The sequence below is a fragment of the Dromiciops gliroides genome, chromosome 2, assembly GCF_019393635.1.
Source record: "Dromiciops gliroides isolate mDroGli1 chromosome 2, mDroGli1.pri, whole genome shotgun sequence".
In the NCBI taxonomy this organism is placed as follows: domain Eukaryota; kingdom Metazoa; phylum Chordata; class Mammalia; order Microbiotheria; family Microbiotheriidae; genus Dromiciops; species Dromiciops gliroides.
The window spans coordinates 449,293,785-449,365,873 of NC_057862.1; the positions used below are offsets into that span (position 1 = coordinate 449,293,785).

A 72,089-nucleotide genomic window follows, 5' to 3' on the forward strand; every position below is an offset into this window, starting at 1 on the left:
ACTGCCTGCCAGTAACACTCTCCCCAGCTCCGTTTTGGCTGTCAAAGGCTGCTAAGGGGTAAATCAATTTGTGGGAAAATTGTAGTTCAGCAGAAAGTGCTTTTGGCATCTCTGCTGCACATCCTGCAATAGCAACTTTCCAATAATGAGAGAACCCCTCCACATTTTGTGCTTCCAGCAAGATGGTCAAAATGGTGGTTCTTGTGGGGTCACAGGTTTGTGGGTGAAAGGTAACTCAGTAGTCTTCTCATGAGGGAAGGAAAGAAGGGAATAAATAAGCATTTGTAAGGACCCACTATGTGCTAGGCAAGGTGCCAAATTCTTGTTATAAATATTATATCATCTGAAACTCATAACTCTTTCAGGTAGGTGCTATTATCATTCCCATTTTACAGTTGAGGAAACGGAGGCAAACAGAAGCTACCTGACTTGTCCAGGGTCGCACAGCTAGTAATTGTCTGAGGTCAGATTTGAACTCATATCTTCCTGACTCCAGGTCCAGTGCTCTATCCACTTACATAATCCCTTCATTTTATAAATAGAGGAAACTAAGGGAAGGGAGATGACTTGTCCAGGGTCCTATGAGTACTAAGTGGCGGTCTAGATTCAAAACTGTGTCCTCTAATTCCAAATCTAAGTTCTAAGTCTCTTAGAAAGGCTTATGAGGTTCTCCCTTGCTCAGAAAAGGAAACTGCGATCCACCTTCCCTGGTCTGCAAAGGAACTTAGGTGTCTTCTTGCCTGAGCCCATTCCAAGACTGTCTCCCATCACTCGCAACTTAACTGAGAAGTCAGCCTGAGAAAGGCCCCATGGGAGATGTGAATTCCTTCTGCCAGCTTTCTGAAGACTGAAGGGGCTCACAGCTTTCCCTATGCCCAATAGAAACTCACTGGTCACAAGGAATATTTCACATTTCTGGAATACTCCCACCACGAACTGATGGTGAGAGGCCTCTGAATGTGGAAGACCTAGGTTCAGGTACTCCCTCTGATACATTCTGGCTGTGTGACCCTGAGTAACTCACTTACCCTCTGTGGGTAAGTGATTGCCAGGCAACTCTGTAAGACCCTAAGCTGCAGAGAAGGCATCTATTTGCATTGGTAGAAGAAGTGATTCACCAGGAGCTTCCCTAGTACAAAAAAATTACAGATTTTGTAAAATAAAATGGTAGCTAAGGCAAGCATTGTTTTACACATAAGGAAATCCAACTCAGAGAATGAAGGGACCCAACTGGAAGCATTAAGTTAGTAAGTGTCAGGTCAGAGATCCAAAGCCTCGTCCTCTTATTTCCAAGCCCAATGCTCTAACAAGCAATTCTGTGTTAAAAAAATAATAATAACAATTACATAAAGGATAAAATATCTAATTTTGTGCCAGGAATCATTGGAATAAAAAATATCAGGAACTAGAAGTGCCTTCTAAAACAGATCCCAATATGCACAAGTGTCACATCTTCAGGGATTTAGGCCTTGTTTGGAACTGTCACAGTGGCAGGTTTTCCTGACAGCTTCAGCCTCAACATGAACAAGGGCTTTATTGGGGGACTAACAGAGTTTCTCTGGTGGTGGTGATTTTCAGGCCAACCTTTGATCTGAAAATCATCTTTTCTCCCCACCTTCTTCCAGATTTAAGGTTGAAGGGAAGAGAAAGGGAGTGAGGAGTAGAAATCAAGCAGCTAGCCCTCAGCCCTCTTTTGCCAGACCTCTCGTCCCAATAGGATTGCATTTGCCTGCTCTTTTGAGAGGGGAGAGAGACAGAGACAGAGGAATACAGACACAGAAATAGAAACAGAAACAGAGAGACAGAGAAAGAGAGACAATGAGAGAGACAGAGAGAAACAGAGACAGACAGAGAGACAGAGACTGAGAAGAAGAAACAGACAGGTAGAAACAAAGACAGAAAGAAGTATGAGTAGCATAATAAGAAACATTTACAACATACCTCCTCATGCTGTCAATAAGGCAAAGAAAATGGAAAGGAACATCAGTGAGGGGCTGGGGCTGTATCCATGGAGACAGAGGCCTCCAGCAGATCCTCTCTCAGCAATAGTTGGTGCTAAAAGCTGGGGTAGCTTGGTTTTTACCTAACCAGGAAAATCTTCCTTTCTGGGTCCCATCTCTCCTTCCCCCTCCTGATTCCTTTAAAAATGTTTATTATTTTTTAAAAAAAAGAAAAAATGTTTATTATTTGGTCTTCCTGCTAGGCACCAGGCAATAAGAAGATTCTCTACTCATCTTCTCACAGTCAAACTCTGGCTAGTGATTGAGCTGGAATAAGGAGCAGGATGTTGGGGTCAGCTTTGTTTGACTGGAGAGTGTGTCTGGCATTGGGTCTAAATCCTAGCCTTTGTCAAGCTTGTGGTCCTGGAGGTAGGGGACATGTGGGGAGGCTTTCCATCTTCCAAGGATGGGGTCCAGCACAGAAATGTCAGTTGGTTTTTTGAACCTTAAGTTGGCTCTTAATTGCCCAAGATAAAGAACTGGGGGTGGGGAGGGTAGAGTTTTGATGGACCAAACAAGAAATATAACATTTGCAAGTCCCCAGGAAAAACCTCTTCATCTACTGCCTAGTCACCTCTGTAGCTAAGGATCCTTCTAGAGCAGGATTTCTTAACCAATAAACTTAAAAAATTATGATGACTTTATGATAACTGTATTTTGATATAGTTTGATTTCCTTTTTAATCCTATATATTTTATTTTATGTATTAAAAAACAGTATTCGGGGCAGCTAGATGGCGCAGTGGATAAAGCACCGGCCCTGGATTCAGGAGGACCTGAGTTCAAATCCAGCCTCAGACACTTACCACTTACTAGCTGTGTGACCCTGGGCAAGTCACTTAACTCCAATTGCCTCACCAAACAAACAAACAAACAAACAAACACAAAAAACAACAACCAGTATTCTTAAAAAAGGTTTATAGGCTTCCCTAGACCTTGACACAAACAAAGGTAATTCTGGGGGGTCATTTGTTCCTAGAGACCTGTTGCTACAATTCATAATGTGTCACTGGAGTGCAGGAGGAGATTCACAGCCCTACTTATCTGGAACAGAGGGAGGCAGAAGGGGGCAACAGTTTCTCTTCATTTCTTGAACTGAAGGGCAGTGGAGTATGAGGGAAGAGAGTGCTGGGGGCTGGAGATCTGGGTTTCTATCTTAGCCCTGTCACTTACTAGCCCTGTGACCAGGCACAAGCATCTTCAACTCTCTGAACCCCACTTTTCACATTTGTAAAATGAGGGTCCTCATATTTGTACCACCCTCCTTGCAGGATTATTATGAGGAAAGCACTCTGTAAAAAAAGTTCTAGAGAAATGGGAGCTATAAACATTTTACTGGGGTTTGGAAGTAGGGCTGAGTTATAAACCAGCTCTTTTAAATTTGCTTGTTTGGAAAGAGAATTAATAAGAAATTGAAAGGTGGATCAATACTTTAGTTAGCCAACATCTCCAGGGAAGGATAAGCAAATTCTTCCTGATCACTGAGTCTAACTCCTTAAGTAATAAAACTTTTTTTTTCTTTTAGCTGTGAACTTTGGGGTGAGGAGAAGGGGGAAGATTGAAAGTCTTGTAAAAATGTGTAATGTAGTCCCCTGACTTGATAAACAGCACATGGGGATGGGGATGGACCTGTTCTTTCTTTGATATTAGAAACTCCCATGTGAGAAAACTTCCTCCACCAATTCAGGTTGGCACCTTCTCTGGGACTTACAGTCTTAGAACTGCCTGGGGCCACTGAGAAATTAGTTGACTTGCCCAGGGTCACACAACCAGTCAGCAAACATGTATTAATGTCAGAAGTCATATTCGAACCCAGATCTCCCTGTCTTCAAGACTGTCTCTCTCCCCACCACACAGTGCTCCCTCTCTAAGCATAATGAATGAGAGGGAACCTTTTCTTGTTCTCTTTGTTTCTAATTCTATTTGATAACTGATATTTCTAATTGTGCCTCAAATAGTGGAAGTTACCAGAAGGGAGATTTGGATTCAATATAAGAAATATGTTTAAAATTTTTTTTCAATATAAGAAATATTAACCATAATAAAAAACACTTTAAGATTTTTGAAGTAGTAACCCTGTCATATGAGCAGTGCAAGAATTATTCCCATTCTATAGATGAGGAAACAAAGTCTCAGAGAGATGAAGTGACCCATACAGTTTAGTGTCAATGTCACGATCTGAACTCAGGTCTCCTGCTTCCAAACCCAGAAGGCCTTTCACTACACAGAACTTTTTAAAAATTAGGGCTTTTCGGGGCAGCTAGGTGGCACAGAGGATAAAGTACCGGTCCTGGATTCAGGAGGACCTGAGTTAAAATCTGACCTCAGACATTTGACACACTTACTAGCTGTGTGACCCTGAGCAAGTCACTTAACCTTCATTGCCCCTCAAAAAAACCAAACCAAACCAAACCCAAAACCAAAACCAAAAAAAATTAGGGCCCTTCTAGAATGAAACAAACTACCTCATCAGGTTGTCTTCTGCTCCATTGTCCTGGAAGTGTTCAGGCCAAAGCAGTATGAATACCTCTCAGAGATGCTGTAGAACAGATAGAGGCCTGCTTGGGGAGGGGGATGGGACTCAATCATTTCTGAGATCTCTTCAACCTCAAAGATTCCTTGACTGGTGCTGTAGTGCAGTGGGGTCCTCGGGGGCTGTTGAGGTGTACTAGGATTTATTTTGCCTTTCTCCTTCAGGCTACTGAGCTATTTTAATCAAACAGTCAACATGCATTAATTAATCAGTTTCCTCTCCTGCCTTCTTGGTGTCTGTCTCCGTTCTCCTCTGTCAGCCAGCAGGCCTGCTGTTCTCTGCTTCTGTCCAGACTTATCCTCTCTGATGCTTATCTCACCCATCTTCTGCTTGCTTCCCCTACCCTCTGCCTCCATTTTCTTGCTTCTCTTCTCTCTCCCTGCCTTCCTGCTCCATCCTCCCTTTTTTGGCATTGGTATCATCAGGGCTAGGCTTCTCCAGCCACCCCTAGCCAGCGACAATCCTCCTTTCCTTCCAGCTATTGAAACAATGGATAAACTTGCTCACATCACCCCTTTGGCAGCTAGGTGGCACAGTGGATGCAGCACTGGCCTAGAGTTAGGAAGACCTGTATTCAAATCCAGCATCCCATACTTCCTAGCTTTCTGACCCTGGAACATTCATTTAACCCCCGTTTGCCTCCATTTCCTCATCTGTAAAATGAAGATAATAATAACACCTACCTCCCAGGGTTGTGGGGATCAGATGAGATCATAATTGTAAAGTCCTTATCATAGGGCCTGGAACATAGTAAGCACTATATAAATATTAGCCATTGTTATATTCAACTATTTTCTCAGGCATTTGAGGCCTCCTGGCATCACTTAACTTTTACAGGTTTATCTCTGCAAGACTCAACTAAAAATCATCTTATATCCATTTTCTATATACTATATGTGTACATGTTGTCTTTCTTGGTAGGATGTAAGTTCCTTGAGGATAGGGACTGTTTCACATTGGTCTTTGTGTCCCTCGTGGGTACTAGGATTGGGCAAATAGTACACACTTATTAATAAATTATTAATTAATGCTTATTGATTGATAGGATCAGTCAGTCAATCAACTTGCATTTATTAAGCATCTACTATGTAGTGGGCCTTTGGCGCTAAATGTTGATAGATTGATCTCAACCTACCATCCTCTTGGAATACTGTTACTCCTTACTCTCTGCCTCTCTGTTGCCCCTCCTCTAAACACCTTGTGTTTTCACATCTCTCTGTCTCAGTTTTCACTGTCTTCCATGCTGGAATAGTCCATGTTCTCTCCTTCACCTGGGAATTCCTCCTCCTCTTCTAGCACTATACTCAAATGTTACTTCCTTCATGAAGCCCTCCTTGAACCAGCCAATACAGAGAGTTACAACTTTCCTTTTCAGACTTCACAATATAATACTTTGTGGAGCTCTCAAAATGTACTTATTCTGTAATATTGTATACTATAGATATCTATTTAGGGGTCTCACTCCCTTAGACTGCAAGAGCCATGAGGGAAGGGGTCATTTTGTCTAAATGTTGTTTTCCCTCCCTGCTTCTGCCTCTACATAGTGGCCTGCACCAATCAGACCCTTTAATTTATATTTGTTCAATTGATCTTAATTGCTACTCTTCTTCCTAACCTTTTTCACTGACTTGAATGTTCCCCACTGTTCCAGATGGCTGAGGGTTCTTTACACTTGACAGCTGATAATTGACACGTTACTGTATTTGTAAACAGATTCAGAAGATATGGAATTCTCAATGTGGGAAAACATGTTTTATATATCAGGAAGAATACTGGACTGGGAGTCAGGAGATCTGGAATCTAGTTCCAAGGAATTCTAGTCCCTGAATTCTAGTGCCACTAAATTACTGTGTGACCTTGAAGCCCCTTTCTAAGCCTCATTTATGAAATGAGAAGCTGGTCTTGAAGGTCTTAGCTAGACCTTCTATTACTCTGACTCTTTCCCAAATTTAATGAGGAAAAAAAGATGAAAGTAACAAATTTTGATGCAAGTTTTCAATGTAGAATAAATGCTGAACTTGGAGTGAGGAGACTTGGGTTCAGATCTTAGACCTAATACTTAACTAGCTTTGTGACTTGAATAAGTAATTTCCTTTTCCTTTTTCTACAGATATATTTATTGCCTTAAGATTGCATGGCATTTCACTTAAACTAAAGAATAATCTAAGGCTGCAAAAAACCATTTAAAATCAGTCATCAGGGGCAGCTAGGTGGTGCAGTGGATAGAGCACTGGCCCTGGAGTCAGGGGTACCTGAGTTCAAATCTGGCCTCAAACACTTTATACACTTGCTGGCTGTGTGACCCTGGGCAAGTCACTTGACCCCAATTGCCTCACTAAAATAAATAAAATAAAATCAGTCATCAAATAGAACTTTCTAAAAAAACCTATCTTTACTGCTTTCAAATGAATAATAAATGATTCATTACTAAAAGTTATTCAAACTAAAGTTCTAAGTTTCCTTTTCATACATTTCCTTTGGAAATCTTTGGGTGATCCTTGCTGAATAGGTGAGCAGAAGCTTATGCTATGCCAAATAACTCCCTGGTTGATTCTGATAAGCTTGCTTCCAATGTCCCATTGCTTTCTCCAAATAACCTCACCAAAGTACTAAGAATCAGATTGGGGGTGAAAAAGTTTTCCTTGACATGATACTTTTGTTACTGCCTAGGAAAAAGAACCCCAAACATATTAAAACAGGGTTATTAAACTCCTTCATTAGGAATCTACGCAAAATGCTTTATAACCCACCAAAGCACAGTGGAGATAGAAGGGCCATGCTTGGCTTAGCTGAGAGGGGTGGAGGGCAGTCCAGAAGTTGAACTAATTTATTTTGTGTTTTTGCAGCATTTTCTAAAGTTTTCTTTTCCACTCTTCGTAATCCTGTTTCAAATATCCACTTTTCTGCTTCTTACAGGGAGAATGCTTCACCTCTATTCTCTCCTTGGAATGTTTAACTATATCTTCTGTCTTTTAGCTGGTTTGCTAGGTCCTCTCTTAATTTGCTGTTCAGTTTTTTCCAGTTGTTTACAGAGCCAAATCAAATACAGCTCTATTTATACTAGATGTGGCCACCATTTTGCCTTTATCTACTTTTAGCACTGGGACCAGGAATGATGACAATAGAGTAACTGTTCTGAAAAAGAGGCGTAGATAAATCTAGACCTACTTTTTGCATCTGGGGAAGAATGGTTTCATACCCTTGAGAGATCTCTGAAGCAATATTTACTGCCTTCATGAAACTAAACTGTATTGCTAAGTCTTTCATGTTCAGATTTGAATTCAGGCTTACTTAAGACAGCTTTGATGATTCTTCTTGTTCAATGAGGAGAGAGTATAATGAAGTTCTACCTAAAAGCCATAGAATCCTAGCAGCAGCGAAGTCCAGACATGTGACCGCACTACTTATTTCCATGGTATGTGAAGGAAATCCATCGGGACAGTCACAGGCACTCTTCTGTGTTACCGAGCATGGCAGGTTCTATGATTGACAGACAAGATCTGAAATGTCTGCTGGGTCTGGATTCCATGATGTGAGGATAATGGGGCTCTCCCCAGGCCCTCTCATTTAAGGGACAGAATGTCACAAGTCAATTCAATCAACTGATAATCAATAAGCATTTATTAAGCTCCTACTATGAGTCAGGCTCTAGGGATACAGAGACCAAAAAAAAAAAGCAGACTCTGCTCTTAGAGAACTTATGAATTCTAATGGGGGTGGCAAATGTACAAATATAGATATATACACTATACATACAAAGTAAATACGAGGTAACCTTACTATACCCCACTTTTACCTAGAATCTGATTTCTTTTAAGACCTGACAGCTTAAACTTTAGAAGACAAGCCTTTCATCCTTGTTTTGGTATTTCTCTATTGTGATTTTCATCTGAACGAAGGATGGTGAGTCACCTCTACCCCAGAATCTCTACCATGTCTACATTTTCCTACCATATCAAATATGCTCTATGGTCTCTCTCTGTCTTAATCGTGTATTGATCGATGACTCTGGACATTGTGACTTAAAAACCTCCTCCACACTTACCAGTCTTTTGTTCACTTGCAAGTAAATGTTCCTTCTGTGATCGCCAGTGATGACTGGGGGAGCCTAAGGTTTCTATTCAAGACACAGAACCAACAGCGACTAAGTGAGTCATGTGGAGCACCAAGGGGCTGGCAGCAGGAATTAGCATTTTTATGTTATGGTGTCATTGGTAATTAAATGTCAAGGGACTGAATGGGTTCTCATGGCAGACCAGGGGCTTCAGTTCAAAATTGTTCAAAATGATTAGAATCTTTAAAATAAGAAGCAAATGGCTGTTCAACTTTTAAAACTTCATATGATACATATATAACCTATATTGGATTGCTTGCTATCTTGGGGAGGAGGGAGGGAGGGGAGGGAGGGAGAAAAAGTTGAAACTAGAAATCTTATAAAAACAAATGTTGCCAACTGTCTCTACATGTAACTAAAAAATAATAAAATACTTTTATGGAAAAAAACCTCATATGAATAAATGGTCTTTGAATTCAACATAAGGAATAGAAAATAGCTTGTCCTTGTGTGGTGTGTTGCTGCAGGAAATAAGATTTGTTTGTAATGTTAAGAGGAAACTAAATTATGCAGTAATATGTTAATTCAATTCAACAAATATTCATTAAGTGCCTACTATGTGCAAGATATTGTGTCACATAAGCAGTAGAAGCTACCCCTTAGGACACAGAATATTTAAAATGGGGATTAAATATATATATATAATATATGATCTAGTATTTTTATTTCACAGATAAGTAAATTGAGGCCCAGGGGTGGCTAGGTGGTACAGTGGATAGAGTGATAGGTTTGGAGTCAGGAAGACCGTAATTCAAATCCAGCCTCAGAAATGTCCTAGCTCTGAGACCTTGGGCAAGTCATTTAACATTTGTTTGCTGCTAGAGAAGGCAATGACAAACTAATCTAGTATCTTGACCAAGAAAATTCCATGGACAGAGGTCCATGAGGTCATTAAGAGTGGGACACAACTGAAAAGACTGAACCACCACAACAAATTGAGGACTAGATAGGGGCCTCTTTCCTAAGGCCACACAGTTGGGAACCCATAGTTTTAGATCTATCTCTTTTTCAGCCTTTTAATCTAGGACTCTTTTGCTTACATCCAATCCAATAAATATTTATTAAGCACCTACAATGTGTCAGGCACTTTACTAAGCTCTAGAGATACAATTAATAAAACTAGTCCCTGCCCTCAACAATCTTACAATCTAAAGGGGGAGAAAATAGATAAAAGGAGCTAGGAAGTCAGGAAGACAGAAGTAGACCAGGGTTATTCAGTGAGAGATCATCTTGTTCTGTAGAGTTAAAACCAGTCAGAACAGCAGATGTAAGACGAAGTGATCTGAGAGTTCAGTTTCTGGACTTTCTATAAAGGAAGGCATTGAGAGGAGTTTGGTACTCTGCCCTCCAGCCCTCCAATCAGAAGGATGAAGAGTCCATCAAAGCTCTTGTTAGCAGCAAGGCAGTGAGTTTAGAACTGATCTTATCCTAGGAGCATCTAGCTTTATAGAGTTGAAACCAGCCAGGGCAGCATATGTAAAGTGAAGTATTCCCTTTGCTTACAGACAGACTTTAAGTGACCTGCCCAGGGTCACATGGCTAGTAAGTATCTAAGGCCAACTTTGAACCCATAGCATATAAATCTTGTGATATAGTTTTATTGGTAACCCCAGAATTTAGCACATTGCATGGTACATAGAAATTACTTTAAAAATGCTTTTTAATTGGTCAGTTGATTAATTGATTAGATTTCACTAAGGTATCTCAAGCAAAAGTCTGAAATTTTAAAAGAACAGAAGTTCATTTAAAAGAATCTTAGAGCAGATTGCCTAACCTCATTAATTTAAAAACAAACTTGGGCATTTTAGGCCTATCTACCAAGAATGAGTAAAGTCCCCACAAGAATTTTTTTGGAGCTGTGAGTGGGAACCTTCTCTATGCTAAGAATGTAATCCAGATCCCAGGAGTAGAAGCTTCTTTTGGCATGGTGGAGAACAGTGACTTAAGAAACCAGGGAATAGGTGTAGCCTCATGTTTCAGTGTTTATTTGCTCATTTTTTCCCCATTATATCTTAAAGACATATGGGCACTCCCTTCATGATTCAGACCACAGCCTCTATAATTTACAGAGAGTTTCCCGTTCTCATGTACAGCCTGTAAACATTAGACGTAGGATCATAGATTTGGAATTAGAAGCTACCTATGACCCCAAAGCCAGTGCTCTATTCACTATGGCCTGTCGCATCTTTATTGCCTACTGGAGATGGGTTATTAAGGTCAGAAGGCAATTTTATTAATAATACAAATAACATCTTCAAATGGCATCGTGTTGTATTATTAACAAAATGTTGTCATGACGACTACATATCTTGATGCTTCTGCAACAGTACCATGAGATTATCAAAGAAGTTATTATTATTATCTCAATTCTAAAGATGGGGAAACTGAGTCTCGAAGAGGTGAAATTACTTGTCAATGTCTCAAGCTAGTAAGTGTCAAAACCAGAGGTAGAACACGAGTGTCCTATCTCCTGGACCAATGATCTGTCCACTATGCCCCATTGCATCTCTCTATAGTTACAAGGTATCTAACACATAATAGGCACTTAGCAAATGCTCTTAAATTATGGAACTGAGGAAGAAGGGAGTCCAAATCTTAGAACTTAGAGTATGAGTGTAATTAAGAGAATTCACGACAAGGGCTCTCTGGAGACCACGTTTTAGCTCTCCATCCAACTTGATGCTGTAATGTCCTCTTATTTGAGACCCAGTTGGTAACCTTCCCCAAAATTCATCACCTGCTTGGCTGCAGGGTGAAATTTTTAGTTATAGTATTCTCAGGAGTCATTTTGCTAAGTCCTAGAGGATATGTTATTTCACATTGATGGAGGGAATATAGGCACTAAAGACAAATTACAGGTTTTTGAAGTAAGTGAAATAAGATTTGTTTGTAACATTAAGAGGAAACTCATGCGGTAGTTAGAAACCTGGCCTTGAAGTCAGGAAGATCTGGGTTCAAATCCTACCTCAGATTCTTCCTACTTGAGTTACCATAGGAAAGTCACAAACCTCTATAAGTCTCAGCTTCTTCATCTGTAAAATGGGGATAAGCATCTACCTCACAGGATTGTTTGTTTGTTTGTTTTTGTTTTTGTAGGGCAATGAGGGTTAAGTGACTTGCCAGGGTCACACAGCTAGTAAGTGTCAAGTGTCTGAGGCCAGATTTGAACTCAGGTTCTCCTGAATCCAGAGCCGTGCTTTATCCTCTGCATCACCAGCTGCCCCACCTCACAGGATTGTTATGGGGACCAAATGAGATAACCTGGAAATTGCTTTGCAAAACATTATAACTCCAGAGAAATGCTAGATATTATTGGTATTAAAGGTAAGGATTCAGAAAACACTGGACTTGGAGCAAGGGAACTTGGGTTAAAATCTTGGCTTGACTACTGACTACCTGGCATGACTGTTACACATTTTGAGCCTCAGTTTCTCTATCTGTGATACAGGTATGATAATACTTGCACCACCTCTCTCACAAGGTCATAGTGAGGAAAGTACCTTATAAGTGCTATGGAAATGGGAATTACATTACTTTGTATTCCCATCATTTAGCACAGTTCCTTGCATGTAGGAAAATTAAAAAGTAGATGTTGAATGAAATTAATGAAAGAATCAATGGTACTGTGCCATCTGAGTCCTAGATCACCAAAACTATGCCTGGAAAAATTAATTTGTGTGTTTGTAAGAGGGAAGGACTGAAACAAAAAAGACGATGGTCCATTGAAGTTGGGGCAGGATGCTGTAGATCAGAGAACAGTCATGGGCTGGTGTAGTTGATATAGTCTTGCTGGGGGGGGGGCAAACTCATATTCCAAAGAGTCCACAGTTGTACCTCCAGAGGATCACACGAACGGTGGTCCCTGTGAAGAAGCAGCATTCTCCCATTGGGAAGAAATGCCCTACCCTGAGGTTGGCACTCTGAAACAAAGCCTTCTTTACCCCATGCTAGTTATGACTAGGGCACTTTTAAAAACTGTCTTTCAAGTCATAAGGCTCATGTCTTTAATGATAGGGAAGGTTTTCAATGCTCTTGACAGCGTAACTGCTTCCAACTAACTGTCCTGTATGGAACTTTTGGATGAGATGAGTAATGAAGGCCTTGATATATAGGTGCTTGATCCACAGACACTCTGAGGTCTGACCAGATCTGGCTTTACTTCCATGTGAAGGGCTGGCCTCATGGCTAGAGGACTAGTGCTGCCTCTTTGAGTCTAGATGCAACCAGAGAAACTGCATTCTGGAACTTGGAGACATCTTGAGAAAGGAATGATGCACAACTGTGTGTGGGTGATTGAAATACTATCTCCAAAGAAGGTCACTCTTCAAGTTCAATTGGCCTCTAACAGAGGCTCCCTCCCCTACCCCATCGAGAAAAGCTAAATGGAGCATAAAATCAACTCCACCCCCACCTCCACCTCCGAACCATGGAATTAATAGTCAAGCTCTATTGTAAGTGTTGGTCCCAAGGGCCAAAGCTAATGGTGTGAACTGGAGAGGAGAGCTTGACTATAAATTTAGAAATTCTAATAGCTGCTACCCCACCCCTGCCCTGGCACTAATATGGTATTTAGTAGATTGACATTAAGTCCAAATTTCAATAAAATTCCCTTCGGGATCTCAACTAGCTATCTTTAGATCCTGAAGGGACTCAGAATATTCTGCTGCAGACTTTTTTTTTTTTTAACATCTTAGCCACCTTGCTATCAATGAACTGGGTTTGCTGCTTTATCATGGAACATGATTTCCTCTCCAGCTGTGGCTCCATCACTTACTAACTTTGTGACCTTAGGCAAGTTACTACCTTGGTGAGTCTCAGTTTCCTGATCTGTAAAACTTGGAGATATTTCTCTCTTTCTACCTCATAGGATTGCTATGATGCTCAAATAAGGAAATGGATCTCACATGGAATTGTATAATTGGTAAAACATTGTATTCATGTAAGGGGATTCTGTTATTGTTGAAGTAGCTGAGCTGCCCAATGAATGAAGATAACAGAGATGTTGTGTTGTCTAAGAATTCACAGAAGATTAAAGTGGACTGACTTTAAAGAAAAACAGATGTCCTTATCTGAATGGGAGCACACTCACTTTTTACAGATTATAATTGGTTGAAGGATAAAGCAACTTGGATTGAAGTCAGGAAAACTCATCTTCCTGAGTTCAAATCAAGCCTCACTTACTAGCTTTGTGACCCTGAGCAAGTCACTTAACACTGTTTGCTTCAGTTTCCTCATTTGTAAAATGAGCTGAGGAAGAAAATGTCAACCCATCCCAGTATCTTTGCCAAGAATACCCAAACATGGGGTCATGAAGAGGCAGATAAGACTGAAATGACTGAGCAACAGCAAATTGGTTGATAGTTGCCTTGGAAAATATCCTGGGGAAGATCCTGCTTTGCTAATCTTAGAAAATGTGCATAGAATGTAAGTTCTGGGTCAACAATGAAACCCAAAATCTGATATATTAACCATTAACAATGTAATTTCAGCACTTAACAGTTTGCCTATACATTGAGGTTGAGGACCTGTTTCCTACATGGACATGCCTCAGTCTCAGAAAGTATAAGCTATTTCTTACTAAGACACATACCAGATGATGGTAAATCCTCCTTACATGCACACACACACACACACACACACACACACACACACACACCCCACAGGACCTTAGTTCAAGAGGCAGTATGATATAGCAGTGGTGTCAAACTCATATAGAAACAGGGGCCATAAAATGGACCACATGCTGACTTAGAAAAACACATATTGATATTTTCTCTGTTCTATTATATTTTGTTAAGTATTTCCCAATTGCATTTTATTCTTGTTTGGGCAGCACTTAGTAATGAGGGCTACATGTTTAATACTTCTAGGGTACAGGATGACAAGATCATAGATTTAGATATGGGAGGAACCTTAGTTGTCTTGAGTAGAAACCTTTCTTTTTATAGATGAGAAAACTGAGGTGCAGAGAAGTTAAAGTATTTGTCCCAAGTCACAGAGCTGGGCAGGCCAAGTTCCTCTGACTCCAAATCCAATGCTTTTTCCATTGTATCAAATAACACTGAATGCACTGGGTAGGTGGGGGGGGGGACACAAGGGAGGAGGAGGTGTCAAGCTCCCCATGTTTGAATCTTGTTTTTTTTTTCTCTTTTAAATCTTACTTCTTGGGGCAGCTAGGTGGCACAGTGGATAAAGCACCAGCCCTGGATTCAGGAGTACCTGAGTTCAAATCCGGCCTCAGACTTTTGACATCTACTAGCTGTGTGACCCTGAGCAAGTCACTTAACCCTCATTGCCCAGCAAAAAAAAAATCTTACTTCTTTTTTAGCTATATGGTCCATTGCTAGATTGGAAGTCTGGTAACTCAAGGCTACTACTACTACTAATTTTATATAGCACTTTATATTTATATAAAAATTTATATTTTTCATATATTTATATGTGTATATGACACTTTTAATAATTTTATTTATATAGTACTTTATATATTTCATATATGTTTTTATATAGCACTTTAAGGTTTACAACATACTTTACTTATGTTATCTCATTTGAACCTCACAACACATCTGGGTATAGCTAATGCAATAGATAACAAAGTGAGGGTTCAATAGGATTTTTGTAAGGGGAGTAGGGCTGGGAATGACAATTATATTGCATTTACTATCTGCCAGGCACTGTGCTAAGTGCTTTATAAATATTATCTCATATAATCCTCACAATAACCCTGCAAGGTAGGTGCTAATATTATCTCCATTTTATACTTGAAGAAACTGAGGCAAACAGAATTTCAATGATTTGCCCAAGGTCACACAGCTAGGAAGTGTCTGAGGCTAGATTTGAACTCAGGTGTTCCTCTTTCCATGTCCAGCACTATATCCACTATACCACATAGCTATCTCTAGCTAGAGCATTAGACTGAAGCTAATTGGATTAAGTTCATTGAGAATGATTTTGAAGTCTCACACTTAAGTCTTAGTTCAAGTCTCACACTTAAGTTCAATTTTAAAAATCCAAAATGGAGGAGGCACGGATAGACAATAGTTGTTCTGAAAAATATCTGCAGGTTTTAGTAGACTATAAGCTCAAAATGAGTGTATGTGGACAGTCAACATGTGAGTTTGATGTGGGGATAAAAAACAAAACCCAACAAAACCAAATGTTATTTGGGCCTACATTACAGGAGGTATAGCTTCCAGAAACAGAGAGGTAACAGACCCACTATGCTCTGCCCTTTTCCTACTTTATATAGAGTATTATATTTAGTTCTTGACATCAAGGTTTAAGAAGGACATTGGTAAGATAGAGCATGTCCAGAGGAAGGCCTTAGGAGGGTAAAGGGTCATGCCATATGAGGATGGGTTGAAAAAAATGGGCAAGACATTGGCCTAGAGAAGAGTAATTATTCAGAGGGGGCACAATAACTGGCTTTAAGTACTTAGGGACCAACACATGGAAAGAGCATTAGATTTGTTCTCTTTGGTCCTCTGGTGCCAAACAAGGAGCAAAATGTGGAAGCTGAAGAGCTAAATTAAAGTTTCAGGACAGGAACAATTCTCTAACAATTTAAGTTCTCTGAAAGTAAAATGTTCTGCCTTAAGAGGGGGTGGGTTTCTCCTCCTTTGGACTCTTCAAGCAGAGGATGGATGACCATTGGTTAGGCATGGATATTCTTTTGGTGTGGAGATCGCAGCAAATGGCCATGGAAATCCCTTTTACGTCTCTTACTAGATAAGTGACCTTGGGCAAGTAATTCTACCTTTCTATGCCTTAATCTCTTTCCTCCAAAACAGGAGATGGTGGGACTAGTTAGCTTCTGAGGTCTCTTCCAATTCTAAAGCTTTTGACCTCAGGGGAAGAGTAAAATAGCATCCTTTCATCTTTCCTTCTCTCCCAATATCATTGGTCTTGGTGCCCCATCTTGTCCTCAGCCAGTTGAAAACATGGCCTTTTTATGAATAAGATGGCCCTTTAACTTCTAACTTTTAAACTAAATAACTAGTGAAAGTCACATGATTACTTAGAAGACAGCCACTATAAAAACGAGAGAATAATTCTTAAGTGTTTAGATTGAAAACTGAAGGGTATTTCTAGTGGAAGCAGAGAGCTCTCAACCAGTCTGATGATGCTGTCTGGGCTATGACATCAGCACTTTCACTGAAAATATCCTGATAGGTAGGATTACTGAGACAGACCTGGGAATTCACTTCAGGCCTGAATTACAAACCAAGTTAAGTCAAAACAATTCCTTTGCTTTCAACCTTCAAAGAATGATGGAATCTTATAATTGGAAGAGATCTCAGGGAGCCTCTAGCCCAATCTGTACCTAACAGGAATACTCTCTATAACATTCTTGGCAAGTAGTCCTCCATGCTCTGTCTGAAGAGATACAATAATGGGAAACTCATTACCTCCAGGGACAGCTCATTCCAATTTTTGGATGGTTCTAATTATTGGGAAGTTTTTTCCTCTCACAAAGTTTAAATTTGCCTCTCTCCAACTTCTACCCATTGTTTCTAGTTCTGACTCCAGAGGCTGAGAAAAATTAACCCAGCCTCTCCTCTACTTGACAATCCTTTATGTATTTATCTATCATTACTCCCTCACCTTGCCTTCTTTTTTCCTAAGCCAAACATACCTATTTTCGTCGATTAATAATCACCAGATATTTCCTCTGTGCATTATTTTGTATTTTAAAATATATCTTATATTTACTTATCTGTATACATGTTGTATCTCCCCTGATAGAAGGAAGTTCCTTAAAGCAGGACTTTTGTTTTTGTCTTTGTATTTCTAGTATCTACCATAATGTCTTTCACATAGTAACACTTAATTAATGCTAAACGAATGATAACAGTCGCATGGTTTCTTGTCCTGGTAACTTTCCTTTGAGCAAGCTCTAATTTTCAATTCTCTACCTAGAAAGTGACACACAGAACTGAATCTGATCTTCCCAATAGAATCTAACCAGTGAAGAATGCAGTGAAGAATCTCCCTCTATCAGGATAGAGGGTTCACCTTGAACCAAGAAAGACCTGGGTTCAAATCTTGATTCAAATCTATACAATGTTTTCCTGATTCTGCTCACTTCACTATACATCAGTTCATATAAATGATTCTGGGAAAGTCATTTAATGCCCTAGTGCTCTGGGTAAAAGTATTTTATTATTTTCCAGTTACATGTAGAAATAGTTTTCAACATTTGTTTATATAAGATTTCCAATTTCAAATTTTTCTACCCCCCCCTCCCCTAGACAACAGGTAATCTGATATAGGTTATATGTACATAATAATATTAACCATATTTCTGCATTAGTCATGTTATAAGAGAAGAATCAGAGCAAAAAGGAAAAACCTCAAAACAGAAACCAACAGCACCCAAAACAAAAGAATAGTATGGTCAATCAGCATCCATATTGCACAGTTCTTTTTTTTTCCTGTATTTGGAGAGCCTTTTCCATCATGAATCCTTTGGAACTTTCTTTGTACCATTGGATTGGTGGGAAGAATCTAGTCTATCACAACTGATCAACACCGATGTTGATGATACTATGTATAATGTTCTTCTGCTTCTGCTCATCTCATTCATCATCAGTTCATGCAAGTCCTTTCAGGTTTCTCTGAACTCCTCCTGCTCATCATTTCTTATAGCGCAATAGAATTATATTACATTCATATACCACAACTTGTTCAGCCATTCCCCAATTGATGGACATCCCCGCAATTTCCAATTCCTTGCCACCACAAAAAGAGCAGCTATAAATATTTTTGTACATGTGCATCCTTTTCCCTTTTTTATGATCTCTTTGGGAAAAAGACCCCAAAATGGTATTGCTGGGTCAAAGGGTGTGCACAGCTTTATAGCCCTTTGGGCATAATTCCAAATTGCTCTCCAGAATGGTTAGATCAATTCACAGCCCCACCAACAACGCATTAGTGTTCCAATTTTTCCACAGCTTCTCCAACATTTATTATTTTCCTTTTTTGTCATATTAGCCAATCTGATAGGTGTCAGGTGGTACCTCAGAGTTGTGTTAATTTGCATCTCTCTAATCAATAGTGATTTAGAGCATTTTTTCATATGGCAATAGATAGCTTTGATTTCTTCATCAGAAAACTGCCTTTCATATCCTTTGACCATTTCTCAATTGGGGAATGACTTGCATTCTTATAAATTTTAATTAGTTCCCTATATATTTTAGAAATGAGGCCTTTATCAGAAGTATTGGCCATAAAAATTATTTCCCAGCTTTCTGCCTCCCTTCTAATTTTGAATGCATTGCTTCTGCTTGTACAAAACCTTTTTAATTTAATGTAATCAAAATCATCCATTTTGCATCTCATAATATTCTCTATCTCTTATTTGGACATAAACTGCTCTCCTTTCCAAAGATCTGAAAGGTAGACTACTCCTTCTTCTCCTAATTTACCCATGGTATCACCTCTTATGTCTAAATCATGTACCCATTTTGACCTTATTTTAGTATAAGGTGTCAGATGTTGGTCTATGTCTAGTTTCTGCCATATCATCTTCCAGTTTTCCCAGCAGTTTTTGTCAAATACTGAATTCCTATCCCAGAAGCTGGAGTATTTGGGTTTATCAAACAGTACATTACTAATGTCATTTATTACTGTGTCTCCTGTGCCTAGCCTATTCCATTGGTCCTCCACTCTATTTCTTAGCCAGTACCAGATTTTTTTTTTTTTTTTTTTTTTTTTTAGGCAATGGGGGTTAAGTGACTTGCCCAGGGTCACACAGCTAGTAAGTGTCAAGTGTCTGAGGCCGGATTTGAACTCAGGTACTCCTGAATCCAGGGCCGGTGCTTTAACCACTGTGCCATCTAGCTGCCCCCCAGATAGTTTTAAGACTATAAATTAAACAACTCAGCTCCTTGCTACCTTTCCAGACTTTTTTACATATCGCTCTCCTCCAGCCATACTAGTCTATTTGTGGTTTCTCACATATAACACTTTTCAATGGCTACCAGGAATGCTTTCTCTTCTCATAGCTGCCTCTTGGAATCCCTGCTTTGCTTCAAGATTCAGTTCACCTATGCCCAAAGGGCTATAAAACCATGCATACCCTTCAACTCAGCAATACTACTGCTAGGTGCCTGTGTCCTAAAGAGATTTTCTTAAAAGGGAAAAGGGCCTATTTGTACATAAATATTTATAGGAGCTCTTTTTTGTGGTGTTTAAGAATTGGAAATCAAAGGGGATGCCCATCAATTGGGGAATGGGTAAACAATCTGTGGTATGTGATTGTGATGAAATATTATTGTGCTATAAGAAATGACAAGCAGGATGACTTCAGAAAAGCCTGTGAAGACTTATATGAACTGATGTATAGTGAAGTGAGCAGAACCAGGAAAACATTGTGTACAGTGGCAGCAATATTTTGCAATGAGGAACTGTGAATAACTTTGCTATTCTCAGCAGGACAGCGATTCAAGACAATCTGGAAGGACTCATGATGAAACATACTATCTGGCCTCTAGGGAAAGAAATTATATTGTCTGAATGCAGACTGAAGCATAATATTTTTATCTTTTTTTTTGTCATTTGTTTGTTCATTGGTTCCTTTCTACCTCCCTTTCTTTATTTTCTTGTACAAAATGACTAATATGAAAATGTTTTACATGATTGCATGTGTACAACCTATATCAGATAACTTGTTATCTAAGGGAGGGGAGAGGGAAGGGGAGAGTTTTGAACTCAAAACGTTTTTAGAAAATGTAAAAAATTGTTTTAACATGCAATTGTGGGAAAAATTATTAAAATGAAAAAAAGATTCATTTCACTCACCACCTTCTGCAGAAGGCCTTCCCTGATCTCCTAGCAGCTAGTGCCTTCTCCTCCAAGGTAATCTTGTATATGGTGTCTATATATGTATGGATAAATATACCCACATGTGTACATTTTATATACCTATATATGGATATGTCATTTTCCACATTTGAACATAAGTTTCTTGAAGACAGGGACTACAGTGATTCAGGTTTGTCTTTGTGTGTTCAATGCGTCGCACAGTTTGGCATATAATAGGTAATTCATAAATACTATCTTGTTTGATTCTTAATTCACTGATCATGACAATTTACAACGAACTTTTTGCTCAAGCTCAGCCCCCTTTCCTTGACAGGTTTTTTATTTAGTTATTCCCCCAAATCTCCCTGGGTTGCTGACTGTAGATTCTCAGTTTACAGATGTGCCCTTGCTTCTGGCTATTTTCCTGTACTCTGTATTTGCTAAGTTAGGAAGTGATTTCTACCTACTCATAAAAGGACTGCACTCACTTCTTGCCCTTTAAGGTGTCATAATGAATATAATGCTGGAGATTGTCTCATCCCACATGGTTCTGGGCCCCATGGGTCATGATCCCCAGTAGACCTCAGATGGGACCCAAAGGTGCCCAAAAAACTATCAGGGTAGTCTCAGGGGAACAGGAAAGGTTCCATTGGTCCTTTATTATGACAGGTTCTTGTGTGTCAATAGTGAGTGCAAAGAAGCTGACAGCCAGCCTAGTCAGGCATTGACATGGGCACAATCTGAGGCTGAGCCCAGACATCCCCTACCCAGCTCAGCAATCCTGTGGCACAGTCTTGAGAATAAGTGACCTGGGCTTATCCTACAGCATTTCCATATCAACCTACCTGGGGGGGGGGGGCGTGAATATAGAACCCGATTCACCTGGATCATGGTTAGGTCAAGAGATAAGCTTCCTAGTGAATGGACTGTGAATAAGGCTGTTCCTTTAAGACCAATTTGCTAAAGTTGGGTTGTGAAGGAGACAAAGTTGTGTGCAGTCATTTATTTTCCAAGCTTGCAAGACTTCCCAGGGACTGAGGCAGTGGGGAAATAATGATTAATGAAGGCAGAGAGCATGAGTCATTTCATCCCAGCATATCTCAGCATACACTCTACTAGCTTATTAGAAATATTCATCAGCCAGGAGAAGGAGGGGGAGAGGAAGGCAAGGAAAAAGCATTGTCTACAACATTGCATTTTGGTTTGAAATACTGGAACAGGGGTCTGGGTCTGGAGTAGAGTTAGTGCTTAATGGAAGGAATCCTTGACCTTTCAGACTTTCAGACAAAGCTTAATGAATCCCCCCATGAGAGACTAATATGTAAGGGGATTATAAAATGGGAAAATTATTTGTCAATCTTTCAATGTATATTTATTGGATGCCATCTGTGTGCCCAGTCCTGGGCCACACATCCTGCAAGGATGTGTGAGGATGCAAAGCAGTAGAAAACCAGGTCCCTACCCTCTGGAATTTTGGACCCAGTTGGGGAGACAATTGGTGTGTGTGTGTGTGTGTGTGTGTGTGTGGTGTGGTGTGGTGTGGTATGTGTGAGCATGAGAGAGAGACAGAGAGACAGAGGACAGAGACAGAGACAGAGAGGGGGAGAGAGAGAAAAGGAGATAGAGGGGAAAAGCAGGGAGAAAGATGAAGAGAGCAAGAGAGGGAGGGAGAGGGAAAAGGAGAGAGAGAAAGGGGGAGGGAGAGAGGGACAGACAGAGACAGACAGACAGACAGACAGACAGAGACAGAGAGAGATCACTGTAAAGTAGCATGTGGCCACAGAAGTTTTCTGTGGGGGATGACTTAAATGGAACTACAGAACCAGAGAACTGGACCTGGAAAGGACCTCATTCATATAAATTCAGTGATTATTAAAGCATGTCTAGTGACTCTTTCAGGGGATCCACAAAGTCTAAACACTTTTCCTAATAATATTGAGATGTTTTCATTTTCAATACGGTAAATATCAATAAAGGACACATAAACCAAAGCTCTTTGGAAGGGCGGGTCACAGTAATTTTTTAAGAGAATAAAGGGTTCCTGAGACCAAAACGTTTGAGAGCCATGGATGTGGTTCAACCTGCTCATTTTAAAAAATTAGGAAACTGAGGCCCAAGTTGGTTAAGTGACACACAGAAGCACTATTTGAACCTGGAATCAGTGTCCTTTCCCACAGGAGAACAAAAGGGATGTAGACAAGTTGAGAACCGATAAAAACCATTCTGGTCAAGGGAACATGAACAAAGGCACATTGTAGAAAATCAGTATAGCCTTGATGAAAGACAATGAGGTCAGCCTAAATGGAATGGAGGGTGTATATGGGGAGCAGTAAGAAATTCAGTTGGAAGATTAAGGTGCAACAAGACTGCTGGACTTGAACATTTGGTAGAGGAGTGTGGAGTTGATGGAGGCTACACTAAGGCTATGCTGTAGCTTCCTGAATAGAGGATTTCTCAGATTTTGATCATTGTTTACAGATTCAGGTTTTGGACACCTGTGATTTTACTTATTATAAGGAAATTCTCTATAAGAAAGGTCATGAAGGTTGGTGCCTCCTCTTTACCTTGTAGTACCAAACAATTGTGGGGGCTGGGGAGGCACTGAGAGGTTAAGGGATTGGCTCTGGGTCACACAGCTAGTCAGTGTCGGAGACAGGACTAGAACCCATATCTTTCTCTACATCCATCTCCAATATAACAGGTTACATCTCTATTTAAGGAATGGTTTTAATATTAGAGAGATGCTTTTCAGTATGATGACAATGTAATGTTGCCTTGAGGCAGAAAAACCATAGACTATTAGAGTTAGAAGGAACCTTTGAGTTCATCTCCCTTTATCCCTCATTTTTACAGGTGAGGAGCTGCAGTCATTGAGAAGCTAAGTGTCTTGCACAGGGCCACACAGGCAGAGCTGGCCCCAGCATCTCAGTCTCCTGACTTCCAGGCTAAAGCTGTTTCTACTATTCCAGGCTGCTAAGCTGTCTAGTTCCCTTCATTCCCTAAGTTGCTGGAGATATTTGGCCTTTGTTCACTGAACGCACCAGACGGTGAAAATGTTTGCGTGTATTGTTTGGGAAATAGAACAGACAGACCCCATTTGACTGAGATTATTTCAGGAATTTTTTTTCCTCTACCTTCCCATCCATATACAGAGTGCAGCTTCTTGCTGTAATTCCTTGACATCCTTCTGGAGCTATCAGATGGGCAAGTTTGTAGCTGTCACTCATTCCTCCAGCCTCCTGGCTGAAAGTACTCTGTGCATACTAGATTTGGAGTGAGAAGATCTGGGTTCCAATCCTAGCTTCCCTGCTTGTGTGACCTTGGGAGAATCATTTTTAGCTTTCATGGGCCTCAGTTTCCTAATATGCAAAATGAAAGAGCTGGACTTGCTGATTTCTCACTTCCCTTCCAGGTCAGTGTCCTAGGATGCAAGGGCAGAGAATTTGTTCAGGACCTGCTGGGGTCATCTGATTGGATCCCTTGCCTACAATTGGGAGAATGTCTAAACTCTTCAAGAAAGGTATTTGTCCTCAAGTTTTCTGGGGACACGGAGTCCTCGATTTTCCATTTTTGTATGTTTTTATCCCTGGTGGTCAAGAAGTTCTTCCTAACATCCAAAGAAAATTGCTCCTGCTACAATCCATTTCATTAATTTGCTTTGGGCAATTGTTGTTTTTAAGTTTCTCCTCTCTTGGTGTTATTCAGTCATGTCTCTTTGTGGCCCATTTAGAGTTTTCTTGGCAAAGATACTAGAGTGGGTTGCCATTTCCCTCTCAGTTCATTTTATATATGAGGAAACTGAGGCAAATAGGATGAAGTGACCTGCCTGGCATCACCCACCTAGTAAGTATCTGAGGCTAGATTTGAATTCAAGATTCCAAATCCAGTGCTCCATCCACTGTATCACCTAGCTGCTCCACCATAAAAAGTATCTACTGATAAAAATGTTCAGGACCTCTAATAACTTTGTAATTCTTTCCCTTTGCTATTGCAAACACATTGACTTATTTGTCAGTAGATACTGGAGAATTAGTAGAGTATTAGAACTTCCAATTTGGAATGGAGCTCTGAGGCTGTCTAGTCCAATCCGTCTGTACCTGAGCAGGATTTCTGACTCCACAGCCATGAGATTGTAAGCTCCTTGAGGGCAGGGACTGTCTTTTGCATCTTATTATATCCCTGGCATTTAGAACAAGTGCCCGGCACATAGTAGATACCTAATAAATGTTTATTAATGTGTTAATTAATAAATGTTTATTTATTGATTGGACTGGAGTTCATTACAAATCTCCTGGGACAAAGAGGTCATGGGGAGATAGCATTGTATAGAGCAAATCATCTCCCTTTCTCTAAGCTCCAGTTTTTAGTAGCTGTGGCAGCAAAGAAACAAGACAAATGGACCCTCCAAACATTGATTTCTACCTGACTTGAATAATATATCAAATGCCTGTCACTTAATCACAGGAGCCTGGAGGTTCAAACACCTGAGACCTTGGATTCCTAGGTGACTCCAACTTCTCTAAGTGCCTGTAATTGGAAATAAAATGGGAGGAATGAGTCTGAATAGCTCCTTACAAACCATCTACGCTGTGCAAGTGAGGCCCTTTCCGGAAAATTAATGAAATGGTTTGAAGTTGGCTGGCTATGAAGGGCTCTCAGCTGTGGCTTAGCAACCGCCCCAGCACAGGCCTCACCACAAGCAAAGGCCCAAGGAAAACCCTTGTCTGGAGAAGGATCAGAGAATGAAAAAGAAAGGTGTTTTCCGGCTCTCCAGACTTGGATTACTACTGGTCTCCCTGCCTCCTACATCTCCCACTTTCAAACCATGCTGAGAAATGGATTTTCCTAAAGCATCACACAGATCTAGCAATTTCTTCTTCATCTCTCTCATGTATTAGTCAAAGAATTTTGCCTATTATCCCTTTACTAGAGTGTTGACTCTACAAGAGAAGAGATTAGGCTCTACCTAAACTTTGTATCTCACACACAGACACACACACACCCTGTACCTGGCTGTGCACATGCAGTGGACACTTACATGTTTGTTGAATTAAATGGAAAAGAAGAGACAAACTGAGGAGACATTGTCTCTTAAGTGTCAATGTGAATTGAATGGATTGAAGGGAATAAACTTGGGTGGGGAGGTTACAGATCACCATTCTAATCCAACTCAGATGCTGACCATGGCCCAAACAAGCCCTCCTTGTGCATTCTTGCTTGCAGGCCTTTGCCCAAGCTGTTCCATCTGCTTGGCCTGTCCTTTCCCCAATCTCCATCTATTTAAATCTTACCCATCCTTCTGCATGCACCTATTATTCCCACTTATACATGAAACATTCCTGGAGCATAAGTGGCTTGAGCACTGTGCTCCAAGCATTGAGCCAACACTTACTTTCCTCAATGATGAACTCTTACAACTTTTACTGGCCATACGTCTCCTGTGGCATAGCCTGCTGGGTGTTGTGCTTATTAGTGCAGCTGGGTGGTACAGTGGATAAAGTGCCAGGCCAGGAGTCAGGAAGAATCATCTTGCTGAGTTCAAATCTGGCCTTAGACATTAGCTGTGTGACCCTGTTTACCTCAGTTTCCTCATCTGTAAAATAAACTGGAGAAAGAAATGGTAAGCTGCTCTTGTATCATTGTCAAGAAACCCCAAACAGGGTCATGGAGAATTGGACTCAGTTGAAACAACAGAACAACAACAATAATAAATTGTGGTTATTGGTGGACCTGTTTTAACTTGCCAAATATATGTACAATTCCTGAGGGTATAGACTATCCTACACATCTCTGTTCCCAGCCCCATCATAGATTTTAACAGTGATACATAGTAGGTACTCAATAACTTTCTTTTAAAAAAAAATCTTAAAAGTATTTTATTATTTTCCAATTACATGTAAAGATAGTTTTCAACATTTGTTTTCATAAGATTTTGAGTTCCAAATTTTTCTCCCTCCCTCCCCTCCACCCTCCCCAAGACAGAAAGCAATTTGATATAGGTTTTATGTGTGTGTGCACGTGTGTGTATACACTCGCCTTAAACATATATCTGCATTAGTCATGTTGTGAAAGAAGAATCAAAACACAAGGGAAAAACCTCAAAAAATAAAAATAAAACAAAACAAAACAAAGTAGAAACAGTATGATTCAATCTGCATTCAGATGCCACAGTTCTTTTTTTCTGGATGTGAGATCATCTTCCATCATGAATCCCTTGGAATTGTCTTGGATCTTTGCATTGCTAAGAGGAGCTAAGTCTGTAACAACTGATCATGGCACAATATTGCTGTTACTGTGCACAATGTTTTCCTGGTTCTGCTCCCTTCACTCAGCATCAGTTCACTTAAGTCTTTCCAGGTATTTCTGAAATCTGCCTATTCATCATTTCTTATAGCACAATACTATTTTATTACATTCATATGCCACAACTTGTTCAGCCATTCCCCAATTGATGGGCATCCCCTCAATTTCCAGTTCTTTGCCACCACAAAGAGAGCTGCTATAAATATTTTTGTACATGTGGGTCCTTTCCCCTTTTTTATGATCTCTTGTGATGCAGAGCTAGTAGTGGTATTACTAGGTCAAAGGGTATGAGGTGGTCAATAACTTTCTTAAAATAAATGGATGAATGAAAATGTTTTTATAATTCACTTAAAATTTTTATTTATGTCATTATTTAAAAAACAATAATTTTCTGGCATATCCTTCCCATTTCTTCCCTTTTAATAAAGAATAAAACAATCAAGTCAACCCAATCAATGAATCATTCCTGTCTGTGTTCAGGACCTACATTTAGTATCTAATATCTCCCCATCCCCTGGGGATGAATCCATTGGGGAGAATGTTCCATCATCTGCTTTTAGAACCAATATTTCTCATTATATTTCATCTGAATTCTACCAATGTTTTGTATTCTTTTCATTTAAAATATTTTAGAACTAGTGTGTATTGTTTTCCAGATTCTGTTTTCTTTTCTGTTCATCAGTTCATATAACCCTTCTCATGTTTCTCTGACTTCCTTATAGTTATCAATTTCTTAGAACAGAGAAATAATCCATTGAAATCATATGCCATAATTTATTCTTCTTTTTCCCCACTCAATAAGCAATCTACTTTTTCTCCAGCCCCCCCTTTTTTTTGCTACCACAAAATGTATGGCTATAGATATTTTCGTATACATGGGACCTTACTTTTGTCATTGACTTCCTTGGAGTATACACCCATAGTGAGATGACTGAGTTCAAGGGTATGACAATCTTAATTACTTTCTCAACCAAATTCCAAATTGTTAGACCAATGTATTAGTGTGCTTGACTTACACAGCTTGTCTACCATCACTATAGTTTCTTGGTCTCCATGGATATTTTCTTCTGGGGCTTTTGAGGAGCGGTACAGCAGCATTTTTTTTTTTGGTAGTAAATTCCATCCCCAGATAGCAAGAGTGTACTTCTTGGGGGTTAAAAGTTCCTCATTTTCCAGTTTAATGCCACAAATGTAGAGAACTTAGTGGAACAAAGCAAATTCATTTTCTCCCCTGTTTCCCTCCCCAGGTAAATCTCTCCATTCACCTGCTGAGGCTGAGTAATACAATTCACAGACAGAGAACTTTTCTCTGAGCTCTGCCCCAAAAGCTACTTATCTGATCCGGGTCCCTCTCATCTGTAAGAAGCTTCTATTCCTTTTCAAATATATATACATTTTTTTTCTGTACTCCGATAACTTTCCAACTCCTTTTCTTGTGCTATTAGAAAAGCTGTCGGGAAGCTATTATGTGCCTGGGAGTGACTCAATTCTACCTTCTCAAAGAGAGTTCAGTTTAGTTTCTAAGATTGAGTACAATTTAAAAAAAGAAAAAAAATCTTTCAAAAAATTACCTGGTGTCTAGTAATGTGGATGCTAATTGCTGCCACACTTTCATTCCTAGTGACAGCTTTCAGTGATGTGTTATCACTTGGTTCATGCTTCTCTCTTTGCCTGCCCCTCCTCAACCAGCCTAATATCACCAGATTGGTGTGTGTGTGTGTGTGTGTGTGTGTGTGTGTGTGAAATTGGGGTGAATTCTGCAAATAGAGGTTTGGACACTCAGTATCCTCAGGGACTAATCAGCTCCATCTTATTTTTTTTTCCAGGCTGTAGCTATGTCAAATTTACCAAGGAGCCAAATATCTAATCATTGATTTATGACTTAAACCTGTCTACTTGTTCTAGTGAAGATTCAGCTGAACCTGGTTCCTAGAATGGTTTCTGTCTGTGGAATTCTGAGAATAGGGAAAGTGTTTCCATACCGGGGCACCTTCCCCATGCCCACCCTCTTCTCCATACCTATCTGGTAATCATATACTTGCTGTGAATTTCTAATTATAAAGCCAGTACAAGAATAGCTATGTTTATATAGTACTTTAAGATGTCACAAACATTTTACATACATTGCCTTATTAAATCATTATAACAGGGAGTTACTACTGGCATCATTAACCTTTGTTTTACACTTCAGGAAACTGAGATTCAGAGATGTTAAATGATTTGCCTATAATCATACAAATGTTGGAGATGAGATTTTAACACAGATCTGTTTCGACTGGTCTTTCCATTATACTGGTTTTTCTATTGTACCTCTCTATATGTGTGAATCTCTCTCTGTCTCTCTTTCTCTCTCTCTCTCTCCTCTTTCACCTCCTCCCCCTCTCTTTTTTTTTTCCACCTACCCCTTTGATTATCTCAGGAGGTGAACCATATAACCCCATCTTTTACAAATGGTGGCCCAGTTGTACAATTGCCACTTGGACAGTTTCAGTGCTGGGGAACTCATTGACTCATCATGTGATTCATTCACTTTTTAAGGCTCTTAGTAGGCAGTTTCACCTTTATGTTCAGTTTAAATCTTTCTCCTTATAATTCCCATCCATTACTCCTAGTTCCACCTTGTGTGATCAAGAATAAAGCTAATCATGCACATTTATGACTTATACTTAATTGTTTGATTTCATAGGGAGGGTTGAGGAAGGAGGGAGGAAGAAAATTTCGAATACAAAGTTTTTAAAAATCAATGTAAAAATTTGTTTTTATTTTTTTACATATAATGGGGAAAATTCTAAATAAAAGGAAAATTTGAAGTAATAGAATAAAGCTAATCCCTCTTCTATGTGATACCCTTTCAGATATTTGGTGATACACACTTTTGAAGAAGAGCAGGAGTAAAAAGAATTCATGAAGGAATTATAAAATATGAAGATAGGGCAGCCAGGTGGCACAGTAGATAGAGCACTAGACTTAGAATCAGGAAGACTAATATTCCTGAGTTTAAATCCGGCCTCAGACACTTACTAGCTGTGTGACCCTGGGCAAGTCACTTAACCCTGTTTGCCTCTGTTTCTCATTTGTAAAATAAGCTGGATAATGAAATTGCAAACCACTACAGTATCTCTGCCAAGAAAATCCCCAATGGGGTCATGGAGAATTGGACACAACTGAAATGACTGAAGAACAACAAAGATAGGAAGAGAATATGAGATGATCATATGGCAAGATGGAAGCTTGATATTCTCAAATTTATGAAAAAACAAATTTATGAGATCACAGAACCATTGATGTGCTAGGTATATGAATTACCTTGGGATTAGAGACATAGTTTCCATGTATTTTTGATGGAATATGGTGGACATGGTGCCCTTAACAATGATCACTTTTGTTAAAAGATAAACCATTAAGTGTAGACAATTCTGTAGGGCCCTGCTCTAGATGGGCTTGTCACTATTTAGATTTAAAATTAGGGGTATGAGCAACCCCCACTCATTGGTTAATTGCTAATGCCCATGGCAAGTGCCTGCAGGAAGAAGATACTACTTCTCATCTGTAAAACTCTTTGTACTTATCTGCTTTTACATATTTTTTTTTTTTACTTTTCCCAGCAATCCTGTGCAATGGATAGGATAAGACACTTGGTTCTATACCTGTGTCATGTATGATAAGGCCTAGGTTGTATGGCAAAGCACATTACCAATGCTGACTTGGACATAAGAAATGACATAAATTACAGGATCTGGTACAAATATGACCAGAAGAGTACTTACGGTCACAAGAGGAATTAGTAGAGTAGCGGGTACTAAAACTCAGGTTTCCTGACTCCTGGGTTGTCTCCCCGCAACCTCCGCAGCAGACTCAGGAAATACTCATTGATTATAAAATTTTAGTATGATATGGTGGAAAGAACAATGGTTTTGGAGTTAGATACAGGTTCAAACCTACAGTTATGAAGTGCTTTGATATTTACAAGGCGTTTTCTGCACAACAAGCCTGTGAACTAGGTTGTATAAGCATTATTATCCCCATTTTACTGATCGGAAAGTGAATCCCAGAGAGATTAGATGACTTCCCAAGTTTACAAATTAGCCAGGTCTTGTATTTAGGTATCCTAAGAACAAAAACAAACAAAAAAACCAAACACACATCAAGACACTGAGCTTGGGCTCACCATACCATGCCACATTATAAATATAGTTCAAAGCCTGAATATATATGGATAAAAATCCATGGAATCATAATCAGAGAATCTCAAAATTGAAAAGGATCTTAGAGTTTGAACCTAGGTCTGAATAGGAATCCCCTCTTACTACATTGCCAAGAGGTCTTTGTTCAGTCATGGCTTCAAGGACTCCAACAATGGAGAGCTCACTCCTTTCCAAGTCTGCCTATCCATTTCATTTGCTCTGTTGTATTAATCTAAAATCTGACTCTCTGCAGCTTACTTCCATTGCTCCTAGTTCTGTTCTCTGGAGCCAACCTAAACACATCTAATCCCTCTTCTTTATGACAACCCTCAAAATATGGAAAGACAGGAATCATGTCTCCCCTAAGTCTTCTCTTTTTCAGTTCCTCTCACTGCTCCTCATGTGACCTGGTCCTCAGTCCTCTCCAGGATGGCAGTAGGCTCCTAGTGACCAGCTCTGGAGAACCTCCACGTCAGTCTAACTTACATCCCTCTATACGCTGATGCAACCAGCCTTTCTTTTGTGCCTGTGCCAAATACCAGCTCTGGCCTGGCCTGGTCTGGCCTTTGTGAAGGTTGGAATGTTCTGCCCACACTGTTGTCTGAATCGGCCAATTATCCCCCTCTCTCCTCCTTCCTCTAGACAATCACTTCAGAATCAGAGGAGAGAGGGACTTGGTGTCAGCAGCTATGTGAATTCCCCTGACAGGGGCTTATTCTTTCTAGGATACCCTTCCCCCTTCTCCCTCCCCAGAGACCCAGCAGGTTGAAAAGGAGGCACAGGCTGCATGCTCTGTGCTCTGCCAAGAGCCAGCCCTAGTTCTCACAGAAATATGCCTTTAATAGCTACTTTTAATACTTGGTTGATTGATAGGTCACGAACTTCCTACAGTAAAAGAGCAGAGATAATAAAACAAAGGGGGTTTTTAGAAACAGAAAGTAGAGGCATTTTTCCAGTTGGTGTCTGAAACTTCCCAAGCTTTCTGGAGGGCTCTTCCCCTTTGTTTGGGGTTCAAGATCAGAGCCTGCCAAGTCTATAAATGAGGACCCCTCTCCTCAGCCAGTAAACATCTTAATAGCTTGATAATGTGAAGGAAAAAAAAATAACTAGAAAAAAATACAGAAGAGTAAAACAGTGAATACATTTAACTATTAACCCGATAGCTGCGGAAACCCAGGAATGAGGTGCAGTATAAGAAAAAAAAATGGAGTCTATTTTGAATAATAAATATTATACTGCATTGCCTTAGGCCTGTTTAAATTCAGGCTAAGGTTGAGAGAGATCCCAGAATTCTTCAGAGCTGATTTCTCTTTTGTGCTGGAAAATGTAGCCTGAACTCTGGGACCCGTAGCTTAAAATCCTCATCCTCAACACCCTCTCTCTCATTCTCCTCCTCACAATCATCGCCATTCAGTAATACTAATAGTGATCACTTGAATTGACCTAGGGATTTCCTTCCGGGGAACTCAAAACACTTTCATAGATATGGTCTCATTGCACCTTCACAACAATCCTGTAAAAGACCCTAGACCTTAACATGAGAGTTTAAAACGGGAAAGGAGCTTGGAGATGAACAGGTGAACTCCACAGATAAAGAAGCTGAGGCAAAAATGATTGTTCCCAAAGATGAACACATCCTAGATAGTCAAACTAGCATCTGACTCCCTTTCCAGTATTTCTCTCTCCCTCATGCTATGCTTGCCTCTCTTAGGGACTGATTTAACCATTGTACTTACTAATAAACATGAGAACTGGAGGATATCTTAGTTTCCTTATCTATAGAATGGGGAATTGATTTGGTTTTCTGGACTATACAGATTTGTGTCAAAAGAGGGCTTCTACTCAGAACATGAGGAGGGGAGTGGTAGGTGGTATGTAGGTAGGATAGTGATAGATTCAGCCCCCCCCCAATCAATAAACATTTTAAAAAATATGGAGATGTGGGCACAAACAAAAGGCAATTGTATTACTATAATTATTATTATAGAGATAGATAAGTAGATAGATATGTATCTACCTATAAATCTTTACATATGTATACACATATGTCTTTACATATATATTTTTATATGTATTTCTTTACAAACTGCACATAATAGAAGTTCACAGTTTCTTATAGATTGCCTTTGTTCTGTTTTTTTAAAATATTGAAATGTTTGATTATCGTTTACATTTTTTTAAAAATGAGGGGGTTGGATTAGATAATCTCTGAGGTTTAGGGAAGGAAATGACTTGCCTAAAATCACACAGTGAGCTAGGGACCAATCCAGAACCAAGATCTAGGTCTCATGCTTACATGAGCCCATTACCTTTTGACTTCAATCACTCTCCCTCTCTTAAGTTTCCATTTTGCAGATGTGGAAATAGAATCCTGATGTGGGGGAATGAATAGACCAAGGTGACATGGATGATAGTACTAAAATTATAACTAGTTTAAAACTTCCTGCTTTCCTGGTCTTTATTTTAGCACTGGGAACACTATATCACTTTAATCATTCCAAAAGACCACTAAAAAGAACTGATAGAAGCAAGATCAATGAATGCTAATTTGATAGAGAAGATAAGCTGAAAATTTACCTTAGGGAAGGTGCTGTAGGCTTTGTTTTGTAGCTAGTTTCCAAGATTCGAACAGTAACTCTTCACCACTTATTAGAGTACATAATCTGCCCCTTTCTGCTAAGAATTCACCTCATTGACTAGTTGGTTATTGTTTCAATAAGAAGGATGGAAAGAACATTGGATGTGTAGATGGAAAACCTGGGTGAAGAGTTTGGAGCTCTTCTATTCATTATCTATGCAACATAGGCTTTATCCCTTATAGTTCTGAAATCCTGTGATAATTGGACATGATATGTCATTTTCTATATCAAGAGCAAGGCCTATTGAGACAGAAATGATACCCAAAAGATATTGTGAATTTGCCAAAGGATGCATTTAAAGATTGGCTGTCCCCTGATGGAGCCGAGGTGAGACTTAAGGAATCAATGATCATAAAACTTTTGGCAAAATTCATGTAAGACCATTTATTACCAGTGGTGCTTTGAAAATTCCAATGTTTTCTGAAGAAGGAGATTGACTGTGCCAAGTGAGCTAATTTACTCCCATCCCTCTTCCCACATTAACTCTCAAAGTGTGAGGACCTCTGCTTTCAGAATAAAGACATGGCACCTAGACTTCCCAGGGAAAAAAAATGTCATCAAAGAGATATTTTAGCCGGGAATGAATTAGTGCAGGATTTTGATCTCACAGAAACATATACTTGTAGAATTTAAGAGCTAGAAGACACCTTAGAATTTAGACCCTAGAAGAACTTTAAAATCTAGAATGCCAGGGGTCTTATAGTAGGACATTATATAATGTGTTGGGGTGATTTGATCAGTTCTGTCCAGATCAATTGATTTAAAATAGACACAGTTGATAGAAATTAAAGGAAATAAAGGATTGTTAACAGAGACAATAAGATATTGAATTAAATGCAACTGTTTACATTCTCATCTCTGTAGGAAATATGATGACTTTTTTCAGCTAGGACTGATGGAATTAGAAAGCAGCTAGCCATACTCTGGTCAAAGGATCGATTGAACACGCCCTGGTGGGCTTTTAGAAAACAAGACACATTTTCTAGGAAATAAATCAAGGCAAGAGATAGCTTTGAGAAATGTGAGCTTTGATAGCAAAGAGAGCTAGCTATGAGAGAAGACCATAGCTTTTGAGAGGATTCATTCTTGGTATCTTGGTTGGGAAGGAAGGGGAGTTCACTCCCTCTCTCCCTCCCTTTCCATTTGCTTTGATGTCTTCTAGTGAGCTACTTGTCCAGTAGAGAACACCACACAGAGAAAGGAATAGGCCCAGTCAGTCAAAGCAGGAGACCAGAGGAGCTTTTTGCGTTGAGAGAGAGTGGATCTTGGCTGTCAAAGTTGAGCTTCAGAGAGTAACAGGCCTAGGGAGTTAAGGTGAACAACTTGATCAGGAGAGACACTATGCCCAGAAGGAGCAGGACAGGCATACCATGAGAAAAGAATGGCTAAGAGGGACCCGAAGTGCTGGGGGAAAGAGTTGCCTAGGGCATGTGTGCTCCCTAATTGTATGCCTCTCTGCTAGTGTACTCTATGCATGTGTCTACTTTTCCCATTGATGCTGTGGGTGTTTGTAGAAGAGTGCACCCAGCTTTTTTGAGTGCGTGTCTTTTAGCTACTACTCATGCTATGAAATTTCAATAAATTCTCATGGTTTGAACTAGGAGTACTGACTGGTTGATTATTACAGGTAAACACACAGTTGGAACTCATAAGCTATACCTTTGAACCCATTAAACCTGGGGGTAGTCATCTCTTTGGGAACCCAAACTGTAAGTTTGGATTGTGGGGAGTAGCTCCACATGGGACTCCACACTTAGAACATAGAATATCAAATCTGGAAGGAATCTTTAGAACATGGAACAGGATAATAGGTAAAAGTGACCTTATCGAGGCAGCTAGGTGGCACAGTGGATAAAAGCACCAGCCCTAGATTCAGGAGGACCTGAGTTCAAATCTGGACTCAGACACTTGACACTTACTAGCTGTGTGACCCTGGGCCAGTCACTTAACCCTCATTGCCCCTCCAAAAAAAATGTAAAAAAAAAAAGGTGATATCATCAATATTCTAGTAAAAAGGAGAAATTGAGATCCAGAGAGGAGGAAGTGACCTGAGTAAGATGTCAGTGTTGTTCTGCTACAACCCCCACCTTTGCTTAAGACATATATTAGCGGCAATTGCTGCCTCTGGGACTTAGGGGGCAGAGCCAAGATGGCAGAGGAAAGGCTCCCGAACTCATGACACAATCGCTTCAAAAAAACATCCAAATAACACCATAGGAAAATGCCCAGAGCAGCAAAACTCACAGAAGAATGTGTTGAAATCATCTTCTAACCAAGAACGGCTTGGAAGGTCAGAAGGAGGGAGCTGCTGCGCTGATACAGGAGTCGAGCCCAACCCCACAGTCACCCTGACACAGATCCAGTCTCAGGAAGGCCTCACCAGAGGAGGAGACCCCCAGAGCCTCTGAATCAGCTGAAGCACCAGTGTCATCTGGAACTAAGCTCACAGTCTGGTAAGAGGGCTGAGCCCTGGGCAGGGGAGAGGCTACAGGGGTCTATGCTGGTGCTAAGGCAGAACTTGGATTTTACACCCCTACTGAGAACTAGGAGGAAGGCTCAAGTAGAAGGGGCCCAGGTGGGGGAGGGGCACAGGCTCGTTGGAGCTAACAACCACAACACACAAAGCTGGTTGATTAGCAAGTTGGTCTGGGGTCATCTAGGACCAGGAACCAGGCCAGGTGAGGGAAGAACCTGATTCTCCTTAAATGATACCACCTGGAACTCCTTAAGCTTGGGATACTGCAGCCTGGAAACAGTGCCACACTTTAAGGAGCTAAAAGTCTAGTAAAAGAAAGGCAAGATGACCCGACAGAGAAAGGTGAGGACCATAGAAAGTTTCTTCAGTAACAAGGAAGACCAAGGGGCACCCTCAGAGGAAGATGTCAACATCAGGGCCCCTATATCTAAAGCTTCCAAGAAAAATACAAATTGGTCTCAGGCCATAGAGGGGCTCAAAAAGGACTTTGAATATAAAATTAGAGAGGTAAAGGAAAAAATGGAAAAAGAAATGAGGGTGATGCAGGAAAGACATGAGAAAAAAGTCAACAGCTTGAAAAGTCAAATGGAAAAGGAGCTACAAAAGCTCTCTTATGAAAATAATTGTCTAAGAATTAGGATTGAACAAATGGAAGCCAGTGACTTTATGAGAAACTAAGACACAATAAAGCAAATCCAAATGAATAAAAAAATAGAGGGCAATGTGAAATATCTTCTGGGAAAAACTGCTGACCTGGAAAATAGGTCCAGGAAAGATAATTTGAAAATTATTGGTCTACCTGAAAACCATGATCAAGGAAAGAGCTTAGACACCATCTTCCAAGATATTCTCAGGGAAAATTGCCCTGAAATTCTAGAAGAAGAAGCTAAAATAGAAATTGAAAGACTCCACTGATCACCTCCAGAAAGAGATCCCAAAAAGAAAACTCCTAGGAATATTATAGTCAAATTCCAGAGCTCTCAGGTCAAGGAGAAAATATTTCAAGCTGCCAAAAAGAAAGAATTCAAGTACTGTGGAGCCCCAGTCAGGATACCACAAGATCTAGCAGCTTCTACATTAAAGGACCGGAGGGCATGGAATATGATATTCCAAAGGGCAAAGAAAATGGGATTACAACCAAGAATCACCTACCCAGCAAAACTCAACATTATCTTTCAGTGGGAAAAATGAGACTTTAATGAAAAAGAAGACTTTCAGATAATTTGTGATGAAAAGACCTGAACTGAATGGCAAATTTGACTTTCAAATACAAGACCCTAGAGAACCATAAAAAAATTGGAGCTGGGGGACATACCTGGGGTCGTACAATAGGCGACTGTCTTGTGTCTGAGGCCAGGTTTTGGCTGGGATCCCCCTGGGTCCAGGGGTGATGATTTGTCCACCGTATCACTTAGCTAGATGATAACATCTTTAGGGTTAAATTGAGGGGTGAAGGGAATTCACTGGGGGAAGGGGAAGGGCAGAAGTGAAATCCTACATGAAAGTAACAGGAAAAGGCTTATGGAGTGGGGGAAGAGATGGGAGAGGAGCAGGGCAGTAAATGAATTTTACACTCATCAGAAAAGGCTCAAAGATCTTAAACTCATCAGAGATGCCTCAAGGAGGGACTAATAGACACACCCAACTGGGTAGAGTAATCTATTTAATCTGGGCAGTAAATGACCCTAACACTCATCAAAATTGGCTCAAAGACCTCAATCTCATTAGAATTGGTTCAAGAAGGGAATAATATACACACTCAATTGGGTGGAGTAATCTCTCTAACCCTGCAGGAAAATAGGGAGGGAAGGGGATAATGAGAGAGGGGCAAAAGAAGGAAGGGCAGAGTGGGGTGGGGGGGGGGGGAACAGACAGAAGCAAATCCCTTTTGAAGAGGGATAGGAGGAAAGAAAATGGATAATAGAATAAATATCATGGGGAAGGGAATAGGATGGAAGGGAAACAGTTAACAATAGTAATCATGAAAAAGAGAAAAGGGGGAAACATTGTACAAAAAATATTTATAGCAACTCTTGGTGGAGGCTAAGAATTGAGAATCAAGGGAATGTCCATCAGTTGAGGAATGATGGAAAAAGCTGTGATATATGATTGTAGTGGAATGGACTTGTGCTACAGGAAATGACAAACAGGATGATCCCTGAAAAACCTTGAAAGACTAATGAACATGGATGTATAGTGAAGTGAGCAGAGCTGAGAGGACATTGTGCATAGTGACAGCAGTATTGTTCAATGAGCAATTGTGAATGACTTAACTACTCTCAGCAGTGCAATGATCCAAGACAATCCCAAGGAACTAATGAGGAAGCTTACTATGCACCCCTATAGAAAGAACTGATAAAAAGAACACTTGTGGATTGTACGTATATAACCTGATTTCAATCTTGTAATCTTATGAAAATGAATGTTGAAAACTACCCTTACATGTAAATAGAAAAAAAAAATAAATGTTTGTTGCAAAAAAAAAAAGACATATATTAGCTTATTAACTCCGGAGAATTTTTCCTGATGGCTTTTAGTATTTTTTCTTGTAACTTGTAATTATGCCAAGTTTTCTACTGAACTTTGATTATTGGTTTTCAGAGTGTCTCAAGTAATTGTTACTGGTTTATTGTGGTTGGCTTTCAGTGTTGTTGTTTCCCCAAACAACTAAGGGAGCTGTGACTTACCTGATGATAACAGAACAAGGAAGGATGTTTTGTCACTCAGGCACTGGAAGCCCTTGGGAGTCTGAAGATAGGTGATCAACGAATTGGACAAATAGTTCCCCAGGCTGAGTTGAAATCAGTTGATCACTCCCATCTGACTTTTTCTTTCTCACATGAACAGAGGACTGAATTTCCCGCTCACACATTCTTTTGGTTCAGTAGTTTCACATATGGCCTGTTTCTTAGCTGGGGAGATGGCCTTTCTCTCTTCCTTACTACTTTTTTTATTTTGTTTTTACAGAATTGTCATGAGAAAAGAACTTTGTAAACCTGAAATATGATTGGCTATTACTATTGTTATTTCTTCAGTTGGGTACTTTATATCAGGGCCTGTTTTCTGGATTCCAGCATCTGACTTTCCCTATCATTCAAAACTCATGACTCTACTTCTGTATATATATCTTTAGCAGAGTGGGGCTCTCCGAGTTTAAAAAATCACCTTTGTTGCTAGAATTGTTTCTTCTTTAGGTGATGAATTGGTTCTTTTAAAAAGTAGTTAGTGTTCTAGCAAGCTCCTGAAGGTCAGGTACCATGTTTTTGCCTTTCTTTGTGTCTCTAGTGCTTAACACAATGCCTGGCTATACCTCTACCAATACAAATCCCAACCCTTTCATAACTAAGTAGATGGTTTTATGAGACACTGTGGACCAACATATTTACCACCTGATGGCTCATTTATGTGTAATGAATCCCTTGGCGCTTAGATAGGCTGATCCTTGAACAAGATTTGTAATCCAATTCAGGACCCAACTTGAAGCCTTTCCAGCTTGGTAGCACCTACCAAAGCTTGTGTTTTACTAGCCTAGGCATTGAAAATCCAGTGTCACATCCATGTTAAAAGATATAAACTTGGCAAGAAAACAGCCGAGCAAGAGAGATGGGGTACACAGGATCCAAATGTCGATCTGGCGTGTCTACAATTCCCCTTGCTGATAAACAAAAAAATGTCACGGTCCAATCCTGCTGGTTCATCTCTGTTATGATCTTTGTCTCTTCTTTCCCATCCTTGAGAAACTAACTCTTTCAGAATCATCTCAAACTCGTTGGTTCAGCATTCCCTCAGTGTAATACATACATGTAGTTTGTATTATAACAAATAGGAAGACAGTGTAGTATCGTATAAAGAACATTGAACTGGGAACACCCAGGTTCTAGTTTCTGTTCTTTCAGTAATTCTCTTGGTGATCTTGGATAAATCATTTAACATAGTAGATATTTATCTAATACTTCCTTAGTCTGAAAAGCATCCTGTAGACATTACCTCATTTGATACTCTACACCATCTTATGGGATGAATTATAGAAGAATTATTATTTCCATTTTACAGATGAGGAATTTGAGGCTCTGAGAATTTGGTGACTACTAAGCATGAAAAGTCAGATTTGAGCTCAATTCTTTGAAATCCAAAGCCAGCACTTTCCCATCACTGTAAGACTATATTCTTGGGGGCAGCTAGGTGGCGCAGTGGATAAAGCACTGGCCCTGGATTCAGGAGGACCTGAGTTCAAATCCTATCTCCAACACTTGACACCTACTAGCTGTGTGACCCTGGGCAAGTCACTCAACCCTCATTACCCTGAAAAAAAAAGACTATACTCTCTTCAGTTCTCTGGGACCAAGTCTTCCCCTTTTCCCCTGTTACTCACCCCCCTTCTTGCCCTCCATAAAATGAAGGGATTAGAATCATGGGAACTTCAGAGCTAGAAGCTACCTTAGACACTATTTGGTCCAAGGCCTCTTCACTTTTTTGTGTGTCACAATCCCCTTTCACAGTCTGTTGAAACCTATGTATTCCTTCTCAGAATAATGTTTTTTAATGCATAAAATAAAATATTTAAGATCACAAAGGAAACCAGTCACATGAAATACAATGATCAAAATATTGTTAAAAGGTCATGGACCCGGGGCAGCTAGGTGGCACAGTGGATAGAGCACCGGCCCTGGATTAAAGAGGACCTGAGTTCAAATCTGACCTCAGCCATTTGACACTTACTGGCTGTGTGACCCTGGGCAAGTCACTTAACCCCAATTGCCTCACCAAAAAAAAAAAAAAAAAGGTCATGGACCTGTGTAATTTAAAATTCTAAATGTGGATTCTCATCTGTTCCCCCAGTTTTGGGGGAAACTGACTAAAATCACTGATAAAACGAGTTTAGGTTTTTAAGGGTTTATTGAAAAATAGAAAGAGAAAGATTGAGAACAGAATTCCAACAGCCTGGCATTCCTATCTTTCCTCAAATTTCCTGTCAAGTCCTCTGCTGCCACCACCACCATCCAGTCAGGAACCCAAAAGAGCGAGAGCTCTCCATGCAGGCCCTCTTTCCTCCTTCCTGTCTCCTCCCAGAAAATAGGAGGCTCCTCAAGTTGATTGGCTGGTAGCCTTGATAGACAGCACCCATGAGCAAATGTCACTTCCTGACGCCAAGGAAAAGCCACATGGCCTTGCCCTCTGAGGCATTTTCCTCATGGGAGCTTTCCCACAGCAAGTCTCCAGTAGGTGGCATCATTCCAATCATTACAGACCCTAGGTCCATGACCTCCTGATTTAGTTCACTTTCAAGATGAGGAAACTGAGGTTCAGAGAGGTTAAGTGATTTGCCCAAGGTTACACAGTGGCCGAGGTGGAATTTGAACTCAGGTCTCTCTGACTGCAGATCCATTGTTCTTTCCATTGTGTGTGATGATAGCATTATGATTCCATTCTCTACTGATTAATTTTCAATCTGGGATCTTTTCCTGGGTCCACAACTAGCCCACATTTCTCTGTAGGAATTTTAAAGGTTTTTTCTCCCTTAAGTGTACTTAGTAGTTCTTCAACATGTCCACAAATTCCCTGGGGGAAAGAGGCAGGGTTTGTGTCTCCGCCCCCCATTCCAAACCCCATCTCCCCAGTGCACAGGGAACCAATATAGACACTGATATCATGGCTTCTAGTCTCTGATGTCCATTGTTGTTAAGACTAGCTTAGTGGGAGTGGGGGAGGGGAGATGTCAGGTGCAATGAGCATTTGAGCTTCTCACAGGTGTCTATACCATTACCCAGCCAGGGCCTAAATACCTCAAAGCAGTTTTAAAAAGAGCCAATATTCTGCATCTTGGCACTTAAAACAATTAAGAAAATGAGATTCAAACTATTCAGCTTGGTCTGCACCCAGCTGCTCTTCACAGCTTTGGAAGACAGATTCTGAGGTCTGCATCCTCTTGCCATGCAAATCTCAGCCTTGGCCCCAAGCCCAGAATATCTGCCTGACCCCAGGCTCTGATTAAAAGACATTGGTGGGATTGATCTTACATTATCCTCCCTGGATGAAAGGTAGGGAATAGGATGTCCTGATCCCCTGGCCAATTCCACCTTACCCGAGATGTACCAAGCATACAGAGCCATTTTCTAATGTAAGGGCTGCATTTGGCATCCCCTTCCAATTCCATCTTCCTCATCTGCAAAACATGGTGCCAGGGTAAGTTTTCCAGCAGGCCATGAAGTGAAAGCCATTATTTTGTTAATACTTGCTATGGCCATGAAATATATACAACCATCTGGTTCTGCTCCTGACATGTTGTTTTTCCATTTTCTTCTGATGTGTTCCATCAACTTTCTCAACATTTCCTGGGCTAGATTCATCCTCCAAGAACATTTTTCATTAGATGTGAACCTGGTTCTCACTCTGGCAAATTCAATGAATCCCCTAATGCACTGAGTGAACTCACATAGCCTTTGGGAGTGCTTGGGCCAGGAGCCAGTTCTCAGTTGATGAAAACCACTGGCTTGGCCTAAGCAGTCAAATTTTTTAATCCCACAACTCCCAAGGGCTCTTGTGACCTTCCCCTATCCTCACCCTCCCAATCACAACCCACCCTCGCTATGGTCTATTGAAAAGAGCATTAATCTGACAGTAAGGATGCTGGGGCTTAAAGCCTAACCCTGCCACTTGGACCCCTGGACAAATCACTTTCCCCCTCTAGGCTTCAGTTTATTCTGCTGTAAAATGAGTGGGGGGAAGGGGGCAGCTAGATGGCGCAGTGGTTAAAGCACCGGCCCTGGATTCAGGAGTACCTGAGTTCAAATCCGGCCTCAGACACTTGACACTTACTAGCTGTGTGACCCTGGGCAAGTCACTTAACCCCCATTGCCTAAAAAAATAAAAAATGAGTGGGGGGTGTAATGGAGCCAGCTTGAATCTGAATCTTAAATTTGTAGGTTGAATATTTACCCCATAGAAGTCAGCAAACATTACAAATCAGGGCTCGATTTATTGTGTTGCTGATTGTCTAGATTTAAAACAATGGAGAAAATGTTAAAAATGCAAATTAAACTGAAAAGTGCATTGGGAATATATCCCCCCTCCCCTCTGTGCTCCCCAAACTGGTTGTTAAACATTTACCAGCCCATCACCGGACCATGTACTACATGGTCTCTACAGTTGCTTCCAGCACTAAAATTCCATGGCTCTATGGAATTTCTATGCAATGATGATACAACCAGCCTTGCTTTCCTCCCACGGGTGCCATGAAGACCAAATGAGAGAGTGGATAGGAAAGCACTTTTTAACAGTAAAGAGCAGTATGAATGGAAGGGATTATTATTGTTATTATTCCCATCACAGTTCAACCTCTCTCTCTTAAAATGAAAATCCTATAGTTCGTTTCCCTTTCAGCTTCTCGGCAGAACTCAAGGCAGGAATGGGGGAGGAAGGAGGGAAGGAAGGAGGGAAGCTGTGTTTGGGGAGAGGCCAGATACCTCTCTTCATTGAAGCCACAACTTTGGGCACCATTAATCAGTGATTAGATACTCTGAATACCCAGTCTTCGTGGTCCCTTTCAGAGCTTTCCTTTGGGGTCCTACTGGGAGCCCCAACTTCTAGTTAATGAATTACTGACTCGGGCAAAGAGATGAGAAGAACTTTTTCTCTGCTCTCTTGAATGATACCTGGTCTGAAAACAAGAGATGCATTCCCCCACCCCACTTCAGTAAATTCAAATCCTCAAAGGGTGAGCTATTTATGATGTCCTTTTGGAGGGTAGTGAGGGAAGGATGGTGCTAAGATGAAGATAGGGTTTGGACCTGAGAATGCATTGGTACAACGATAGGTTAGAACTGTCTCAGCAACTTATCATGTTAGATGCCTAACATGCTCAGAAGTTGTAACTTGCCCAGGGTCTTGTCAAGTGTTGGACTTGAACCCAGGTCATCTTGGTTATAAGGTTAGTTCTCTGTTAAGGTAATCATGGTAAGAGCTAACATATAGTTATGGTTCAGAAAAAAATTACATGTCATTTCTACAATACTGCAAATTCCTTGGGAATTTATTTAAATTAATGTCTCATTTAAACTTTGTATCTCTGAAAAGCTAGGTTGTCCAGTGGCTAGAGCACTGAGCTTGGAATCAGGAAGACTCATCTTTCTGAGTTCAAATCTAGCTTCAGATATTTGCTATCTATGTGACCCTGGACAAATCAATTGACCCTATTTGCTTCCATTTCCTCATCTGTAAAATGAGCTGGAGAAGGAAATGGCAAACCACTTCATTAACTTTGTCAAGAAGGGGCATCTAGGTGGCTCAGTAGATAAAGAACTGACTTTGGATTCAGGAGGTCTTTTGAGTAAAAATCTAGCCTCAGACACTTGACACTAGCTGTGTGACTGTGGGCAAGTCACTTAGCGCTCATTGCCCTGCAAAAATAAAAAATAAAAACAAAAACAAAAACCCAATAAACAACAACAACAAAACTTTGTCAAGAAAACCTTAAATGGGCTCATGAAGAGTTGGACACAACTGAAACAACTCAACAACACACAATAAATGTTTACATACCCACAACATAGGCATTACAAATTTTTTTTTTTTTTTGGTGAGGCAATTGGGGTTAAGTGACTTGCCCAGGGTCATACAGATAGTAAGTGTTAAGTGTCTGAGGCCGGATTTGAACTCTGGTACTCCTAAGTACAGGGCCGGTGCTCTATCCACTGCGCCACCTAGCTGCCCCGGCATTACAAAATTTATCCCCATTTTATAGATGAGGAAACTAAGGCTGAAGAAGATAAAATGGTTTGTCCAATCTCAAAAAGCTAACAAATGGCACAACTTGACCATGAACCCAGGTCTTCTGACCCCGGACTCAGCATTCCTTCCACTCTGCCACAGCTGCTTGCTTGGCAGGCAATGACCTCGCCTTGACTCTGATGTTCACTAAAGCAAGAAAACAGAAGCCCCAGACGAGCTTTGGAATTGTCAGGAGATTAGCTCACTGTTGGAGTCCCTGCTGCGTGCCCTGTCTGAGCAGTGCTGTTTGCTTCATCTAGAGTTTCTAGGGACAAGGACTTTGTGTTCATCTGAGGCTGGGCATGCTGACATCCCTGATAAATAATTGGAACAATCAAGAGAACATGAAAATGCCAACAATGCATCCATTGTTTTGGCCCTGAAGAATCTGAGAGAGCAGGGCTGAAGCTGCTCCAGGTTTGGGCTGGAGATGAAGTCCTACTGAGGCCTTATCTGGACTAACCATCCCAGCCAGTGTCAGAAGGAGGGCCAAGGAAGGGAGGTCTGGTTCCCCTGCTCCTGGAGTTTGCCACCCAAATCTGTTCAACTGGAGGCTTAAAAAGCAAGCAGCAAAAAAAAAAAAAAAAGAAAAAGAAAAAGAAAAAAAATCCCTTCTTTTGAATAACAGCAATATTTACTGTTGCTGCAGACAGATGCTGTTATCTCTGCCCATATCTGTTGTCCTTTGATAGAATGCAGCCCACTGCTGTGCACCTACTAAACACTCAATGAAGGCCACCTGAATGGAAAGCCCTGATGTGGCATGGCGGGTCTTAATATCAAAAAAGAAATCCCCTCTCCTGCCTCCTTAGGAAAGGTGCGGACCACATTCTGAGACTGAGCAGATAGTTGGTAAGAACAAATCTTGAGAGCTTGATATGGGAACATGAAATTTGTGACTACTTAGAGATGCTTTCCAGGGATCGATCGAACGAGCATTATGCATCAGGTTGATTCTAGCCTTCACTTACTGTGTGAGACCCACTTCTATAAATTGTAGGGGGAGAAGAATGATGCCTTAATGAATTCATGATGGGGGGACAGTAGGGGAAATAGCACTGTAGTATAGATGTTTTTGGTGTGGATCACAGTATTATTAGCTCATAGATTTAGAACTGGAAGGGACCTTAGAAATCATCTAGTCCAGCCCCACTCTTTGTACAAATGATGAAACTGAAAGTCCCAGAGGTTGTGACTTAGACAAGGTCACACTGACTGTATCAGTCCAGATCAAACCCAAATCTCCCAATTTGAAATCCAACATTCTTTCCACCATGCTATACTGCCTCTCACACAACTCCTCATCCAGTGGAATTCTTGCCCACATCTTTCCAAAAATCTCTACAGAAGATCAACCCAGAACAATAGAAGTCTTCCTTGGAGTCTTTAAAGAATTTATAGATGTTCATGAAACTCACAGGGGGCTCATCAGTTCCCCTCTGGGCTGCTGCATGACCAACCCCCTTACCGGCATAGTCACCTGTGTCATTAATGATGTCTTTAGGCCACTTCTTATATACAATTCATCTATGGTAACAGGCTGCAGCCTACTCACTTCTGCCCCACCCCTATCCATTTCTTCACTTCCCTTTGAGTCACCTATCATTTTGACCAAATGAGGGAATGGATTTAAAGTTCTTTCCAAACCTCAAGTGCTATATAAATGAGTTGTTGTTATTACTAGTTGTCCAGTTATTCTTCTTGTTATTGATTCTTCTGAGAGTGTGGTACTCCATGATTTAGAGTTATATTGGCATCACTGGAAGAAAATTAAATTGTTCTTTTGTATGCAATAGGGATAATAAAAGTTATACTACTGACCATCACTTAGCACAGTTTATAGCACATAGTAGGTGCTTACCAACTGCTTGACCTTACCAGGGACATCAAAAGCAACATTCTTCATAAATCTTAAAACACTATGAAAATGTGAGCTATTGTTATTATTGTTATTGTTATTATTGTTGTTATTGTCATCATCATTATCACGACCGCCACCACCATCATCATTACCCTGGTTCTCTGTGAAGTCCAAGACACAGAACTTTGTAATTTTCTTTTCAAAAGTCTATTTTTCCTAGGGAGGAAGATGCTAGGAAAAATTAGAGAGAGTAATGGCATCTTCCCCAAACATACAAAGAGGGTTCGTCAGTTAACAAGCATTGTTTACATACTTTCTTGATCTGATGTGATTTCCTTATTCAATCAACTCCAGTGGCATCCTCTTGCTTTGATAAAACATAAACTCCTATGTTGAGCTTTTTTTTTTTTTTGGCAGGGCAATGGGGGTTAAGTGACTTGCCCAGGGTCACACAGCTAGTAATTGTCAAGTGTCTGAGGCCGGATTTGAACTCAGGTCCTCCTGAATCCAGGGCCGGTGCTTATCCACTGCACCACCTAGCCGCCCCCCTATGTTGAGCTTTTAAAAGCCCTATACCACCTGGTCTCAATTTTTCCTTCAAGCCTCTTTGGACATCATTCCTCTTCCTGCATGCCTCAATCCAGCCAAACTGACCTTCTCTCTTTCTTTTGCACAAAGCCCTCCAACTCCCATGCACCTGCTTTTGCTCTACTTATTTCGTATACTGGGAATGCACTTCCTCTTGACTTTCACCTGATGAAGGCTCTCCCTTTAAGTTACAGCTTAAACACAATCTTCTACCCAAAATCTTTTCTGATGCTCCCAACAGCTAGTTTTCTCTCCCCCAAACTATCTTTTTCTTGGGGGGGGGCAGGGCAATGAGAGTTAAGTGACTTGCCCAGGGTCACACAGCTAGTAAGTGTCCAGTGTCTGAGGTCAGATTTGAACTCAGGTCCTCCTGAATCCAGGGCCAGTGCTTTATCCACTACGCCACCTAGCTGCCCCCTCCCCCAAACTATCTTTGTATATATTTGAATGAATTCACTTTATATTTGTGCTCTCTCTATTTATATAGGTAGTTTCTGTTTCCCCCATTAGAATGTAAATTCTTTGTGAGTGCCAATTATTTCATTCTTTGTACTTGAATTCTCCCACACATAGTAGGTGCTTAATAAATGTTTGTTGATTGTTGATACTATGTGCCAGATACTGTGCTGAGAGGTAGAGAAACAAAAAGAGGCAAAAACAGACCCAGCTCACGAGGAGCACAAATTCTGAGGAGACAATACGTCAATTACTACATACTTCCAAGATATATACAGGATAGAAGGTAATCTTACAAGTGAAGATACTAGTGGCTAAAAGGGGCTTGGAAAAACTTCGAACAGATAGTAGGATTTGAGCTAAGTCTTAAAGAAAGCTAAGAAAAATGAAGGGAGAGGACAGAGCAGGCATGGAGAGCAGCCAGTACAAAGACAAGGAGTTGGGTGAGAGTGTTGTGTACAAGGAACAGACAATTTGGCCTATATAACCAGAAAGAAGAAAATATGGAGGGAAGGTATGAAGGAATCAAGGTTTTTTTTTTTTTTGGTTTCTTGGGTTTTTTTTAGTGAGGCAATTCGGGGTTAAGTGACTTGCCCAGGGTCACACAGCTAGTAAGTGTTAAGTGTCTGAGGCCGGATTTAAACTCAGGTACTCCTGACTCCAGGTCTGGTGCTCTATCCTCTGCGCCACCTAGCCGTCCCAGGAATCAAGTTTTAAAGAGAATTTTTGTTGGATCCTGAAGCTGCTGGGATTTATTGAGTAGAGGAATGGAGGTGACATGATCAGCTGAATAGAACGAAAATGCCACCTTATAGGTCCTTTTACAATAAGTTTTCTCCCATCCATACATCAAAAATCATTCAAGATTCACTGAAAAATGTAGCAGTTTAAATAACCCTTTGATAGGGTTATTTGATTGAGAGCTGGAAGGGTTCTCAGGATCCATCCATTCCACCTCCCTCATTTTACAAATGAAGAAACTGAGGCCCAGAGAGTTTTTTTTTTTAATTATTTAGTCAAGATCACACAAGTAGCAGTCACTACAGGCAAGATTTGAATCCTGTTCTTATGGCTTTAGAGAATTTTTTTCTACTTCCCATTTTACCATGCTTCCCTTCTTTTTTTCTGTCTTGGCTTAAGGTTCTAAGCTAATATCCTAAATTCACCAGGGCCCTATGCATTGATAACACATCATTTAAAAAGATAATCTCGTTCAATGGTTGTCAATGGCTGGTGCCCCCAAGGTGTCATTTAAATTTAAAGCCTTTAGAAAGATTGATTGAGTTAGCCTCTTGGGCCTTCTTCCTATGTGGAGACAGAAGGACACCAGAGAGGTCAGGAGCTGTTTCCAAGGTTGGGAGCAATGGCTATTGAATAATAAGAGGCCACATTTATATAATGCTTTAAGTGCAAGACAGTTCAGTATAGTAGATATAGTGCTGGCCTTAGTTACAACCAAGATGACCTGGGCTCAAATCTCCTCAATTCTAGAATATCCTCACTGTGTGACCCTTAACCTCTTGACCCTACAGATCGCTTCCTAACACAAGAAAGTGAGGAGAGCCACCAAACTGCATTTGTAGAGAGTTTCTTCAATGGGAAGCTCTGAATATGAACAAAATCATGGGTCCAGTCTCTAACCCTTTAAAAATTACAAAGCACTTTGTGATCCTTACAACAGTACCATGAGGTCAAGATACAAGCATGGTTGTGTCTGTTTTGTAGAAAAAGAAGCAAACCAAGGTTCAGTGAATTAAAGGTAACTTATCCAGAGTCACGCAGCTAGTGGAAGTTAAAGATGGAATTTGAACCCAGTTTTTGTGACCTTGGGTTCTGTGTTCTTTTCACTCACTATACACCTGCTCCCTCACTCCTGGGGCTTTTTAATGCTCACTTCCAATTGACTGCCACCTGTTATTCCCATGAACTCCTCTGGCTGACACTGTGGTGACTAATGCTCTTGGTCAACCCCTACAGAACTCAGGTCTTTGCTGTTCTGGCTTTAATGAAAGAGGAGAGGAAAGGCCACAAGGCAAATGTTTTTATCTCTAAGAGTTTATTTACAACAGTTGGCTACTTGGGAATGTTCAACTTCCCAAAGCAGTGTATTAACCACTCTTAAGGAAACTTTACTTTTGTGAAATTAAACTTTTTTTTAAAAGTTTGTTCAGTTTTATAGGTAGTTTATCAGAGGGCAGAGAAACATTCTATGGAAGAGGAGAATGATCTCATAAACAAGGAAAGGCCCAACTATTTGCCATCTTCACTGGGGATGCTCTAGGTCATAATTAGAAACACGCTGGGTTCTCTAAGGTCTTGTCAACCAAAGAGCAATCCCTAGCAGGTCCTATCACACTGAATGTTGAATATGAGACCAGAGATGGACCATTATCCATAGATCGATCTGACAAATTGTGGAAAAGCCACCAAGTGGTCGTTTATTTTTGCCCACAGCAATTCACAAGAGTATCTACTGAAGTCCTGGGGGACTACAATCTGAGTCAGTGCAGGGAATAACCACATCCATGAAATCACAGGTCCTTTGAAATCTGTCAAGTCCCATAATAGCACGTTTTGAAAATGGAAATTTGTTCTAATGCAATGGACACATTAGGTAATATTTTGAGCATAATACAAATTTTGAGTTCGTTTTTATGCAATTTAATAGATTCAGAGTTGGAAGGACCTCAGAAACCACTAAGTCCAACCTCCTCATTTTAAAAATGAGGAAATTGAGGCCCAGAGAGGTTAAATGACTTACCCATGATCAAACAGCTACTAAGATTCTAAGGTAGGATTTGAACACTGGTCTTCTATTGCTGGTACAATACTGATCCTATGAATTGAGTAATAGAAGTATCAATGGACTACAAGGTGGACCTCTCAAATGCAGGTCTTCTGCCTCTAAGAGTTACTAGTTTGTGACTTTGGGTAAGTTGCTTGAACATATTTGATCCTCATAACAACCCTGTGAGGTAGATAGTGCAAGTAGAAATCTGTACAGTAGGATAATGAGGCTCTGAGGAATTGTGCATATAATACATTTGTAACTCCAAAGGACTATATGCAACAGTGGAAGTACAGGGTAAAGTCTCTGAAAACAGTGGTATTTTGGATTATATTTTTTAAGTTCGAATTTTAAAGTCAAATTTAGTTGTTAATTAAATAACTTCTCCTAGTACATAATTAAGTACTAAACTATATAGTGTAGTCTTTTTTTTTTCAATTGTTCACTATTACTTGTGTGTGTGTGTGTGTGTGTTTGTTAGTTTGATTTCCTCAACTAGACTGTGAGCACCTTGAGGACAAGGATCACACCTTGTATTTCTGTATGGTTTATGGTGCCTAAGACTAAAGTCTTAGTGCAGTTGTAAGCTTTAGCAGTTAAGACTTGGGGGCTCCCTGAATTTACAGATCTGTAGAATTTTGTTGGGGAGGGGAGATGGTGTTTTAGAAATCATATAGTCCAATACCCTCATTTTACAGAGGAAGAAACTGAGGCCCTGAGAGGAAGTAACTTAGCCAAGGTTGCAATAAAAACGGTTAATGGAGTTTTGTTGGTTTGTTGTTGTTGTTGTTGTTGTCGTTGTTGTTTTGGTCTGGACTTGTGATTTCAAAGGTGTGGTGAATTCCTGGTGCAGAAGCTTTCCCTACTCTTTCAGGTCAGCAAGTCTCTCTAATTTAGAGTTTTAGAAAGTTAAGGGAGGACCAGAGGTATTGAGTGACTTGCCCTGGGTCACACAGCTAATATAGGTAAGAGGCAGGTCTTGAATCCAGGTCTTTCTGACTCTTAGCCCAGTCTTCCATCCACTATATCACACTGGATCTCCTTAGTATATAGATTGATTGCTAAGTGCCCATGTCAACATTGCTGCTGCTGAGTAGACATAGCTAAAGAGGGGATGAAGCCAAGGACTACATGGTTTCATTGAAGCAACAAGGTATCTATCCTCCACTAAAGTCCTTTTCCAGGTTCTTACCACTGCATGGTACCCTTGTATCTTGTTGATGTTCAGTCAATTTAGTCATTTCCAACTCTTCAAGACTCTGTGGACCATACTGTCCATGGAGTTTTCTAGGCAAAGATACTGAAGTACTTTGCCATTTCCTTCTCCAGAGGATTAAGGCAAATAGAGGTTAAGTGACTTGCCCAGGATCACACAGCTCATAATTGTCTGAGATCGAATTTGAATTCAGGTCTCTCTGACTCCAGGCCCAGCACTCTATCCACTTGAGCCATCTAGCTGCCCCAACCTTATATCAGGTGATATAGCAGAGGGGTGTAAGACAATTGAATTGTCTTATCCAGTTAAAAAAGACTCTGAGTCCCACATGGCAATAGTTTCTTGTCTGAGGACTGACCTATGTAAATGTGGAGAGGTACAACACCAAGAGCTGGCCACAGGATTATGCATTTTCCAGGCCCATGCACTTATAAAGACTGTTCACTAAAGTGTGGAAGAATTACAACTGACAACAGTAGAGAAACAACCCATACCCATGAATCACAAGTCCTTGAAATACTCAAATAACAGTATAGGTGCTTGTTCCAACAATACCAATCAATGTTACAACCCTGTCTAGGTTTCATTATTTGGAATGGCTGAAAATCCATTAGCCAGTGGCCAGCCCTCTCATGAGGCATCTCTTCACCCTCTGAGCAAGGCTGTTTCTGAGACAACAGACATGTGGTCCATCAGCAAGCCTCTTCTCTAAGCCTTTCCATCTTGGTAAGATCTGCCAGATCTTCAGTTGCACTGGCAGAGTCTTCTAGACCAGGGCTATCACCATGCTATTATGAGGTGTAGGAATAGAACTTTAGTGGAGGAGGGAAGTAAGAAAGTCATATTTTTGGTGCTATACCTCAGTTCGATTTCCAAGAAAGTAATATTTCCCAATTTGATTAACAGGTGCCATTTTCACCTTTGATCAAACCTAAAGTAGGCTAAAAATATAATCAAGATGTCTGGCTGCAGCGATCAATATCATAATAAAATTACAACTAATTTACTCGGACTTTCAGGTACACCATGGGTCATTTATCTTAGCTGAATTTTTTCTTCAAGTTTCAAAATGGAAAGACGTATTTTGCTCATGAAATTTTTATGTTCGGCATTAGCTAAAGCATCCATTAATTGTGAAGGGCTCTAAGCCCTGACCCACTTAGAAAATCAATATAATATAATGTGAGTTTTTCAAATGCTACAACATATTCTGGTCCTGAAACTAGAACTGGCAGTAGTAAGGTGAGGGAAATACTCAATAGTTTGTCTTGACTCAATTTGGATGGAAATTACTTCAACATTTCCATGGTAACTAAGATTATTGTTTAGAAAAATGGAATGACTACTCATGATCAGGTGTATTTAGAGAAGAAATGTTCACAGTCAAGACTTTACTGAGAAAGACAAATTGATTCTTGGTGAACCAAATACCAATCAGAGAATGGAAAATACCCATTCTTAATGCCTTGAGAAGTAGCTGATAAAACATGTAGCCAGAACTCATTTTCCACAAACAATATTAATGATGTCAGCAGGTCACCTGGAGGACTTCCATTTTTCTACAGTTAATTAATGCAAAGGCAGGAGTTCAGCCTTCTCTGAAACAGATGAGGGAATGGTGGGATGTGGCGGGCTTCTTCTCACTGTGTGACTGCTTAGGGAGAGTTGTCTAGCTCTTACTGGAATTGGACTTCCTTATACTACCATGACCAAGGACGGGATGACTCTCAAACCAGTGTCCTGCTTTGGAAGCCTGTCTGTGCCTCACTTAATTAACCTGCTGATTCTTAGGGGGTGAGGAAGGGGGAGGAATAACAAGCAAATGTGATGGGTAGCTAGGTCCCACAGAAATGAGGTTCTTTTTAGCCATGTGGTAGGCAGGACTAGCATTGCTTATTCTCCAACACTGCCTCTGCTCCCCTGCCTCTTCTTAGCATTTTGACTGAGGGAGAAATAGAGTGTTTATAGCAAACCCCAGAGCCCATCCTCAAATTGAAATCGTATAAGAGCTTAATAAAGAAAGATTGAACACTCAGAGCTGAGGGTATTTGCATTCAGATCACAGAAGCCATGATTTCTTTTTTCATGATTTAAGAGCATTTGAAGGTAGAGGAGAATGATTTGGGTGCCACTCTGCTCCAGACTGGATGGATGCACAGCAAATAGGGAAGGAAAGGTCAAGCAATCAGCTGGGATTCACATTTCAGGGCTGTTCTGGATGTATATAGTATATATTGACTAAAAATAAAAGATGGGACAAATTAAAATTTATAGCTGGAAGCACCTTTGGTTAGGGGTGTGTGTGTGCATGTTTACACATTCAGATGAGATTTGGAGTAACCGAAGTTTAAAATACTACAATCCAGAGTGTAGTGCTTATTATTATGGGGACATTGTGGGAAATTTTGATTTTCAGCAACAATGACTTCAGCAGTGTTGGTTTCATTGGCATCTTTCCTTTAAGAGTTACCAATGCTTTTGCAGATATTGCTACTAATGAGGAAAAATGAGTAGAAGGAGGGTATATAGAAGAAGGACTTTCTCAATGTCATTTAGGGTATCACTATTCTCCCAGTTATGCTCACTCCACTTCAATCTCAAGATCCAAACATTCCCTTTGATTCTCTCTGCTTGTAGAATCATGGAACCAGTATTGGGAAGAACCTCAGAGACCACCTACTGTACCAACCCCAAACTTCTGAATCTCCATCACGGATGCCCAGCCACTGCTTGATGATCTTTATGAAGGGGCATTTATTGCCCTCTCACTCCTATGCTAATTTTAGACAGCTCTGATAGTTGGAAATTTTTCCTTATGTTGAACCAAAATTGGCCTCTTCATTAACCTCATAGACAATCTGTCATCAGGTCCTGCCAATTTTTTTTTAAATATTTCAGATTTTCAGCCTTACCCCTCCTCCTTTAAAAAAAAAAAACACATTTCCATAGTTAGCACGCAGTACAATGGGAAGACTGTTGATTTAGAAGCCAAGTAACCATGTCCCAGTTCTGCTTCTGCCATTAACTCACAAGGGGCCCATGGATATGCCATTTCCTCTTGCTAAACCTCAGTTCTCTCATCTAGAAAATAAAAGGGTTCGTTTAGATGACCTCCAAGTTCCCTTAAACATGGTGATTCTGTGACTTCTATTCATACTGCAGTGTCAAAGGACACTACCAGATACCCCTCTCCCCATCCAAATCTACTCATAAAAGGAAAGGAGACCACAGAACCATTAGGGCACCCAAAGATGGAGAGGAAAGGACTCGACAGTGGGCAAAAGGGAATTCTGAGACACTGAAGACCTATTTCACAACATTTGAGTACTAACTTCAGAGGGCACAAGGTATATCAGAATCAGTGTTATTGCTGGATAATGGTGGTGGAAGAACATACTAAGTATTTGGAATTGGAGCCTGGGTAATGGTTGCTCTCTAATCTTTAAGTTCCAGATATTAAAAACCACTTGAGGGGGTAGCTAGGTAGTATAGTGGATAAAGTACCAGCCCTGGATTCAGAAGGACCTGAGTTCAAATCTAACCTCAGACAATTGACACTTACTAGCTGTGTGACCTTGGACAAGTCACTTAACCCTCATTGCCCTGGAGGAAAAAAAAGAAAAAGAAAAAAAAAAAGAGTGCAAAAAAGGCAAAAAACACTTGAGCTTAGAGTGTAATGTGAGAGTATGTGGTCCTACATGGTGGCATAAGAGTGTGTACATGGCCTTGAAAAAAAGAAAAGAAAAAGTCCCAAAAGACACTGAGAATTAAAATTGGGAAGGTTTCTTTTTTCTAAATCCTTTAATTATTTTTTTTTATCAGTACAGACAATGAAAGTGGGTAGTACAGTACCCACACTTACTGAATTATTGCTCATTCTCCTATTCAGTCTACATCTATCTTATCTAAATCAATGTGGTACCCACACAGGATTTTTAATCTTTTAGATTCTGTTGGGGGTCTATGAGAACCTATGAAATTAAAACACATACCATAGAATATGAAACTTAGAACTTGAAAGAACCTTAGTTTCCTCATTGGTATTCATTCATTCAATAGACATGAAGCCCCTACTCTGCTTGAGCCTCAAAGAAATCCATAAATAAGATGGAATTCTCTCCTTCATAGTAGAAACAGAGATGAGGTATGAACACAAAAAAATATGGTACATACTATCACATGACTAATTTGAGGGTGGTTCAAAACAAAGTGTGGCTCGAGGACTAAAGAAAAAGATCATTCTGTCTTAGGTTATGAATCTGGTTAGAATCAAGAAAAGCTACAAAAGGAAAAGGCTGGATGATCTCCAAGACCCAGAATGGAGAAATAAGTTGTCCAAGCTCATACAACAATTCAGTGGCAGAACCAAGACCAGAACTTGGGTCTTCTGATTCATGGGTAAGTGTTTCCTATTATATTATTTTGCCACTTCCAAACTAGACAATAAGCTTCTTGAGGGCAGGGACGATTTTTTTTTATCTTGTTCATGCCCCAACCCTTAATAAATATTTGGTGATTGATTGATTGGTACAGGCTGGAAGAAAAATGGCTTTCCTCACTTCTTAAGCATTAGCTGTTATTAGAGGTGCCTATTGGATCAAGCCAACACTGTATGGTTAATAATTAATAATAAGATTAATATTAATTTTATTAATAATAAAAGAATCAGATTACAACCATGATTTATAATGTGCCTGCACTGTTTCCATTACAATTATATTCCTATTACATTTCTGCTTTTATGTATTATAACTTATTTTCTATTTGAATTAAAATCATAACTTGACTGCCCAAAGAAGGCCTGGGATGGAAAAAAAGCTAAGCAAATGCATGACTTCATAGACTGAGTGATTGCAGGGAAACCCAATGAGGGAAGTGAGGGAGTTGAAACTTTTTCCATGAAAGAAGCAATAGTACATGGCAAAGGAAAAAGAAAGGTGCTGCTTGCATAGTTTTCTAAGCTGATGCTTGAACCTGGAGTCCAATCAGTTACAGTCTTTGTTAAGCATCTTTCTCATTTCTGGGTAGGGCTGTATTTAACTGGCATGGTAGGTACATTTCAAGCCTGGGGCTGAGGAGGAGCAGTCTCATCAGCCCCATTCTACCCCAGGCCATTAAAAGACTTGTCTTTTTTATCACTCCACAGTGTCTACTGGATTCCCCATGTCCCAGAATTCCACTGAGGGCTAAAAGAAATGAAATGCAAGGGCAGTCTAGCCTGCCTCTTCCCAGAGAGAGCCTTAGATTCTTCCAGAGTGGAGTGGCCTTAAGTCCCTCTCCCATCATTCTCTCTACTGTGCCACTTGCTTTGAGCTAGGATGGTGTGCCTTGCAGTCTAACCACATAGCCTTGCTTTTTCATTTCTAAGTCAGATCCCAGTATTTGTATCACTGGGAAGTAAAGGAGAGAATTCAAGCTCCTTTTGAATCTGGGGTTTTCATTTTTTTCCCCATTTTCAACAATTCAAATAAGACTAATTGAAGAAAGTTATGGGACTTGACCAAAGTACAATCTCTATGGCTGCATTAATTTAATACTTTATGAGAGTCACTATGATACATATACTAGGAAAAACAGGAGCAATAGAACATCTAGGTTTTTTCTTGTCCTTGTTAGTGGGTCCTTGGGTAAGTCACTTCCACTTTTTCAGTCCGAGTTTATTTTCTATACAATGAGAGAGTTGAGCTATATGATTTCTAAGGTCCTAACATCCTTTGTTCTCAGAGGCCTTCCAGCACTCATGTCCTGTTTTAGGGTCTCTTTTGGCTTTCATTTGCTATGTTCCAATCTCTACCATTCTGTGTCCTATGGTCCAAGGTCCCTTCCACTCTTAGTAGTCTGTGTTTTAAGGTCCTTTACAGCTCTTGCAGTTTTTGTTATAAGGTTCATTAAAACCCTCACATTCTATGCTCTGTGTTCTAAGGTTTATTCTAGCTCTAATAATCTATGGCTAATTATATCTTTTGAATTTTTTCTCTAATAATTTCAAGTGTGTTGCTTGTTAAAGAGACAAGGTTATGTCTTCTGCTTTTATACCTCCCCCCCCCCCAACACACACATTTATACTGCCTGATACTAGACTGGGGTGATAGTGGGCGTTCAGTGAATTCCTGCTGATTGATTGATTATCTCATGAACAGCCTGAAGGGTGTCTGGCTCTGTGAGGTAGCTTCATAGCAATATAAAAACTATCCACTTTGGCCCTGAGAAAAGAGCAAGAATTGTATTTGGACTTTCTAGACGTGGCTACTTTTTTTAAAAGCTGGGACGTCCATTCATCCATTCATTTATTGAAAGCACCTTAGTATAAACAACTCACCCTTAAATTGTGCCTTTTGGTTAATTGGGCTAGAGATATTGTTGTGCTCATTTGAAACAAAAATTTTCTTCTAACAATTCATCTGAACAGCAAACATATGGGCTTTCCCAAACTGGAAAAATGAACCACTTGAGCTATTATAATTTTTGTCAGCTTCCATTCCCTTGTAAATTATTCTCTCTCTCTCTCTCTCTCTCTCTCTCTCTCTCTCTCTCTCTCTCTCTCTCTCTCTCTCTCTCTCCCCTCCTCCTCCTCCTCCTCTTCTTCTTCTTCTTCTTCCTCTCTCCATATATGTGTTGTACAGATACACACACACACACTCACACATATATTTCACTTTCCTTTTTTAAAAAAATTGACTCAATCCACTGTTGGTCAAAAGCTTCTCATGAGACCCAGTTACCTGATGGGCTTAGAATATTGGCAATTGTTTTTCAAACATCATCCTGGAAACAAAAAAATCTCAAGGAATAAAAGAGTCAGTTGAGAAAAAAATGTTAAGAAACATCCAGTTTCTATTCATCTAAAGACAAAATCTACTTACTGCTTCTTGAATGAGAGACAAAATGGATTCAACATGAAAAAGGAGGCATCCATTTTCAGATACATCCAGTGTAAAAAAAATTTCCCTTGATTCTGCACATTTGTTACAGTGGTTTTGTTTTTATTGTTAATTTATTTTGGGGGAAATGGAAACTAATGATAAGGTTGATAAAAGAAAGTAAAGTAAAGAGGGTAATTGAAGTATTTTTAAATGCACAGAAGAGAACAGAAGGAAATCTAAAAAGCAACACAGACAAGCAGTTCAGCTTTGAAAGTTACACGTTGGATTCATTATATACTTAAAAGGAAAAGCAAGCTATATCTAAAACATATTCATGGTATTATAGACAATCTTTTTCTGTTCTATTTTGCAAATGGAAATGTTCATTTTATTGGAATTTGTTAAATTTCAAATAAAAACCCTCTAAAAATTGTGTCTGATTTAACTTACCATCTTTTACAGAGGGGCAAATGTGGTACTTCTTATCCTCATGGAGTAGGAAAATAGTTTGAACCATTTTTCCAGTCATGGGAAAGGTGGTATTATTAGTCTTGGGGAGACTGGAGATGGGATGGGAAAGCAAGAATAGATAGCTCAGACAATTCAACCTCAAGAAGACTAGCTGGCATGTAACCAAAGAACATGGTTTTATTTGGTGCCAACCTACATGGTTGGCATGAGGTTTAACCCTATAAACCTGACCTAATTAGCACCCAACTCAAAATCTTGGGAGATAACCAAGACCATGAGAGCCTGCTGGAAACAAAGGGGGGTTTCAGTGGAAAGTATGTCAAATCCAGCAGTAATAATTCACATTTATAAACTGTTTTAAAACATATGCACCTATAGCAGGCATAGGAGTAAGCCCCTCCCCACTTGTTCGGGTAAACCACTCCCCCTTCTCATTCATAGGGAGTCACTCAGGGTGATTGAGTAAGAAGAGGATTTAAGAAAAAACACATAGCCTAATAGGCAGCTGAGTGGTACAGTGGATAAAGCTCTGTGCTTGGAGTCAGGCAGACTCATCTTCCTGAGTTCAAATCTGGCTTCAGACACTTATAAGATGTGTGACTCTAGGCAAGTCACTTCATTTTGTTTTCCTCAGTTTCCTCATCTATCAAGTGAGCTCGAGAAGGAAATGGCAAACCAGTCCAGTATCTTTGCCAAGAAGACCCCAAATGGAATCATAAGGAGTCAGACATGACTGAAATGACTAAACAACAGCATAGAATGATAGATTAATACCTGATAGTCTCTCCTAAGGTCATCTAGTCCAACATCTTCATTTTATAGATAAGGAAACTGAGGCTGAGAGAGGCTAAGGGTTTCTAAGCCAAATTTCTCACAGCTAGTAAGTGGCAGATCTTCTGACTTGAAATCTATCATTCTTTCCATTACACTGCAATGCCTCTCAGTATAACTCAGAAAGAAGAGATAGTTATGCCTGGGACTCAGAGGGAGATCTGAGCATTCTCATGGCCCCTGTTGGGAGCCACATGCATTGAGTCAGTGCCAGATGGAGATGCTGAAATGAGGACAGAGCCGTGATAGGGAGGAACAGTCCTTTAGACCTTGTTCTATCTTGTACTAGGGACATCAGCACACCAGGTGCACAGAACAGCAACTTGAACCTGTCTCTTTGCTGATAATGTGAGTAATAGTCACAGGGATAGTAGGCCTCAAAGGAAAGTGCACCCCTACCCTGCCATCTCCCACAAGGGAAGGTTGCTTAACATCCTTTGCAAAAGGAAGGAAAGTTTTCCTGATAGTCAAGAAGGATGGCTATGATCCCATCCTGAGATTTTTATTGAATTAAATAAAACTTTCTTACATCCAATGATGCCTGAGTAGTTGCAGAACTGAGCGCTCTTTTCGGGAGAGAAAAATGAGTCAAATGGTAATGTTCCCAGAATTTCTCTGGGGAAATTTTGTGACCCCCACCCTCACCCCCTGAAAAAAAAAAGGAAGGAAAATTGTCTCTGAATCCAATGAGTCAAGGGCTAGGGCCCAGTTGACATTTGGGTTACAAAACACATTTCTCAACAGTCCTGTGAGATAACTAATATTATTACCCTCACTTTACTGATGAAGAAACTAATGAGTTTAAATGACTTACCAAGTGTTATATAGTTAGTACATATTGAAGCCAGGATTTGAATCCAGGTATTTCCTGACTCCAAGTCCAACACTTTATGATGCACCACCCTGCCTCTAAGGGATAAGTAATGGCTGGCTAAGAGCTTCATACTTTCAAGGAAGCTTGATCATGTGGTGGAACTCACCCAAGGTTCTTAGTCAGGGTTGGTAAGTACTGTGGCTGTTGGGAGAAATCACAGGAAAGCAAAGAAACTTTACTGGACTGGTGGGGCAGACAACACAAGGATGGAAAGCATCTGCTGGGAGGCCCTGGGAAGAGGGCTTTTATACAGCTTCCAGGCATTATTTTGCAGCACATGCAATCTATCAACCAGTCCCTGGTTAGGTTAGGCCTTAAAGTGGAATGGTTCCAGGGAAGGGGAGGAGTGGTACATTCAAAAACATTAGAATACAGCAAAAGAAAGTTTTTTGGAACAGGGTAATCCAGGGTTTTGAGCAAGGAGGCAAGAAGAAGGTGGGAAGGCCTCTGGCCCCATTGCTGGGCCCCATCATTGTTGTTGCTTAGTCATTTCAGCCTGACTCTTTGTAACCCAATCTGGTTTTTTTGGCAAGGATATTGTGGTGGTTTGTCATTATTTGAACTCAGGTCTTCCTGATGCCAGGTCCAGAGCTCTATCCACTGCATGGCCTATCTGCCCCAGAGGCTATGAGTCTCAGGGTAAAATCACAGGACTCTATCCCACTCTTTATGCTCAATACAGTTTTCCTGTTTTTCTCCTACAGTTGCAAGGATACATAGGGAGGGGGGTATTCCTAGCATCTTGCTTTGATGAGCTACAGTTTCTCTGCTCCAATTAAAGACCTTATTTCTCCTATATTGATTGTTTCATTAATGTAGAGGTTAACATATGGCGGCTCTTTCCAGGATTTGAAAACTCCGTGTCCAGCCAGCCACCAGTTTTGACCTCCGGATGCTTGGCGCCAGCAGATTTTTTGTGTTTCAGTCTGGACTCAAAATTTGGAGGCTTGGTCTGGTAATTTTCTAGAGCCTCAACCTTCAATCAGTATACCTTAGAGTTGAAACCTGGAGACTGGGTCTTTTGGAAAAGGCACCTACACAAGGATTCCCTCAGGTGGAAAGGCCCCTACCAAGTCCTACTGACCAACCCCTCTGCTAGAAAACTGAAAGGAATTGATTGACAGTTGGATACAGTTATCTCACTTGAATGGACAGCCAGACACACTACCAGAGATACCAAGCTTTGTCTGACCAAGAAAAAGAAGTAGATGGCAGCAGGGTAGACTGCTTTCCCAAGATGCAGGACTTGGCCTGGGTATCCTTCCTGTGTTTCATGCCCCAGCACTATTTTGGGTCATTGAGGAATTCCAGAATTCTTTTTGACCAAGAGGAGGGAATGATAACCACAAATTTAATGAGAACTGAGGGATCCCTACCTATTCTCCATTCCCAGGCCAATGAATTACCTGGGGCTAACCAATCTTTGTGAATTCCAATCTCTTGATTAGCATATGAACCTCCCCCCAAGCAAACAGATCTCCTCCCAATGATTCCCCACCTTACTCCCAGGACTTTATGTTATTATGTAAAAGGATCCATTGACATTAAAGTAGTTTCTGTGGAAAGTTAAGTAGCTTCCACTCTTAACTCAAGAGCAGTCTTTTAGTTCCTTTGTTCTGTTACCCCATATAAACCCTGTCTTTCCATACTCTTAGCCTCTTGCTTTGCAATACCAAGAGCTATAATTCCTCTGACCAGATTAAAGACCTTATTTCTCCTAAAAAAAAAAAAAGGATACTTAGGAGGAACTGAACATGAATGATGAGAGACCAACCATACAGGAGAAGCAAGGTGGGGAAGATATCTAAGAACCTCCTACCAGGCGATTTCAATACCTGAAGACAGGTGCTTATGCTAAAGGGAGATTGGCAGATTTATGTAATCAGTTTGAGTGGGTCATGGGCACAGGACAGGATAAGGTAGCACCTGTGCATACATACTTCTGTGTACTCTTTAATGTTATATAAATGCCTCCAAGTACCAGCATAGCTGAGCCAACTCTTCTGGGCTCTCCTCTTTAGTTTCGCCAAATGCCTCCATCACAAAAGTAAGACTGTATCTCAGTGGGTGGGAGTAAGGATGGGCACCCAAAATCTAGATGTGGGGAAAGACACCCAGGCTAATCCTGATCACTTGGGTTAAAATCCCAGACCTCTAGGGCAAGATTAATTGCCCTTCTAAACAATTCTTCTCATCCATTAGAAAAAAAGCAGCTGAAGTCACTCAACATGTAAAAACATGTACTGGACACAGTTCATTCACAGGGTATGTTCAGTCATTCAGGAAACAGATTTTTGAGCTCATCACAGGCAGGGACTCTCTCTCATGCCCCTTTGGAGCCCTACACCGTGCTTCCTGGCACAGTGCCTTGTGTACAACCACCACTCAGTAAATAAGTTTCATAAGCAAAAGCCACTCATTCTTCCTCCTCTTGATAGCCCCAATTCCATTCCTCTTGCAAGAGTTGTGAGTTGCAGAAACTCCCCCTGGCCACTGAAAATGATAGGATTGCTTTAGGGTCAGCAAATTCATTGGGAGGATAATAAAACAGTCTATAAAACAAGACGAAGATTCATTGCAAAGGGAAACCCAGATTCAGCATGTGGGGTATGAGGTTGGTGAGAAGCAGAGCATGGGGTGAACAAGGGCCTTGTTCCAGGTGCAAGGCTCAGGAGCCACTTTCTGGGGGTGGAGGGGGAGATGCATTTCCTTGCCCTCCCCTCTACTCAGTGCTGGCTTCCAAATGGCCTTTTCTTTCCTAAAATCCCCAGACTGCCAGGCTAAGAGATTTCTTAGCGTCCCATAACCAATAAACCCCTCTCCTGGATCAGTCAGTCAACTAGCATTTATTAAGCACCTACTATGTTCCAGGTTCTGTGCTTAACACTGAGAATGCCAAGAAAGCTAAAAAACCCATCACCTCCTCTTAAAGAATTCATAGTCTAATGGCGGAAAAACATGAAAACTACTATGGGCAAACAAGATGTGGACATGATAAATTGGGGGTAGTTTCAGAGGGAAGGCACTAAGATTAAGGAGGACTTGTCACCACCTACTGACTGGGGGTAAACTACTATCTGCTTACTGTCTGTGGGGTCCTGGGCCACTTGGTTAAGACTCCTGGGATGAGGTGTGTGGGAGATAGGGAATCATAAGTGAAAGCAGCATGCACCAGTCACCACCCTCCCCCACCCCCCTTCCCTAGTCAGGATGAGCACAGGATATACTATGCTGACACATTCACCCTGCCTCCCTCCCTTTGGCCCTAACCTTCCCTGGTCCCTCTTCTCTAACTTTCTTTTCCATTGGCTTGTCTAGAATCTTCCTTTGTTGTTAAACTCCAGGACCAGAGTTCTAGCCACTGTGCCACCTACCTGTCCCACTTGCTAAATGCTTGTGGATTCATAAAAGCTTACTTGGGTAACTACTATTTTTGTCCACATATAACTTTTTCTTATGTAAAATTACTTCCTCTTTACCAACATTGTCTATGTCTCTGAGTCTCTGAGGGCTATTCTAACACAACATAATCTCTTGAAGGTTGTGCCAAATAGGAATCCAGTCCCAGGAAGAGATTGTGGCTGTGTCATTTGAGGACCATACTTGTTAAGTTTGGAGAGAAGCTATTACCCCAAGTCTTGTCAAAATAACTTGTTTAATCTGCCTATGGACTGGGGGTTAATTGGTAGGGGTCTAGAATGAGGAACACCTGAGTTCAGAGCCCACCTCAGATACTTACTAGCTGTGTGACCCTAAGCAAGATATTTAACCTCAGTTTCCCCATCTTTAAAAGGGAGATAATAATAACATCTCCTTCCCAGGGATATTGTGAGGATGAAACAAGATAATATCTGTGAAGCACTTTGCGAACCTTAAAGTGTTACATAAATGCTGGCTGCCATTATGGTATGAAGAAGTTTTGGTTTTCATCATTGGACCAAGTTCCTACTCCAGTAAATCCACAGATTCTTAAAATATTGAAGCATGTGAAATTGCTGGTTAGGTCCCTGGAGTATTTGAGCCTAGTTATCCTTATCTGTGGAGTTTCTTATTTTGAAAAGTCTTTGAAAAATTGTAACCTTTGATGTACTGGTGAATCTTTCTTTCCCCTTCAAGGACCTCTTATTCCACAGAGCTTTCTCCTCCCCGACTTTTTGAATCTCATCTCCTTGAACGAAGGGGCTGAGTCTACTTTTTCTTTTAATCCCCATGATTGTCTAGTCATGGGAAGCATTTAATAAATGTTTTTGGATTGGTTGATTGGTAAATTGATTTCTTCACAGGTTCCACTAGTCAAGACCATTTCTAAGGGACTGAATCTGGTGATGGGCATTAAATCCATTCTGGCAGGTCCGAGCAGTGTGATGGTGGGCGGTTTCTGTGTCCTCTCCTGGTGCAGCCACGCCTAACAGGATTACCTCATCCAGGTGGTGAGGAGGACTGGAATGTCGGTGGTGGTCCTGGAACTTGCTCAGTTTGACCCAGTGCTGTTTATCTCTTTTGGGTATGTCTATCCTTGGTTGAGCTCAAGGAGAGGCCTCCTTGATCTCAGGAGACAACTCCTGGAGTTTCAAAGAAAAAGTTCCTTGACCTCCCCAGACAACTTCTGGGGTAACCAGGTCCCATAATCTTCCCATAACAACTGGAACCTGAGAGAGGAGAGGGGTGATGGAATGGAGCTCAAGTTACTCTTAGCTATTTTGCTTTGGTGCTTGCAAAGTTATGGGTTGAGTATGTGTGTATATGAGCTTTAACTCTTTGGTAGCACTAGCATCTTCTTTCTACTGCCAGTTTCCCAAAGTCATTCCCCAGGAACACTTCAGGATCCCCTATTCCCCTATACAATGTGGCTGGACCCATTACCTTGATTTGCTCTGTAACCTAGAATAACTCTACTTGCAACAAGGACTTAGGTTCAAATGCTGGACCTGCTGCTTCTTAGGTGACCTTGGACAAGTGACTTAGCCTTTTGGATCTCAGTTTTCATCATCTATAAAATGAGAGGGTTCCATCTAGTCCACACAGATTGAAACCCCTTATTAACTTATTATCTTAATAACTTATTATTATCTTTCACCTTATAAGTGAGGCCCAAAGAAATGAAGTGATTTGCCCAGGTGGAAGGGCTGGCTCAGACACAGCTCTTCTGACTTTAAATCCAATTCTGTTTTTCACTGTACCCCCATGTAGGGCTTTGACCTTTAGAATGATACCTCGGAGGCCTGTGTGATTCTGATTCATCCAAGCAAGAATCACTCCCTGTGCTGTCTTTGCTGTGGGCATGAAAGCAGATTCTTGCCTTTCAGAACGATCCCCAACAATGAGGGATGAAATAAACAAGGATTTTCCCGTTAAGGCTTAGTTAAGCAGGAAGGGCAACACATTGTAACCACCTATTTCCTAGTTAACGGAGGTTCCCAGGGACTTTTGCTGGAGAGGGACCTGAATGCATCTCATTCCAGGTGCGGCTGCTCTGTTCAGCCCCAGCCCCTCCAACACTGTCTGGAAATCATTCAGTGCCTCTGTCTAGACAGAGCATAGATGCCGGGCTCCCCGCCTCCCCTCCCTCTCTCTCTGTCCAAGCCTCCCGGGGTACTGTGTGTGTGTCTGCTAATTACGCTGGGATTTTGCTCTTCTCCCTCCCGGGAGCATCTTTCTGTGGCTATATAGGTCATCTGATTGTTGTGATTGCATCCCAGAGCCCTGTGGGGGATGCATGAAAGGGAGCTTGTGCCTAGCCCGGCCAAGCACAGAGCCACACACTTAGCTTGAGCTCAAATAGGAATAATGTTTCATGGAATTGATCTGGGGCCTGTGCAGATTCAAAGACAGGCAGGTGAGCTCTGATTGCAGACAGACCCTCTGACAGTTGAGAGGTGTGGGGCAGGCTGGGGGTTTTTTTTGGGGGGGGATGTTGCATTAGGACAACAATGTGTGTAAAACTATGAAATGAATCAGGGCAAAGGGATTGTCTGAGCTTGAGAACATAGACTTTGAAAGAAAGATGTAGGGCCCCTGAATGAGTTGTGTTAGACACCCTCACACACACACACACACACACACACACACACACACACACACACACACACACACACACACACACTCTCTCTCTCTCTCTCTCTCTCTCACAATGCTATCTAGAAGGTTATCTATTACAGAAATCCCTCGCAGACTCCTGATGCTGAGAGGACATTCATGTGGTCTCTTTAGAAGAATTTGTCTTTCCCCAAAGCGTGATGGGATCCTGGGATGAATTCACAGTTGGAAGAATCACCAACGTGGAATAATCATCAGGCTGCTGGGAATGAACTCTCGTTACCTCAGGGGTCACTTATGGGATTTACAAACCCATGATGAGGGAAACAGCTGCTGACCAGGGCAGTTGTTGAAAACCCCCGATAAACTGAAATTTATTGTTCACAAGCTTAGGCGTAAGCTCAGGAAGGACGCTTTATGTCAGCTTACAAGTATTCAAACAGACCATGTTTAGGGAAAAGAATTTTGTTTAAACGGTAAGCTCAAAGACAGAGGAGAAGTGCAGTTAGCTATCAGTGTCCTGGGATCCCTGGAGACAGCTGGCTTTCAAGATGCTATCCTATGGTGTGAATAGAAAAGCATTCGGAAGGATAGCCTTATAAAACCTCACAGTTCCTAGGATCAGAGATCTAGATGTGCAAGCAGCCAACTAGTCCAATCCCCTCATTTTATTTTATTTTATTTTGTTTTATTTTATTTTATTTTTTAGTGAGGCAATCGGGGTCAAGTGACTTGCTCAGGGTCACACAGCTAGTAAGTGTAAAGTGTCTGAGGCCGGATTTGAATCCAGGTACTCCTGACTCCAGGGCCGGTGCTCTATCCACTGCACCACCTAGTTCCCCCTAATCCCCTCATTTTATAGCCAAGGAAACAGAGGACCCAGAAAGTTAAAAGTCTTATCTCAATTCACAAGGGTTGCAAATGTCAGAAGCAGAATTTTAATGCGGGTTCTCTGATTCCAAATACAGCACTCTTTGCATCTTCCAACCCTTCCTCCATACTAACTCCTCCATATGCTTTCTCATCCTGTGGAATTCTTTGCCATGTTCTTTCCACTGGGTCATATTGGAACAGGCCATCTAGTACCCGAATTCCTGTGGCATCCCTGACAGCTTGTTGGTGACCTCTAATGAGGGGCAGCTTCACTACCTCCTGATAGCCTACTTCATTCTGGACCATTCTAATTCTTGACCAAGTTTTTCCTTATGCTAAACTGGAATCTATTTTTTTCAGACTTAGCACCTGTGGTTCCTAATTCTGGGCCAATCAGAACAATTGTAATTCCTCTTCTCTGGGACAATCCTTCTGATACTTGAAGAGAGCTATCAGATCTCACACTTCAACCCTTCTAAATATTCACAGTTCTTTCCATTGATCCTCATGTGGCACAATCTCAAGTCACCTCACCACCTCTGGATAGTTAAACTTGTTCATGTTACCCTTAAAATTCAGTGCCTACAACATGCTTCCCCTACAATACTTTTGATGTGGTCCAACCAAGGCTGATAACAATGAGGCAATGCTTCTGTTAAGGCAGCCTATTTACATGAACTTTTCTAGCTTAAGCTTGTATTCCATTAAAGTCAGTAAGTTGGTCACCTAACATTTAATCAGTACTGGGAATACAAATAAAAGTAGAAAGTCGGTCTTGGGGGCAGCTAGGTGGTACAGTGGATAAAGCACCAGACCTGGATTCAGGAAGACCTGAGTTCAAATCTGGCCTCAGACACTTGACACTTATTAGCTTGTGACCCTGGGCAAGTCACTTAACTCTCACTGCCCTACCAAAAAAAAAAAATCAGTTTCTGCCCTCAAGGAGTTTATATTCTTTTTAAAAAATAAAAATTTTTAGTTAAAGTTTTGAGTTCCAAATTCTCTCTCTCCCTCCTTCCTTCTCTCTTCCACGAGGTGGTAAGCAGTCAGATATAGGTTATACATGTGCAATTATGTAAAACATGTCTATATTAGTGATTTTGTATAAGAAGAAAAATGAAAAAGTGAAAAAAGAAAGCAAAAAACTTGCATGTTTTCAGTCTATATTCAATATATATCAGTTCCTTCTCTGGAGGTGGATAGTAGCCTTCATCGTTAGTCCTTTAGGATTGTCTTGGAACATTATATTCTTGAGAATAGCTAAGTCATTTACAATTCTTCATTGAAAAATATTGCTGTTAGAAGTTTATATTCTTTTTTTAATTTTTTATTTTTAGTGAGGCAATTGGGGTTAAGTGACTTGCCCAGGGTCACACAGCTAGTAAGTGTTAAGTGTCTGAGGTCAGATTTGAACTCAGGTACTCCTGACTCCAGGGCCAGTGCTCTATCCACTGCGCCACCTAGCTGCCCCAGAAGTTTATATTCTAATTAATAATACAACACATAAAAGAAAGCTAGAGGAAGGTAGAGAAAGTACAGAGTGCAATCTATGAAGGTTCTAGGAAGAGCTGGCCAAATCACAGAGAGAGGCCAGGGGGCTGGAAAATACTTACATTGTGTGAATTCTAGCCTTCAAGAGAAGACTTGGGGCATGTTGAGTTTTCAGAATGGGAGAGGATATTGGGGAATTCAGCCTGGAGAGTTGCAGTTCTCGCACTGCTTCTCCCATCCTGTACTTGCACAGTTCTTTTTTTTTTTTTAATCTTAGTGTGGGGTTTTACATTGATCCCTATTAAATTACATTCAGTTAGAGTGGGTTCATTGTTCTAGTCTGTCGAGATCCTTCTGGATCCTGATTCTCACGTTCGGCCTGTTAGCTGTCCCTCTCTGCTTCTTGTCATCTCTAGATCTAATAAGTGTGCCCGCCATCTACACTATTCATCCAAGCCACTGAGAACGTTGTTGAACAGGATGGGGTTGAGGGCAGATTTCCAGCATCAGAATGGAAAACTGGTTGTGATTTTTGAAAGATCATTTTGAGCATAGTTTTGTGTTTCTGAAGGACAGTGAAGAAAAATGACTCCACTGAAATGATGGGGGTTTTGTTTGACTGATTTTGTCATTATTTAGTAGAATAAAGACTTACTTTAGCCCATTGACTTCTCTTTTTCTCAGAGATTTTGGCTGGATTTGGGGACCATCATCTTACACCTTGTCTTTCATTCAGGTTCTCATGTACCTCACTACTGGATCTAGTATTACTTGGTGACACATTTTATCCTCTGCTTTCTAATCCACCTTGCAATGAATACATGTTCCTTGTTTATAACAGCTCTCATTGTGGTGGTAAAGAACTGGAAATTGTAGGTATCCCCATCAGTTGGGGGATGGCTGAACAAATTGTGGTGTACGGTTATGATTCAATACTACTGTTCTATAAGAAATAATGAGCTCAATGATCTTAGAAGGTCATGGAAAAACATGCATGAAACAATGAAGAATGAAATGAGCAGAACATTCTATATGGTAACAGCAATATTGGGTTTTTTTTCCCCCTTTTTTTTTTAAGTGAGACAATTGGGGTTAAGTGACTTGCCCAGGGTCACACAGCTAGTAAGTGTTAAGTGTCTGCGGCCACATTTGAACTCAGGTCCTCCTGACTCCAGGGCCGGTGCTCTATCCACTGCGCACCTAGCCGCCCCAGCAATATTGTTTTAATAATGACTGAGCAAATAAGTTGTTTTGATGATTAAATACCCAAATTAACTATAAAGGACATATGAAGAAAGACTCTCTGTCTCCAGAGAAAGAATTGATAAATAGAACTATGTTTAGAATCATTTTGCATATGTACCTATTTGTGTCTAATGGTGGCCATCTCTGAGGGGGGAGGAAAAAAAAAGAAAAAAACAACAAATTTACATGATAACTGTTGTATATTTAAAAGGCATAGCAAGTTTTGCATAGTAGATTTCATGTACAATTATCTTTTTGTTATACTGTTATGGAAATGTTTGCTTTATTCCATAAATTAAAAATAAATTTAAAAAAGAGATTGTATCATACTCCGTCTTTGTATCCCAGCACCCAACATTGTGCTTAGCACAATTGATTGATTGATTGATTCACCTGTGCATCTAGGGCCTGTTCCAGAGACTCCCTAGGGTGGTTTCAAAGGTTTTATTTCATCTAAGACCTTCTCTTGCTCCTGTCTTTCTGGCCCAACAGCCATCTGAGTCATAGCAGAACCTACAGACCTGACCCCAAATGATATTAGGGTAAAGATTAGGATAGTCATTTTATTGCAAAATTCTTCTCTACAACTTATCTCTGGCTTGGGAGAATATAGTCAATAGAATGCTATTTTCCCCTGCTTGGTATATCCCAGGCACTATATAAATACCTATTCCTTTCCCTTCATGAGAAGGTGGCATTTGCCCTGAACTTTGAGAGAAACCAGCATTTCTAAGAAGCAGAGGTAGAAGATAAGGAGGGAGAGAATCCCAGGAGTAGTACAAAGAGAGAATTGGGTGCAAGAGTACAATGATGGAAGCTAAGTTGTAAAGCAGTTTAAACGGCCAATAGAAGAACCTGAATTTGATCTTACAGGTAATAGAGAGCCACTGCAGTTCATTGAGCATCGTGAATTACACTGTTAGGCCTGTGCTTTGGGGATATTGCTTTGGCTGTTGTATGCAGGATGGAGAAGGGGGAGATTTGAGGTAGGGAGCCTAATTTAGAGAAAATTGCAATAGTCCAAGCAAGAGGTGATGAGAACCTGAATTAGGGTAATGGTCATAAGCCAGTTACTCATTCTCTGAAGTCCATAGTGGTCATCTAGCCTAAAATCTTTATTTTATAGCAGAAGAAGCTAAAGTTTCTTCTACATCTCACACTGTATGATGTGAGGAATTGCAGAATGTTGCTAGTGGGAATCTTTCGTGGGGGTGTCATTAAAAACCTATTTCCTCAATAAGTGAAAATTCTTTAGATAGGCCCCCCAAAGGCAGGCTTTACTTCAGATGTCTTCACAAAATAAATAAGCTACAACCTCCAGTGTGATTAAGACAGGAAGCAAGGAAACCCCCCACTAATATAGGTGGAGGGGAGCTGATATGCTCCAGCGTTTGTAGAATTGAATATGTCCTTGGCACTGTGGATTAATTATAGCATTATAATTAACCTTTGTCTCCTCCTCAAATGGCCCAAAGCTTGTGTTGTGGGCTGCAGGGGTTTGGGGTCATTAAGAGTGTGCTGGTAGGTTTATTTTTTTTTTAGTCAACGGTTTCATTAAGGACCTAGTTTCCAAATTTAATGACCCCCTCTTTTCTAGGTCTGAGCTATCCACATTGTGTAGCTATTCAAAAGGCCTCTCTGGGAAGCATTTTCTTCTGAGCAAAAGCCTCATTA

At 40.6% G+C, this 72,089-nt stretch overlaps 1 pseudogene; it reads right to left on the reverse strand.

Annotated features, from left to right (window-relative positions):
• Positions 1–4,468: 4,468 nt before the first annotated feature.
• On the reverse strand, positions 4,469–46,296 carry LOC122739101 (annotated as a pseudogene).
• Between the last annotated feature and the right edge of the window lie 25,793 nt (positions 46,297–72,089).